The sequence below is a fragment of the Salmo salar genome, chromosome 23 (assembly GCF_965601325.2).
Source record: "Salmo salar chromosome 23, fSalSal1, whole genome shotgun sequence".
Taxonomy (NCBI): Eukaryota; Metazoa; Chordata; class Actinopteri; order Salmoniformes; family Salmonidae; genus Salmo; species Salmo salar.
Genome location: NC_138313.1, coordinates 18882033 through 18952817, shown reverse-complemented (window position 1 = coordinate 18952817; position 70785 = coordinate 18882033). Strand labels below are relative to the sequence as shown.

At 41.7% G+C, this 70785-nt stretch overlaps 5 protein-coding genes across 14 annotated transcripts; 4 read left to right on the top strand and 1 right to left on the bottom strand.

The window, feature by feature from the left end:
* The first annotated feature begins 12936 nt into the window (after positions 1-12936).
* On the top strand, positions 12937-16796 carry LOC106584149 (regulator of G-protein signaling 21). 3 transcript variants are annotated; one of them, XM_014169068.3, is made up of 5 exons: positions 12937-13088; positions 13733-13799; positions 13923-13993; positions 14743-14909; positions 15164-16796. In XM_014169068.3, exons 2-5 carry the CDS (start codon positions 13789-13791, stop codon positions 15338-15340), a joined length of 426 nt encoding a protein of 141 aa, XP_014024543.1. In that variant the 5' UTR covers positions 12937-13088; positions 13733-13788; the 3' UTR covers positions 15341-16796. The 3 variants fall into 3 exon arrangements, with proteins under 3 accessions (XP_014024543.1, XP_014024542.1, XP_014024544.1); XM_014169067.3 differs by having other exon boundaries at positions 13902-13993; XM_014169069.3 differs by lacking the exons at positions 13733-13799; positions 13923-13993.
* A 6155-nt stretch (positions 16797-22951) lies between these two features.
* LOC106584152 (regulator of G-protein signaling 4) lies at positions 22952-29395 on the top strand. Its single transcript, XM_082967854.1, is given in 5 exon segments — positions 22952-27581; positions 27684-27794; positions 27910-27947; positions 28168-28319; positions 28766-29395. Coding segments are annotated over 5 exon segments (582 nt in total). The 5' UTR covers positions 22952-27504; the 3' UTR covers positions 28970-29395.
* Positions 29396-31294: 1899 nt separating this feature from the next.
* LOC106584150 (regulator of G-protein signaling 1) lies at positions 31295-34214 on the top strand. 3 transcript variants are annotated; one of them, XM_014169071.3, is made up of 5 exons: positions 31295-31581; positions 31925-31984; positions 32380-32441; positions 32615-32781; positions 33027-34214. In XM_014169071.3, the coding sequence occupies exons 1-5, from the start codon at positions 31496-31498 to the stop codon at positions 33213-33215; spliced, it is 564 nt and encodes a 187-aa protein (XP_014024546.1). In that variant the 5' UTR covers positions 31295-31495; the 3' UTR covers positions 33216-34214. The 3 variants fall into 3 exon arrangements, with proteins under 3 accessions (XP_014024546.1, XP_045562234.1, XP_014024547.1); XM_045706278.2 differs by having other exon boundaries at positions 31332-31581; positions 32377-32441; XM_014169072.3 differs by lacking the exon at positions 32380-32441 and having other exon boundaries at positions 31398-31581.
* A 13381-nt stretch (positions 34215-47595) lies between these two features.
* rgs2 (regulator of G protein signaling 2) lies at positions 47596-49820 on the top strand. The gene is made up of 5 exons (XM_014168930.3): positions 47596-47743; positions 47864-47947; positions 48177-48238; positions 48474-48640; positions 48835-49820. Exons 1-5 carry the CDS (start codon positions 47685-47687, stop codon positions 49027-49029), a joined length of 567 nt encoding a protein of 188 aa, XP_014024405.1. The 5' UTR covers positions 47596-47684; the 3' UTR covers positions 49030-49820.
* Positions 49821-55543: 5723 nt separating this feature from the next.
* On the bottom strand, positions 55544-69819 carry LOC106584153 (ubiquitin carboxyl-terminal hydrolase isozyme L5). 6 transcript variants are annotated; one of them, XM_082967942.1, is made up of 13 exons: positions 69528-69819; positions 68918-69034; positions 68759-68821; positions 68393-68456; positions 68191-68296; positions 67448-67573; positions 66886-66947; positions 66522-66652; positions 65638-65701; positions 65388-65490; positions 62763-62876; positions 62524-62622; positions 55544-55816 (listed from the first exon to the last, which is right to left on the bottom strand). In XM_082967942.1, the coding sequence occupies exons 3-13, from the start codon at positions 68775-68777 to the stop codon at positions 55772-55774; spliced, it is 933 nt and encodes a 310-aa protein (XP_082824068.1). In that variant the 5' UTR covers positions 68778-68821; positions 68918-69034; positions 69528-69819; the 3' UTR covers positions 55544-55771. The 6 variants fall into 6 exon arrangements, with proteins under 6 accessions (XP_082824068.1, XP_045562093.1, XP_014024552.1 ...); XM_045706137.2 differs by having other exon boundaries at positions 68763-68821; XM_014169077.3 differs by having other exon boundaries at positions 68759-69034.
* Between the last annotated feature and the right edge of the window lie 966 nt (positions 69820-70785).

Below are 70785 nucleotides of genomic sequence, written 5' to 3'. Positions count from 1 at the left end.
CAAACACACTAATTTAGTCATTGGGAAACAACTATGTTTGTTCATGTCTGGTGGCTTGTCATGTGAAATTGTAAAAGATTCGTCCTTCTCATTCTTGTCTGTGAATACGTCTGGCACAATAGCACCCCTTCTGTTGGTGTGTGGCGAAAATCAATCAATCACATTTATTTATAAAGCACTTTTTACAGCGGAAGATGTCAAAAACTGCTCATACAGAAAACCAGCCTAAATCCCCAAACACCAAGCAATGCAGATGTAGAAGCACGGTTTCTAGGAAAAACTCCCTAAAGGCAGGAACCTAGGAAGAAACCTAGAGAGGAACCAGGCTCTGAGGGGTGGCCAGTCCTCTTCTAGCTGTGCCGGGTGGACATTATAAGAGTATATGGCCATTAAGGCCAGACTGTTCTTCAAGATGTTCAAACATTCATAGATGATGTCACGTCCTGACCAGTATAAGGGTTATATGATATTGTAGTTTGGTCAGGACGTGGCAGAGGGTATTTGTTTTATGTGGTTCGGGGTGGTGTTTTTGGTAGAAGGGTATATGATTTATGTATTCCGGGGTTTTTGGGCACTGTTCCTTGTTTATGTATTTCTATGTTTAGTCTAGTTAGTTGAATTTCTATGTTTAGGTTAATGGGGGGTTGGACTCTCAATTGGAGGCAGGTGCTTTCTCGTTGCCTCTGATTGAGAGTCCTATATATGGGTATGTGTTTGGTTTAGTGTTTGTGGGCGATTGTCTCTTGTTTTGCGTGTGTGAGCCTTACAAGACTGTTTGGTTGTTCGTGCGTTTTTCCGTGTTTATTATTTTGGTGTTCACTTTATTTTATAAATAAATATCAAGATGAGCATCCACATTCCTGCAGCGTTTTGGTCCTCCATTCCAGACGACAACCGTGACAGATGACCAGCAGGGTCAAATAATAATCACAGGTTAGCACCTCAGGAGTAAATTTCAGTTGGCTTTTCATAGCCGAGCATTCAGAGGTCGAGACAGCAGGTGCGGTAGAGAGAGAGGGAGAAAGAGAGAGGGAGAGTTGAAAACAGCAGGTCCCGAACGTCCGGTGAACAGGTCAGCATTACATAGCCGCAGGCAGATCAGTTGAAACTGGGGCAGCAGCACGACCAGGTGGAATGGGGACAGCCAGGAGTCATCAGGCCAGGAAGTCCTGAGGCATGGTCTTAGTGCTCAGGTCCACCGGGAGGGGAGGGGCAGAGTGAGAATTAGAAGGAACATATTTAAGTTCACACAGGACACCAGATAAGACAGGATAATTACACCAGATGTACAGTAACATACTGTCCCTAGCCCCCCAGCACATATACTATTGCAGCATAGATACTGGAGGCTGAGACATGGAGGGTCGGGGACACTGTGGCCCCGTCCGACAATACCCCCAACCAGGAAGGATATAACCCCACCCACTTTGCCAAAACAAAAAACCCTCCCAGAGGACCTGAACCCTTCAGATGGTTTGAGGTGAGTTGGACCGCAGAGTGAAGGAAAAGCAGCAAACAAGTGCTCAACATATGTGGGAACTCCTTCAAGACTGTTGGAAAAGCATTCCAGGTGAAGCTGGTTGAGAGAATCCCAAGAGTGTGCAAAGCTGTCATCAAGGCAAAGGGTGGCTACTTTGAAGAATCTCAAAAATAAAATATATTTTGATTTATTTAACAGTTTTTTGGTAACTACATGCTTCCATATGTGTTATTTCATAGTTTTGATGTCTTCACTATTCTACAATGTAGAAAATAGTCAAAATAACGAAAAACCCTTGAATGACTAGGTGTGTCCAAACTTTTGACTGGTATTGTATGTACAGTGGATTCCGAAAGTATTCAGACCCCTTGACATTTTCCATGGTCACTCTGACAGCTCCAGAGTTCCTCTTTGGAGATGGGAGAACCTTCCAAAATGACAACCATCTTTGCAGCACTCCACCAATTAAGCCTTTATGGTTGAGTGGCCAGATCAAATCAAATCAAATGTATTTGTCACATAAACATGGTTAGCAAGTGTTAATGCAAGTGTAGCGAAATGCTTGTGCTTCTAGTTCCGACCATGCAGTAATATCTAACAAGTAATATAACCTAACAATTTCACAACAACTACCTTACAAGTGTAAAGGAATGAATACGAATATGTACATAAAAATATATAAATGAGTGACGGCCGAACGGCATAGGCAAGATGCAGTAGATGGTATAGGGTACAGTATATACATATGAGATGAGAAATGTAGGGTATGAAAACATTATATGAAGTGGCATTGTTTAAAGTGGCAAGTGATACATTACATCAAGATGGCAAGATGCAGTAGATGGTATGTCGTACAGTATATACATATGAGATGAGTAATGTAGGGTAAGTAAACATTATATAATATAAAGTGGCTAGTGATAAATTGATTACATCAATTTTTCCATTATTAAAGTGGCTGGAGTTGCACCTGTACTGACCTCGCCTTCTGGATGATTGCGGGGTGAACAGGCAGTGGCTCGGGTGGACCATTTCAGTTTGTCTGTGATGTGTACGCCGAGGAACTTAAAACTCTCCACCCTCTCCACTACTGTCCCGTCAATGTAGATAGGGGGCTGCTCCCTCCTTCCTGAAGTCCACGATCATCTCCTTTGTTTTGTTGACATTGAGTGTGAGGTTATTTTCCTGACACCACACTCCGAGGGCCCTCACCTCCTCCCTGTAGACCGTCTCGTCGTTGATGGTAATCAAGCCTACCACTGTCTGCAAACTTGATGATTGAGTTGGAGGCGTGCATGGCCACGCAGTCATGGGTGAACAGGGAGTACAGGAGAGGGCTGAGAACGCACCCTTGTGGGGACCCAGTGTTCAGGATCAGCGGGGTGGAGATGTTGTTACTTACCCTCACCACCTGGGGGCGGCCCATCAGGAAGTCCAGGACCCAGTTGCACAGGGCGGGGTCGAGACCCTATGGTGTTAAATGCTGAGCTGTAATCGATGAACAGCATTCTTACATAGGTATTCCTCTTGTCCAGATGGGTTAGGGCAATGTGCAGTGTGATGGCGATTGCGTCGTCTTTGGACCTATTGGGTCGGTAAGCAAATTGGAGTGGGTCTAGGGTGTCAGGTAGGGTGGAGGTGATATGGTCCTTGACTAGTCTCTCAAAGGACTTCATGATGACGGAAGTGAGTGCTACAGGGCGGTAGTCATTTAGCTCAGTTACCTTAGTTTTCTTGGGAACAGGAACAATGGTGGCCCTCTTGAAGCATGTGGGGATAGCAGACTGGGATAAGGATTGATTGAATATGTCTGTAAACACACCAGCCAGCTGGTCTGCGCATTTAACGTTTAAAAGTTTTATTCACGTTGGCTACAGTGAAGGAGAACACGCAGGTTTTGGTAGCGGGCTGTGTCAGTGGCACTGTATTGTCCTCAAAGCGAGCAAAAAGTTGTTTAGTCTGTCTGGGAGCAAGGCATTGTGATCCGCGACGGGGCTGGTTTTTATTTTGTAGTCAGTGATTGACTGTAGACCCTGCCGCTACTTCTGTGAATTTCTGAACATTACATCCAAAAATGAACTGGTCACATTCAGGACATAACTTTGTAAGGACTGTGTATGTGCAAATGTTTCTGTGGAAAAACAGTGTGGCTAGCTCAAATGTTGACTGTTGCGTCAATCGAGTAAGTAAGCGCTCTAATCACACCAGTTTGAGCTTACACTGCAAGGACCACTGTAGTATGATCACACCTGTATGTTGGTACGTGTGAAAAGGTTAAAGGTCGAGACCGAGTCTGCATCTCTCACATGGATAGGCAGACCATTCCATAAAAATGGAGCCCTGCTTCCAGCTCTTTGCTTAGAAATACTTGGTACAATAAGGAAGCCTGCGTCTTGTGACCGTAGCATACGTGTAGGTATGTACGGCAGGACCAAATCGGAGAGATAGGTAGGAGCAAATCCATGTAATGCTTTGAAGGTTAGCAGTAAATATTTAGCCTTAACCTGTTGGGGGTAGGGGGCAGTATTGACACGGCCGGATAAAAAACGTACCCGATTTAATCTGGTTACTACTCCTGCCCAGTAACTAGAATATGCATATAATTATTGGCTTTGGATAGAAAACACCCTAAAGTTTCTAAAACTGTTTGAATGGTGTCTGTGAGTATAACAGAACTCATATGGCAGGCAAAAACCTGAGAAGATTCCTTACAGGAAGTGCCCTCTCTGACAAGATCTTGTTCTTCTTGTCTCTGTTTATTGAAGACTGAGGATCTTTGCTGTAACGTGACACTTCCTACGGCTCCCATAGGCTCTCAGAGCCCGGGAAAAATCTGAATGATATCGAGGCAGCCCCAGGCTGAAACACATTGCGCTTTTGGCAAGTGGCCGATCAGAGGACAATGGGCTTAGGCGCGTGCACGAGTCGACCCCGTGCTTTATTTTCTTTCGTCTTTTTACCTAAACGCAGATTCCCGGTCGGAATATTATCGCTTTTTTACAAGAAAAATGGCATAAAAATTGATTTTAAACAGCGGTTGACATGCTTCGAAGTACGGTAATGGAATATTTAGAAATGTTTTGTCACGAAATGCGTCGTGCTCGTCACCCTTCTTTACCCTTTCGGATAGTGTCTTGAACGCACGAACAAAACGCCGCTGTTTGGATATAACTATGGATTATTTGGGACCAAACCAACATTTGTTATTGAAGTAGAAGTCCTGGGAGTGCATTCTGACGAAGAACACCAAAGGTAATCAAACTTTTCTAATAGTAAATCGGAGTTTGGTGAAGGCTAAACTTGCTGGGTGTCTAAATAGCTAGCCCTGTGATGCCGGGCTATCTACTTAGAATATTGCAAAATGTGCTTTCACCGAAAAGCTATTTTAAAATCGGACATATCGAGTGCATAGAGCAGTTCTGTATCTATAATTCTTAAAATAATTGTTATGTTTTTTGTGAACATTTATCGTGAGTAATTTAGTAAATTCACCGGCAGTGTTCGGTGGGAATGCTAGTCACATGCTAATGTAAAAAGCTGGTTTTTGATATAAATATGAACTTGATTGAACAAAACATGCATGTATTGTATAACATAATGTCCTAGGGTTGTCATCTGATGAAGATCATCAAAGGTTAGTGCTGCATTTAGCTGTGGTTTGGGTTTATGTGACATTATATGCTAGCTTGAAAAATGGGTGTCTGATTATTTCTGGCTGGGTACTCTGCTGACATAATCTAATGTTTTGCTTTCATTGTAAAGCCTTTTTGAAATCGGACAATGTGGTTAGATTAACGAGAGTCTTGTCTTTAAAATGGTGTAAAATAGTCATATGTTTGAAAAATTGAAGTTTTTGCATTTTTGAGGTATTTGAATAACGCGCCACGGGATTACACTGGCTGTTGAGTAGGTGGGACGCAAGCGGCGGTCGTCGTCGCCGTCCTACTAGCTGCCATCGATCCTTTTTGTTTCACTTTCTGTTGGTTAGGTCTAGGTAGGCACGCACCTGTTTTGGTTTAGTTGTTAGTAGGGGGGGTTATTTAGTCTAGCAAGGTATGTTTGTGTTTGTGCGTGATTATTTTCGTCAGGTTGTACCTCTGGGGAACAGGTGTTTTTTCCCTTCTGCCTGTGGGTTTTGTGGCAATGTGTTTTGGGCTGCGTCCCTACGCTGTGTTCGGGCTGTTTATGGGTATTTGTTTTACCTTGCCCTGCCCTACCTGTTTTTGGCAAGCGTGGATTAATTATTAAAAACTAGTGTTCACGGACTTGTGTCCCCTGCGCCTGACTTCAACCCTCCTGCTTCCTTGAGCATTCTGACAAACACAGGCATTCTGAGTGTCACATTTATTTTGGGGCTTCGCCATGTTTAATCGAAATGTACAGCTGTATGTCGTCCACATAGCAGTAAAAGTTTACATTGTTTTTCCGAATGACATCACCAATTAATTTGTCAGAGGACAAACCATCCATAGAGACAAACTGATATCTTTCCGACAGATAAGATCTAAACCAGGCAAGAAATTTCTCAAACATATGACTATTTTACAGCTATTTAAAGACAAGACTCTCGTTAATCTAACCACACTGTCCGATTTCAAAAAGGCTTTACAGCGAAAGCAAAACATTAGATTATGTCAGCAGAGTACCCAGCCAGAAATAATCAGACACCCATTTTTCAAGCTAGCATATAATGTCACAAAAACCCAGAAGACAGCTAAATGCAGCACTAACCTTTGATGATCTTCATCAGATGACAACCCTAGGACATTATGTTATATAATACATGCATGTTTTGTTCAATCAAGTTCATATTTATATCAAAAAACAGCTTTTTACATTAGCATGTGACGTTCAGAACTAGCATACCCCCCGCAAACTTCCGGGGAATTTACTAACAATTTACCAAATTACTCACGATAAACGTTCACAAAAAGCATAACAATTATTTTAAGAATTATAGATACAGAACTCCTCTATGCACTCGATATGTCCGATTTTAAAATAGCTTTTTGGTGAAAGCACATTTTGCAATATTCTAAGTACATAGCCCAGGCATCACGGGCTAGCTATTTAGACACCCGGCAAGTTTAGCACTCACCAATATCAGATTTACTATTATAAAAGTTTGATTACCTTTTGTTGTCTTCGTCAGAATGTACTCCCAGGACTGCTACTTCAATAACAAATGTTGGTTTGGTCCAAAATAATCCATCGTTATATCCGAATAGCGGCGTTTTGTTCGTGCGTCCCAGACACTATCTGAAATGGTAAATCAGGGTCGTGCGCGTTGCGCAATTTGTGACAAAAAAAATCTAAATATTCCATTACCGTACTTCGAAGCATGTCAACCGCTGTTTAAAATCCATTTTATGCCATTTTTCTCGTAAAAAAGCGATAATATTCCGACCGGGAATGTCCATTTAGCTAAACAGAGGAAAGTAAACAAAGCTTTCGGTCGACGCGGGCACGAGCCTGAGTCTCACAGTACTGTAACCAGCCACTACCCAAACGCGCTACTTTGTTTCAGCCAGAGCCTGCAAAGCCACGATTCAGCTTTTTACCGCCTTCTGAGACCCTATGGCAGCCGTAGGAAGTGTCACGGGACAGCTAAGATCCTCACTCTTCAATAAACAGAGACAAGAAGAGCGACACCTTGTCAGACAGGCCACTTCCTGCATGAAACCTTCTCAGTTTTTTGCCTGCCAAATGAGTTCTGTTATACTCACAGACACCATTCAAACAGTTTTAGAAACTTTAGGGTGTTTTCTATCCATATGTAATAAGTATATGCATATTCTAGTTACTGGGTAGGAGTGGAAACCAGATTAAATCGGGTACGTTTTTTATCCGGCCGTGAAAATACTGCCCCCTATCCCAGACAGGCTAAGTTACACACTGAATATATGTGGCACTTAGTGACCTCTGACTGTTTCATCCTAACATTGTTGGTGCTGACGTGGATAGCATTATTCATATACCATCTACACTTGCCAGTTTAAGTCTCAGCCAGCACCATCTTCAGATTAGCCTTTACGTTGGTAGCCCTGCCCACTGGTAAACAATGTATGATTGCTGGATGATTATTTTTAAGTCTAGTATTGTGGGTAATGGAGTCGGCTCGGTCTCTGATACGTTGCTTAATTGGGAGAACCGGTTGAAAGTTTCTGTCGGCTGAATGAGCGACATCAGTTGAGCATGCCTACAGCGTTTTTTCCAGAAGCCTTAAGAAAGTAGTCAGGCTGCGGCGACTGTGCAGGGGGATTTACACTACTATCTGTACTTACTGGTGGCAAAGACGCTGTTTCATCCTTTCCTACACTTAAATTGTCCTAACGATTGTGTCTGAAGCTGGGCTTGCAACTCGCCTATCCTCACTATAAGGTGACAGTTCATAGCGTAGTATAGCGTTAATGTTTCTAATTCGTTTTTTCGTCTGGTGGAACTCCTGTAGAACCATGTCCAGATAAAGTGTCTGGGATGAAAAAGTTGAACGAAAAAAGTTGAGTGAGGAAGAAACTAAGACTTTGATAAATATGTTAAATGCAGAGTTTTGATTAAATGGTTAAAACATTTTAAGTTTGGCAGGGATCCAAGTAGCAACAAACAGCACAGTACCACAGAGACAAAGCAGAAATTATTAAATGAGATTACGGAGAACAAATACATAATCAACAAAGACTGTGTTGAATATGGATATAGTACAGCGGCTGTGAATGTAAGCGTTATTGTGGGGTGAGCCTGCAGACAGACTGATGTTACTGAGGATAAACACAGACCCACTGAGACTGACAGATTACATATTACATACCTACAGCCAGACAGCAGCATCAACCCAGACAGACAAAAAACACATTAAATGGGAACCCTGAAAGAGAAAAGGTTATAACTTTAGTATTTACATTGCTGCTCTCCATCGGAAGTGCCAGTAAGGGAAACAATAAGGAAAGGACTTGTGGTTGAACACAATGAGTACATCCAACTACATTAAACGTAGCCCTAACCAATAGGTGTGTCCTGCCACTGAGACACATAGAGCCAAACACTAAGGCCATGGAGCAGTGGTAGCTGAGCTTTTAACATGAGCAAAGTGGCCACAGCAACTCTGTGCTTGGCCAGACCCACTGTCAGAGGAGGAGGAGAGGGAGAGAGAGAAGGAGGATAGGGAGAGAAGCCTAATAGAGACAGAGCTCCCCACAGTGGCTGATAATATGTTGGTCATAGGATGTCAGCTGTGGATTTGGCGATGCATACAATCAGGTACTATACTGTACACCAAATGAAATAAAAATGCATAGAGTGTATGTTTGAGTGTGTCTGTGGGTCAAAGAGAGAGAGGGAATGAGAGAGAAAGAGAGAGAGAGCTTTATGTAGAGCATTGACTGTTAGATCAAATCAAATCAAATGTATTTATATAGCCCTTCTTACATCAGCTGATATCTCAAAGTGCTGTACAGAAACCCAGCCTAAAACCCCAAACAGCAAGCAATGCAGGTGTAGAAGCACGGTGGCTAGGAAAAACTCCCTAGAAAGGCCAAAACCTAGGAAGAAACCTAGAGAGGAACCAGGCTATGAGGGGTGGCCAGTCCTCTTCTGGCTGTGCCGGGTGGAGATTATAACAGCACATGGCCTAGATGTTCAAATGTTCATAAATGACTAGCATTGTCAAATAATAATAATCATAGTAGTTATCGAAGGGTGCAACAAGTCAGTAACACAAGAGTAAGTGTCAGTTGGCTTTTTTATAGCCGATCTTTGAGAGTATCTCTACCGCTCCTGCTGTCTCTAGAGAGTTGAAAACAGCAGGTCTGGGACAGGTAGCACGTCCGGTGAATAGGTCAGGGTTCCAGCAGGTCTGGGACAACAGGTCTGGGACAGGTAGATGCATCCTCCGCTATCGTAATGTTTGAAACAGTGGAGAAAGGAACTCAGCCAGGCTGCCAACGTACCGGAGAACAAGCACCCACGCGTGGACTATTCAGCCTCTACATCCATCCAGTCCAAATGTATATACCCCCCAGGATGATCCAATGGAAAGCCACACCTTGAATTGCTTGTTGTGCCCCCTGCCTGCTCGGAGAGCGAGCGAGGCACATCGCTGTGGGTGGGTGAGTGTGTCTGTCTGCCAATGTGTCTGTCTGTCTGTCTGTGTTTTAGTGTGTCTGTGTGCACTGTTGTTGTGGCTGGCGCTCCCTCGCCGTAACCATAACCCGAGCTCCTTGAAACGTCCCGCGGCTATGTTCCTCTGCATCACCACGTTGGCCCTCTTTGAGGGATTTGTTCGGCCTAAGCACACCGAGGGAGACTGGGGGCGACGAGGAGCAACCAGCCCCTTTGCCAGCCAGCCAGCTAGTTTTCAACCAGCTAGCCCGCCCCTGTCCTTGTGTGTGAGAGAGGGAGAGAAGGATGGAGGGCGAGCGAGTGATTGAGCGAGTCAGGCCCTGGAGTTGAGCCCTCTCGGCAATCCTGTCCTGAGTCTGGAAATCCAGATACGCTCCCGCTTGCACCTCAGTGTCTGGGACCCCCCCGATTGTGCTCCAGCCCGGTCATCGACAGGAAGGAAGTGTTGTGCTGCCTCAAGAAGTGCCCCACCAGCGGCGTATAGGTGTGCCTGTGTGTGGCGATGTTGTACAGGAGCTGAGCCATCCTCATCTGCATTGCACCACCCGTCTCCCCTATGTACGTCACGCCGCATGGACGGCAGCGGATGCCGTAGACACAGTTGGCCGTGTGGAGGACCATGGCGACGGGAAGCGGGTTGGATGCATGGCCCTCGTCGAGGCGTAGAGGACGTTGAGCAGCTGGCGGAGTGCTCCCCCGGCACCTCCCGCCAGCCGCTCATTAAGAAACCTCAGATAGCTCCGCACCAGGAGATCCCGGAGGTCGGAGTTCTTCATATAGGCAGAGATCCCCCGCGAGCAAGGTGTTGACCGCATCCTGGAAGTCGTCCTGTCGCTTACAGATGCAATGGAAACGCAGCAGCTGGGACTTGGCCATGCCTCTGAAGGTGTGCCATGGGTGGTAGCTGGACAAGGGTTGCATTTAATTACATTTTGAGAGAGAGCGAGAGAGAGAGTAAAAGAAAGAAAGAAAGAACGAAAGAGGATTTGGAAGGAAATAAAGTTGTTATTGTTACATTGGAAGTGAACAGGGATTTTTCCCAGTACGCCTGATGGTCAAATGCTATGTAATTAGGGAGTAGTGTTGCCACAGAGCAACCAGAACAGAACAGAGGAGAGAGAAGAGGAAGCCTGCTGGCTAATCAACTCTCCAATCAGTATGGGGTGGTAATCACCATGAGTCCATGTGAAAATGCTAATCAGATTAATTAAAAATGGATGTCCCAGTCCTGTTTCTCCTGTCATAACAAAAGATAATTAAAGTCCCAGTGCAGTCCCAATTTTTTCCAGTGTTTTATATATATTTCCATACTATGAGGTTGGAATAATACTGTGAAATTGTGATAATGCGCATTAGTGTAAGAGCTGTTTGAAAAGACCGCATGAAATTTCTACCTGTTTTGATGGGATGCAGTTTAGGCCTGCCTGGTGACATCAATTATTTAATCAACCAAAAGAAGGAGTGTTCCAAACCTCTCTACCAATAACAGCTAGTTCCCCTCCCCACTCAGACTACTCCCAGACAGTCCTAGCAAAATTATTGTTTGAGAAATTGCTCATTTTAATTGAAAACAATCACAGTAATGTATTTCATTGTTACCCAGAAATGATTTGATATTGAGATAAAAACGGCTGAATTGGACCTTTAAGAAATAATAATTATATTAAAATCTCTTGTTCGTATCCGCTCTCTCCATCTCTTTCTGTTTCTCCCTGTTTTTCCATCTTTCTCTATCTCTCATTTTCTCCCACTAGAGAATGGATTTGAGTGAATAGATAGATTTTATTGAAAATCAGTGGAATGTTATTTTCTTCTTCTTATATAAATAAGTCCTCCACAGGTTTGATTCAGTATACATGGAGAGTAGTGTTGGTTATTCAAATCAGGAGTTGAGCTGAGCCAAACTACTTCAGGGAGTCTATATTGCCTCTGCAAATATCTAGAAGTTTACACACTGTTTACCTACGGTGTCATTTACACTCGTGAAATCTTTGTAGCTCATTAAGAAATCTTGAATAACTCAACGCAGTGTTGTAAAACATGCATTATCTACTGAAGAAGTCTGCTTCAAGAGCGTATAGGTTGTATATTTTACAGGCATCATTTATCACTCATGTACCTGAATAATTCCCAGCTGGACCACCTCTCATCTCCAGTGCAACCCTTCCCCTTTACTCAACATCTCTGCTCTCCTTCCACTGCAACCTTTCCCCTGGTCATTGTTGCATAGGAGTAATGTACTCTCAAATACATAACCTGATGGGATGAAGGTCAATATATAAAGGTAAAGAAATTATTTAATCACAAGCCTCAACAGGACTGAGTGTTCTCACCTTGTGAAAGGATGAATAGAGGGAGGTTGGCTGGAAGATGAATGGCTGTTTCATTCAGCTTGGCAGAGGCACTGAGCCCAATGGATAAACTGGCCTTCACTTGCCCTTGTACACAGCAAAGCCATGGCCATAGTTCAGAGGGAATTAATGCATGACATACATGACAAATAGGAAAAGGGCTAAGATGGGTTTTATGTCTGCTCCTGGACACAGACCAAGTGAAAGGCTGGGGGAAACCACATAGAAGAAGCATGGCCAATCATGACCATGGAGGCCAGCATGTGTGTACAGGCTTTTGTAACATACCTGATTCAACACTATCCACCTAATACATGGTCTTAAAATTGTCCACGGTTAGTTGAATCAGGTGTGTAAGTGCTGGGGTGTAGAAATGCCTGCATACATTGTGGCACATGCCACAGAGGCTCATGAGAAGGAATGATAATGTTAGCCTGTGCAACATGAAACACAGGCTCATATCTGACAGGTTTTCTTTGTGTGGTCAGGTTTCCAGCTGCAGCAGTCACAGAAGCAGTGTTTTTATAGCACCTGTTCTCATTCTCCTACAGCGTCTCATCGAGGGCTCACAAATCTGCCGGGAGGGGTGGAGAGGTAGAGACACTCTGCTGTGTCTGTCCCCAAAGCTGTCGCTTGTCCCCCCTTGCTCACTACACTGCCAGTTGTTCTGTCATCAGTCATTTTCATAGCCCTCGTAACTGGGGGAGGACGGTGTGTGTGTGTGTCCCTGTCTCCCTCCCTCACTCCTTCCTTTCTTCCTCCTTCTTACCCCCTCCTCTGCTGCCTGTCTTCATGGGAGAGTGATGGGCAAATGGTTTATCGTTGAACTGAGTCGAACATCTCTCAGATTTTTCAAGCTTCCTTGATTCCCACCCTGGGAATTCCAAAATGCACAGTAAAATCTGAATCACCTCTTAACCCTCCCATCTGCCAATCCTCCTCCCAGCCCAACATGTGGATACTTGTGTGTTTTAGCCAGAGGGGAATAGCAAACGGGGGAATAGAATAGGGAAGTCCAACTAGAAATAGGAAAGAAATCAGAGGTTGTTGAGCATATCGACCAGTGCTAATTTTTCAGGACTACAAACAAATTTTCAGAGATTTTGAAGGGATTTTGGATAACTATATATATACACATTGTAAGTATGAGCTTTATACTTTTCTTTTCCTGTATAGAGTAATAGAGAAAACCTTGGGTTGGGACCGTTCCTTTCACATTCCTTTAATTCTGTACTGAACATCAACTGGGTGACCAAAATTGTTTTGCTGCTTTTGTTTGCATTTCTAAGCACAAAGGAATTATGCTTCATTGTAAGTGATTAGTAGTTCATATATCGTGAGTCTGATACAGAACACTGCTCACTGATAAATTGTCAAACATTACAGATTATTGATTGTTTTAAACTATTTTGACATGGGGAATGCTCCTTACTCCCATAGCAAACTGTTGGTTACTCATTTCGGAGTAATACTTGTTATCTATTAATGAATCAATAATCATAATGGATGATCAGTGTCTTCTGAAACATCAGCAGATTCTGTCAGCTGAAGTTAGGGGTTTTCTTTTTCCGTCCCATAATTCATAGCGATACTGTCCGGTTGCTGTTCTGCTTCTGCATTTTTTGGCACAAAAACATCTTTGACTAGACAGGCTTCCTGTCCTCTGTTGCCTCTCTCTCCCCGTCTCTCTCTCTGTATCTCTCTCTATGTCTCTCTCTCCCCCCGTCTTTCTCTCCCTCTCTCTCTCTCTCTCTCTTATTTCTCTGTCTATCTCTCATTTTAGATCAGCTGTTTCCATCCTCCATCTCTCATGTTAGGTCGAATATCAGGCACAGGGGCATGGACAGGAAGTAAGTCAACATCATGTTCTGTTTAAATGTAAACCATTGGAACATCATCATCATCATCAATATCACATTCATCATCAACAACAAACAATTAAGAGTCTATAGGCTTTTTTGTTGTTTCTGTAGGGCCCCCAAGCCCCCAAACGATGAAGTCGTGTCATGGCGACAGTCCCTCAAAAAACTTCTGGAGTGTAAAAGTAAGACAATGTACTCTTCTTTACTCTCTCTCTTTCTCTACTGATACTGTTGATACAGTCCTACCAAAGCAAGTGCAGAGAAGTGGTGCCAGTATAAGTCTGAAGTCCTTGGAATAGGGGGGACAAGCTGGCTGCCATTGTACATATTTTGTCTTGTGTCGATTTAAGTCAGTTCTCCAGCTGTGATTTATGTAATGCAATTAGTGTGAGTAATGTTGGATCACGCAGTTTGTTGTTTCTTCGTGTTCCCAAAAGACTAATAACAATTGGCACAGCTGCACGGATCTTTAAGTAAGCTAAGCATTTTGAGAAGGCTACAGTAGGTTACAGGACACAAAGGACAACTATTCCCATATGACATCTAAAATAATGACTCACTCACATCTAAAACAACTGTAATTTTTTGGGGGCATTGTACATTTAACACCCTTATTCTGTTGTATATTAATTTACTGTAACAGCATTGGAGGTTGCAAAATAACAGTAGAGGACCATTTTAAAATGGAAACCCAGAACATCTGGTGTTGTGCTTGAGCAAACATATTCCTTTAATAAGTCTCTGTCATTTAGGGACTCACTCAAACTAAACCAGTTTGACAACTTCGTGGGCCAGCCTACTCTCTCTCTCTCTGCAGGTCATGGACAGTGGCCATGCTCACATGTGTGTGCCTGCCTATGTGAATGTGAGTGTGATTCTGTCTGTAATTCTAATTTCACACCATTCTCCTTTTTCTGTCTCTACTGTGTAGCAGGGCAGCTGGCCTTCAGAGAGTTCCTGAAGACAGAGTACAGCGAGGAGAACATCTTGTTCTGGCTGGTCTGTGAGGAGTACAAGACCATCACCTCCAACACTGAGATGGCTGAAGCAGCGAAAAGAATCTACACAGAGTTTGTACAGGTCGACGCCCCCAGACAGGTACACAGAGACATCAGATTGAACATATATTTTGCTGTAACTTCATCTTCTTTCTTTCTTTCTTTCTTTCTTTCTTTCTTTCTTTCTTTCTTTCTTTCTTTCTTTCTTTCTTTCTTTCTTTCTTTCTTTCTTTCATTTTCTCTCTCTAGCTCTCTCCCTATAGCTGTCTCTCAGTCTTTCTCTCTATTTCCCCCTTTCTCTGTCCAGCATAATGGTTTCACAAAGACAATGTTTCATTCATTACTCAATTCCAGATAAACATCGACTGTGAGACCAGGCAGGAGATTACAAACAGCATGTCTCAGCCGACCCTAAGCTGTTTCGACAAGGCACAGAGAGTGATATACAAGCTGATGAAAAAGGACAGTTATCCCAGATTCCTGAAATCTGAAATCTATCAGGCTCTTTTAGAACCATCAGACGCCAGCTGAGGTTCCAGGACCAGGTGAAGAATAATACCTGTCTACAACCATCAGGCTGTGGGCTGACAGTGATTCAACTCTCTCTTCTCTAACTACCTGTCCATGTTAGTTCAGCGTGGTTTAACTTTGGGCTGGAGCACAAAACACAGGGCTCATGCTCAGCAGTCTCTCTAATGATAATTCATCATCTAGCTCAGTGGCTCCCAATCGTGTTCTATTATTGTAAGGCGGGATAATCTATCCATATAAAAATGCTACAATTATAGATATGATTAAACATTTTATACTATAAAGACTTTATTTACAGTGTAACGTATTATGTATGTTTTATAACTTGTATTATTTTTTACGAGGTTAGTATTATCCATTGGTTATCCATTGATTGTTACTTTGCACATGAGCTGTAATTATTTATGGTATTTTCCCGCTGTCTATGTAAATTAGGATATGTCAGACTTGCCATTAATGTACAAGACAACATTTCTGTTGATTTGTTCATTTCTGTGTTGTTTCTGTCTATGACAGGAATTCAACAAGCCAACCAATGCAATTTTGTGTGCATGTGTGTGCGTTTGTGTGTGTGCATGTGTAATTGCAATTCAAAAGGCCAAGCCAACACAATCAGTGCAGCATCAACTGAGGTCGTAGTCTCTGTCTCTCAGTCGTACCCTCATGTTGTTCCTCTTTATCTCTCATAACCAGACCAACCCCAAACACTCTGCTCCCTAGGCCACCAGGCCAATGGGCCATCGTTTGAGACATCTCTCTTTCTCCCCCTCTGATTCTCCCTTCTGTTTTCACACATTGTACAACGTGATTTCATGTTGTCTACATTAATCTATTATAGTGCTATGTCTAACACCAGTCCAGGTGTATAGTCTCTCCCCAGCAGGAGTCTATGTACTGTAGAAGCATCAACCACCTTCCCACACTATAACACCCATGACATTCCCCTTTTTGCACACAGACCCCCTGCAAGGATACACACCTGGCGTCTTCCACTAGTAAACGTGGATACATGCAAGTGTAGTATGTACAAACCTGCTCTGGGATACAAGATCATGCTCACTTGAGTTTTACATCAATGTTCTCTCAGTGAGTTACACATGCATGCACGCACCCACACACAAATGGGAACTTTAATTGTTTCTCTGGCCAAATCTACTGCGTGCGTTGCTCGTATACATCACTCTCTGCAGGAGGCTGTATCATGCTGAGAGGAAACAGCAAGGAATACTGAGACTAACACAGCCTGTTAGGTCCTGGACTGTAGTCTTATTACTGTCACTATGTCTTCCTATATAGTCCCCTGACGTTTTCCTCTCTCCAAAAGCTGTGGCAGTTTTTAGTATACTTTTCCATTCATATCAACAAATCTAATCACTGTTCCAGCTGTATATGCACATGGACATCTTTCCAATTGGCCATAATACATTAAAGCCCTGTCTCCACAACGCTGTCTGAATCAGATGTACTGTAATCATTAGCTCTGGGATGGGATGTGGATTTCTGTTTTACAGATGGATGAAAGTAAGTAGAGTTAGGATTATTATGTGGAATAGTGTTGCCTTTCCAGGAACACATTGGGAGAATTTGATTCTGATGCTTCTGCCAAAAGGCAGGAGGTTCAACAATGTGACCAATTTGATTGTTTGTGTGTGTGTGTGTGTGTGTGTGTGTGTGTGTGTGTGTGTGTGTGTGTGTGTGTGTGTGTGTGTGTGTGTTTTTCTGTCTCACTACAGAGGACTGGAAAGTTCTCCAACCAAGACAGCATCTGACATTTGGGATATGAAACTTGAAGACAGTGTTAATAAGACAGTAGGGTGATGAATCTGAGATGATACCTGTAACACAGCATTAAATCAACATAATACTCCACCAGGCAGGGATACAACAGGGATTTAGGTGTCTGCCTCTATGAAACATACTATTACATTCAAATAATCTGTTCCTGTCTTCCTCTGTCTCCTTTTCCTGGAATGACAATACAAATGTGCCTGAACCAATACAAAGATTCTCAAAGCCAAATAAACACAATAATAGGACAGGACATGGTTTGGGCCTAAAGAAAATACAATAACACTGCGTTCTGTATCTGGAAACAAAGAAACATTACTTCAAGTTCCAAGTTTATCGTGAATTCATGTTCGATAGCCTAGCTCAAGTTGGCATTACACAGAAAAACACTTTTCTGTGTTTATTCCTTTAAACCCTGCTTATATAAACAACATAGAGCAGGTAGGGACAGACAACAACATTGTGTGTGAAATCTCACAACATGACTAGAGGCTTCATGCCATCCAAACCACAGATCCCTCTGGATTGGCAGAGGGCTGGGGACATTGGGAAGAAGTATAGTTTTGAAATGCTCTCTACCATCTCTCTCGGTGTGTGTGTGTGCGTGTGTGAAGGACGAACGCCATCCTGCCTATCTGTGAGAAGGCAGCAATCTTATTCCATTCCGTCACTATTCTGATGGACCCCTGTGAGGACTGGGTGCTGAGTTGGGAGGCAGGCAGGGAGGGGAGGGAGGGAGGAAGGTGGCGAGGCCCCAGCAGGTAGGACTACTCTGGGCTGCGGAGGAGGAGGAGATAACTCCATAGGACTTTGTGTCTGGCAAAGTAGCTCACGAGGAAGGGAGATTAGGTGTCTGGGACTCTGCTGAGTCCCACAAATTGTCCCTGGTCCTGACTGGGGAAGGCTTCTTTCACAGCTTAGCTCCTGTAGTACAGCTTCCAGCAACCTAAACCCAAGCTTTAAAGGTTTAGAAATGGGTTTCTTACATTATCTGGGAACGTACCTTATCCCAGGGGTTGGACCAGTTCAGGGAACAGAACAGAAAAATGGAAAATAAAAAACATTTTCAAGGAACATAAACGTTATTTTAAAAGCATGGAAACCTGTTAATACCATTCTTTTACATTCCAGGATTTTTTTTCTAGTCCCACAACAAAACACAAAAAAGCGCCTATATGCAAAGCCTTCAATCACTCACGCAGAAACTTATTCCAGTATCTGCCTGCAAGCTGGCATTTTTTTCCTGTGCGTATTTAGGCTATCTGCCCCTCCCCACTCCGAAGCATAGGCTACTGCACTGATGTTACAAGCTTGATTCAGAAGACAGGGAGAGTGATATTTAATTAGCTTGAGAAGAATGGATTAACTTTTTCCAATGCTAGTTAAGGATACTATAGGTCTAGTTATCACATTTCAAGTTGGATTTATTAACTACAAAAAGGTAAGAAGTGTTTTTAAGCTCAAGCTTGTTAGCTAGCTAGCTCAAAGGACATTCAAAGTTCCTCTATATAAGCCACTCCTCTTAGGACCTAATTCATATAATGCATGGCATACGCCATAGGCTGCACTTGTCTGTCCATCACGCATGTAAACAACTAGCTTGTCTGCTCTATCCGCACTGATTGATGAAGTAATTTAAAAAGCTAAATGTAAAAAAAACGGTTGATTTCACAGGCTAAAAAAAGGAACAGAAAATAACAATATAAACTGTTACTTTTTGCTGGTCGGAACAGTGTAACGAAATGGGGGAAAAATTGTTTCTGTTCAGAACAAAGTGATTGGAAAATCATTTTGGTTCCAACCCCTGCCTTATCCCCAGTTCTTTCTAAACACCCCAGTCTGAACACATGCTTGTGCTCACACACACACCAACCTCACCTCTGATTCCCTCACTGCATATGCTGCTTTGTTACTGATCTGTTTGGATTTACTATGATGAAAGGTTTGCAGGTTTGTTTGGTCAGTGAGTATCTGAGGAAAGTTAGATTAGATTTTTGTCTATTTTTGTGAATCATATGTTCTCCGTTCTTAGCATTACTCTGCTACTGAATGTACAGTACAGTACATCTCTCTGTTTCTTATTAATATCCACTAGATGGCAACAAAGACAACATTGCAAGTGCACGTTTCTGCCCTGTTACAGCAGCAATAATTTATCTTATGTTTTCAGTACAATGATTAAACTAAAGTCAAGTTTCAAAGACAAATTCAACTTCATGACCAAATAAATCATGGAACAACTTAAATTTAGATTTTTGTCTTCGCCTAAACATTGAACAGGGACCTATTGTATCTTTGAATAATGCCATTGCATAAACTTCTTTCACTTATGTGAACAAGTAATTCAAGTCTCTTGCAACTAAGTCAACCAGACACACATGAGGATTTGGACCGTAATGCCTGAGCTGGTTTTTCTCTGAGGGGATTTCAGAAACCACACAATGTGAAACTGTCAGTGACTTCTGCCTGAAGCCCCTGTGTTTCCTTGGATGCCAAGCCGTTTCACTTCCACCTCAGTTCAGAGGAAGTCTGCGAGGGTTTCACTAAATTACTTGCAACACAGACTCCCACCCTGTCCTCAGAGCTGTGGAGAATGGTGCCGCTCATTCCAACACTCTGAAGCCCTGACAATGGGTGCCAGCTCTCTAGCACACAGGTTTTCCCCCTACACACTCACACGCACGTGCACAGGCACACACTTTTAGCTTCTTATTTCCTCATGCACCACTCCCTCTTTTCCAATTTCTAGGTTAGATGCCAGTTATTATCAAATGTTTGCCGCCAACCCATACTTGGAATCAAATTGAATTAAGTTGAACATTAAGAAACCCATGCATGTCCAACTCAATAGACAGGAGTTGTACTGAAACCAAGCCCAACTGGTTTCTGCTTCTGTTGTCTCCAGCTCTGTGAGACAGGATAGCACTCTGTCCTGAAAGGCAAGTTCAGGCAAATTATCTGAGAGATCAGTCCCCTCATTCTCTCAGCTTTCGCTCAGAGCATGGAGGCTGCTTCTCAATAGTCTTAACTTGCCTCCTTTCCTCTTCTCCTTTCCTCTATATGTACTGCCATCTATGAACTGAAAGCAAATTCTTAGCTGACATCCACCATATTGCTTTCACCTCTCCACCAGGTTTCCGATTGCAGGTAAAGGAAAGAAGGAGAACAGGAAGCCACTTTAGACTATTGAGATGCACCTACAGTGTCCTGCATCACAAAACTGTAATTACCTCAACTATCCTAGGTGTGTACGTCATGAGAGGCAGCAGAATAGGAAGCGTGTGCATGTCCACATGCTTTATACGACAATAAAGCATCAGCACCACACAGTCATTTTAATGTTGCTTTGCGTAGTTCGACAATATAATTGGCACCCCTTAGATGAGATTGTCCTTGACATATTTGCACATTACCCAATATAGCTACAATGCTTATCTGATAATAGGGCTCTTCACATTGTCTACTGTACCTCCATGTTGTAACACAATAGTAGTCTGCCTTCCTGTTCTAACACTATGTAAATAGTTATTATTGTAAAGATAATTTGCAAAATACAAGTGAGGTGCTAGTGCACTGCAACAACTACTGCTAGTAGATCAGATATTATTGACAACAGTAAGAACCTCTTAAGAATCAAAATAACTCAGAACTGAGGCAAGACAGTCTTCTTTCTGTATTTTTGGAATATTGAAAAACAGAATTTCACAATTTATGCTATGTTGCTAAAATGAGCTAAAATCAGTAGCACTTTTGCAATAGGGATTGCCAAAAAAGTGTAATTGGAGGAAATAAATGGTTACATTGACATCCTGAGGCGTTAGTTCACTCATGAGTGTGAGAAAAGTTATGTTTGCAGTCATATCAGAGGTGGTTAGGTGCAAGTTGATTTGAGTGCATTCTGTGTAAACCAAAATAATATTTGATCAACCACATCTAGGACCTCTTTCTTGGTACCACACCATCTCATTATCATTGAATTACCACTAAATTAAATTAGCCAGCTGTTTAAAGAGCTTCTAATTAGAGTCATAGGCTGAGGCTCCACTTCAGAGAGAGAGAGAGAGAGGCAGGAAGAGGATTAGCTTCTCATTGAGGGTCTTTCTTTCCTGGTAGATACAATGGCACAGCATACTTCCGCTAGACATTTAGGAATGTCCCATCAGCTATCACAAGTAAGATCATTCCGTCAGGGTTTAACCTTGAGGTCATAGTCTACAAATATAAATAATGGTAATTTTAGTGACATTTAGTTGTGATAATTAACTTTTATATAGGAAGTAAATAATTCAATGAAGAAGATGTTGACTTTGAATGTAAAATAATCAAAACATTTGACTGAAGTCCATGTGAGAGGATAAAAATACAGATGGACCCATTAATATTATTAATCATTTACTTTCAATCATGTTTGCTTTGGACTAGAGGTCGGAATGGCCGATTAATTAGGGCCGATTTCACGTTTTCATAACAATCGGAACCGGTATTTTTGGATGCCGATTTGGCCGATTATTATTTTATTTTTTATTTATTTATTACACCTTTATTTAACTAGGCATGTCAGTTAACACGTTCTTATTTTCAATGACGGCCTAGGAACGGTGGGTTAACTGCCTTGTTCAGGGGCAGAACAACAGGTTTTACCTTGTCAGCTCAGGGATTCAATCTTGCAACCTTACGGTTATTAACTAGTCAAACGCTCTAACCACCTGCTTTACATTGCACTCCACGAGGAGCCTGCCTGTTACGCGAATGCAGTAAGAATCCAAGGTAAGTTGCTAGCTAGCATTAAACTTATCTTATAAAAAACAATCAATCAATCATAATCACTAGTTAACTACACATGGTTGATGATATTACTAGTTTATCTAGCCTGTCCTGCGTTGCATATAATTGCTTAGATACATGTTGCTCCAACCATAAACATCAATGCCTTTCTTAAAATCAATACACAAGTATATATTTTTAAACCTGCATATTTAGTTAATATTGCCTGCTAACATTAATTTCTTTTAACTAGGGAAAATGTGTCACTTCTCTTGCAAACAGAGTCAGGGTATATGCAGCAGTTTGGGCCGCCTGGCTCGCTGCGAACTGTGAAGACTATTTCTTCCTAACAAAGACAGCCGACTTCGCCAAACGGGGGATGATTTAACAAAAGCGCATTTGCAAAAAAAGCACAATCGTTGCACGACTGTACCTAACCATAAACATCAATGCCTTTCTTAAAATCAATACACAGAAGTATATATTTTTAAACCTGCATATTTAGCTAAAAGAAATCCAGGTTAGCAGGCAATATTAACCAGGTGAAATTGTGTTACTTCTTGATAGAGCAATCTGACTGAGCGGTGGTAGGCAGCAGCAGGCTCGTAAGCATTCATTCAAACAGCACTTTCGTGCATTTTTCCAGCAGCTCTTCGCTGTGCTTCAAGCATTGCGCTGTTTATGACTTCAAGCCTATCAACTCCCAAGATTAGGCTGGTGTAACCGATGTGAAATGGCTAGCTAGTTAGCGGGGTGCACGCTAATAGCGTTTCAAACGTCACTCACTCTGAGACTTGGAGTAATTGTTCCCCTTGCTCTGCATGGGTAACGCTGCTTCGAGGGTGGCTGTTGTCGATGTGTTCCTGGTTCGAGCCCAGGTAGCAGCGAGGAGAGGGACGGAAGCTATACTGTTACACTGGCAATACTAAAGTGCCTATAAGAACATCCAATAGTCAAAGGCATATGAAATGCAAATCGTATAGAGAGAAATAGTCCTATAATTCCTATAATAATTACAACCTAAAACTTCTTACCTAGGAATATTGAAGACTCATGTTGAAAGGAACCACCAGCTTTCATATGTTCTCATGTTCTGAGCAAGGAACTTAAACGTTATCTTTCTTACATGGCACATATTGCACTTTTACTTTCTTCTCCAACACTTTGTTTTTGCATTATTTAAACCAAATTGAACATGTTTCATTATTTATTTGAGGCTAAATTGATTTTATTGATGTATTATATTAAGTTAAAATAAGTGTTCATTCAGTATTGTTGTAATTGTCATTATTACAAATAAATAAAAAAATCGGCTGATTAATCGGCACCGGCTTTTTTTGGTCCTCCAATAATCAGTATCGGTATCGGCGTTGAAAAATCATAATCGGTCGACCTCTACTTTGGACTACAAGTCAGCATTTCCCAATGTCTGCATCCTATGATGCAACATCATGACTGACTGGTCGATACACATCCTGTGATGAAATCATAAAAAACTTGTAGCCACACCCTTCAGACCTCACAGACACTACAATACAGTGTTCTTTCCTCCTATAGAATTCCGATGTGTCTGCAGGCATTTGTTCCAGCACAGCACTAACACACCAGAGTCAGCTAATAAAGGGGTTGTTCATTAGTTGATTATATGTTGATTATTGATTGATTGATCAATTTAGTTTGAGCACAATGCTCCATGTGTTGGTGGCCTCCTTCCCACCCTCAACTTCAGTTCCATTACATACACCTGGACAAAGAAAGTGAATGGAAATAAAATAATGTCAAAACTAACAGGGGAAAGCACAACTGCTTCTGTTTCATTAAATCACATCAATAGACATTGGATGAGCATCTGGAACACCCACAGTGATCTTTTCCACCCTGCTATTATAGCTGCTACACTGATTTGATTTGAAAAAATATATATAAATCAAAACACACACAGAGTCTTTGTATATTGAACAAAAATATGAAAGCAACATGTAATGTGTTGGTCCCATGTTTCATGAGCTGAAATAAAAGATCCCAGAAATATACACAAAAAGCTTACTTCACTCCAGTTGAATGCACACATTTGTTTACATCCCTGTTAGTGAGCATTTCTTCTTTGCCAAGATAATCAATCCACCTGACAGGTGTGTCTTATCAAGATGCTGATTAAATTGTGCAGGGGACAATAAAAGGTCACTCTAAAATGTGAGGTTATGTCACACAACACAATGCCACAGATGTCTTAAGTTTTGAGGGAGCATGCAATGCTGACTGCAGGAATGTCCACCAGAGCTGTTGCCAGAGATTTGAATGTTCATTTCTCTACCATAAACCCCCTCCAATGTCGTTTTGGAGAATTTGGCAGTACGTCCAACCGGCCTCAAAACCGCAGACCACGTGTGACCTCGCCAGCCCAGGACATCCACATCCAGTTTCTTCACCTGCGGGATCATCTGAAACCAACCACCCAGACAGCTGATGAAAATGTGGGTTTGAACAACCAAAGAATTTCTGCACAAACTGTCAGAAACCGCCACAGGGAAGCTCATCTATGTGCTCGTTGTCCTCACTGCAGTTCGGCATAGTAACTGAGTTCAGTGGGCAAATGCTCACCTTCGATGGCCATTGGCATGTGTGCTTTTCACGGATGAATCCCGGTTTCAACTGTATCGGGCAGATGGCAGAAAGCCTGTATGGCGTCGTGTGGATGAGCAGTTTGCTGATGTCAACGTTGTGAACAGAGTGCCCCATGGTGGCGGTGGGGTTATGCTATGGACAGGCATATTCTACGAACAATGAACACAATTGCATTTTTTCGATGGCAATTTGAATGCACCGAGATACCGTGATGAGAACCTGAGGCCCATTGTCGTGCCATTAATCCGCCACCATCACCTCATGTTTCAGCATAATAATGCACGGCCCCATGTTGCAAGGATCTGTACACAATTCCTGGAAACTGAAAATGGCCAAGTTCTTCCATGGCCTGCATACTCACCAGACTTGTCAACCATTGAGCATGTTTAGGATGCTCTAGATGGATGTGTACGACAGTGTGTTCCGGTTCCCGCCAATATCCAGCAACTTCGCACAGCCATTGAAGAGGAGTGGGACAACATTCCACAGGCCACGATCAACATCCTGATCAACTCTATGCAAAGGAGATGTGTCGCGCTGCATGAGGCCAGCATCCTGGAGTCGCCTCTTCACTGTTGACGTTGAGACTGGTGTTATGCAGGTACTATTTAATGAAGCTGCCAGTTGAGGACTTGTGAGGCATCTGTTTCTCAAACTAGACACTAATGTACTTGTCCTTTTGCTCAGTTGTGCACCGGGGCCTCCCACTCCTCTGTCTATTCTGGTTAGAGCCAGTTTGCGCTGTTGTGTGAAGGGAGTAGTACACAGCGTTGTACAAGATCTTCAGTTTCTAGGCAATTTCTCACATGGAATAGCCTTCATTTCGCAGAACAAGAATAGACTGACGAGTTTCAGAAGAAAGTTATTTGTTTCTGGCCATTTTGAGCCTGTAATCGAACCCACAAATGCTGATACTCCAGATACTCAACTAGTCTAAAGAAGGCAATTTTTATTGCTTCTTTAATCAGAACAACAGTTTTCAGCTGTACTAACATAATTGCAAAAGGGTTTTCTAATGATCAATTAGCCTTTTAAAATGAGAAACTTGGATTAGCTAACACAACGTGCCATTGGAACACAGGAGTGATGGTTGCTGATAATGGGCCTCTGTACGTCTATGTAGATATTCCAATCTGCCATTTCCAGTTACAATAGTCATTTACAACATTAACAATGTTTACACTGTATTTCTGATCAATTTGATGTTATTTTAATGGACAAAATATTTACTTTTCTTTCAAAAACAAGGACATTTCTATGTGACCACAAACTTTTGAATGGTAGTGTACATCTAATTCAGGAATGTGTGTACAACAAACTATTCCATAATTAGATCAACAGGTAAATGGAGTAACAAGTAATCCATAAAAAAATGTGTAATGGAATTATTACTCCATTAATAACCCTATTATTACATTATTGATGCAAATTTACAAAAATCACCACAAAAGGTCACATCTATGTGAGTGTATTAACTCTTTCCCCCTGGGGTTCTACCTTTCCCATTTCCACAACCACAAACTGCATGACATTACAAGTCTTGGTGTGTGTGTGTGTGTGTGTGTGTGTGTGTGTGTGTGTGTGTGTGTGTGTGTGTGTGTGTGTGTGTGTGTGTGTGTGTGTGTGTGTGCGTGTGTGTGTGTGAATAGGACTGGCCACCCCTCCGAATCTGGTTCCTCTCTAGGTTTCTTCCTAGGTTCCTGCCTTTCTAGGGAGTTTTTCTTAGCCACCGTGCTTCTACATCTGCGTTGCTTGCAGTTTGGGGTTTTAGTGTGGGTTTCTGTATAAGCACTTTGTGACATCTGCTGATGTAAAAAGGGCTATAAATGCACAACTACATTTGATTGAGTGATGAGTGAGTAAGTGAGTGAGTGAGTGTGTGTGTGTGTGTGTGTGTGTGTGTGTGTGCGTGCGTGCGTGCGTGCGTGCGTGCGTGCGTGCGTGCGTCTGCCCGCATGCGTGTTATGCGCACATGTTAACAGTATAACAGTGTAACTAACGCCTACCCATTCAGATATTTGAGAGGAAATATATAGCCATGCCTCCTCTCACCATTACATATTATTTGCCCTCTTATGTAATTTCCCTTTTTACTATTCACAGTAAATGAAAGATGTTCTCAGGAAATAGACTTGTGAAAGAGTGTAGCTGTGAGTAAACACTGAAGATTATATTAAGGTGGGCAAACAGACACTTCTCTCTTAACATCTGCTCTGTCACGTCCTGACCAGTGAAAAGGGTCATTTGCCATAGTAGAATGGTCAGGGCGTGGCAGGGGGGTTGTTTTGTGTGTTTTGGGGGTTTTGGGTTCAAGGGGAATTTGTTCTAGTTTTCATTTTCTATGCTTCGTTTTCCATGTTTGGCCGAGTATGGTTTCCAATCAGAGGCAGGTGTCTTTTGTTGTCTTTGATTGGAAGCCATACTTAGGCAGCCTGTTTTCCTTTGGGTTTTGTGGGTGGTTGTTTTCCCTATAGTCTGAGTACCTTACGGAACTGTTGGCTGTCGTTTGGTTGTTTTTGTTGAAGTGTCATCATTTAATAAAGTAAGAATGAGCACTCTACACGCTGCACCTTGGTCTGTTCACTTTGACGTCTGTGACATGCTCCTTAACATGCAATGTCTTTAGAGGGAATTATTATCGTGTTTAATCAGCAAGATGTGTCTTCATAAAGTGTGCTATTGTAATATATCTGTATATATCCTAAATATTAGGAAATATTTTAAAAAAAATACAAAATTTGGAAACATTTGTAATATGAATTTTACAGGAATGTAAATATCCATAAGTCAAAGACATTACGTCCTAGGGGAGTTTCGGTAAGCTGTGCCAAGGCATCTAGGGGCCTGCACCAGCACACCCCAAACGTCACCATAACACACCTCTCTTGAGACGCTAAATACCTGCCCAGGATGGGGCCTGGAATGTTTACTAAGACCATACGGTCTACATCTAATTCCAAGGAGGAATCGCTGTCAATTATGTGAAGATGCCCAAACTATTACTTTCAAAGATTCGGATCTATGAATTGAAGGATATACCGCAAAATAGAACACAGAGAAGAAGGTAAGTTAAATTATCTATCTAGGAAAGGGACCTTTATAGGCAGTTCATGATACATTTCTGTTATCATAATAGATCGGATGATAATGCATACTACTTCCACAGGATCGATATCCTTCTAAGCAGAAAAAGACAGAAAAAAGACATCCAGTGTATTCTGGCACAAAAGATAAATGATGAGTCCTTTTCTACAAAAATCAAGTAATTATGGCAACAGTGGAGACTATTTCACAACAGTAACATGTCAAATAGTTTACTTAGTAATATTGACTTACAAAACCCATATAATCCCCCCCTTTTTTTCAATCTTTTTAAGTCAAGAGGACAATAGAAAAATCCAGCCAACTCTTGAGACCTTGAAGGATGAAAGTAATGACAACTGTTTTAACTATGTTGGCCCAGAGTACATTCATTATCATCAATAGTACAGTCTTTTTAATTTAATTTTTTAATTTTAATTTTATCTTTATTTAATTAGGCAAGTCAGTTAAGAACAAATTCTTATTTTCAATGACGGCCTAGGAACAGTGGGTTAACTGCCTTGTTCTGATTAGACCACCTTCTGACTTTAGCATTAATAATCCCCCAGGGTGCCTTGCAGCCTTCCGAGCCTTCCTGCAGTCCGAATTCAGTGAGGAGAATATTGAATTTTGGCTAGCATGCATAGACTACAGAAGGACCACCTCACCGGCTGACCTGTCCTGGAAAGCAACAGAGATCTACCAGGAGTTCCTCCATCCCTAGGCGTGGAGAGAGGTCAGTTAGTCAGGCTATGCATCAGCATTCACCTTGGCAGTATCTGGATGCAGTTATCCAAAATACTAACATAATATAAGCTAAAGTAGCAGATATAGGTATAATTCCTACGGTGACTATGTAATTCCATGTACTTTGCTGATGTGGGAAATTGACTATTTGAAAGATAACTTAGCCTATCATTAGAATAATTTCACAAGCACTGAAACTTTCTGACGTGATAAAATCCCTCCTTCAAAAATACAGATAACACGCCGTTGGGACAAGATATGATTTCAACAAGCTCACGCAGTGAATGAATGAATTGGCAAGCTTAGGGTGGAAAGGTGACCATATCGCTCAGCTCAGGCTTTTCATAACATTAGCTTCACAACTGTGTGTAGAACTTTCCTTTGGCACTCATTGTAATGGTTTGTGTTTCCCCTCTACAGATCAACGTTGACCACCACATCCATGAGAAGATCAACAGGTACATGAAAGCTCCTGGTCTGTGCTGCTTTGACGAGGCAGTGAGACACGTGTACAAACTGATGGAGAGCGACTCGTACTCCAGGTTCCTCAGATCAGACGCCTACCTGGGGCTCAGACGCAAAGCCAGGACCTTCTGGTCGACGTTAGGGGTCAAGAGTTTGTGAATCAAGATTCACCAAGTCCAAACAAGGAGGATTCCAAACGAGTCATGGAAACATGAGACTATAGATCCTAAGGATAGAACTGGAAGATCCCCACAGGAAGTGACACATAATGACCACAGGAAATTACTTGGAGAAGAAGAAATGCGTATAGAGTATGGAGAAGCATTGAGAGTTAGAGATGAGTGATGTGTGGTGATGAGTAGTGTCAAAGTGCTAAACAGTACATTTATTCAAACATCTAGACTGACTGATGCATCAAAAGTGGCATTGGCCTAAAAAATGTGCATCTAGGGAATAGTTTTAGGTAAGAACAGAAGGTACAGAATGTCTAAATGGAAGGACAAACATTACAAATGGTTACAGAAATGCAGAACTAAAAGGCTTTTAAGTATTACATTAAAGCGTTATTTGTTTTGACACCCATGATATGGATCTGTCAGCAATATGTTATTCATTTAGCTCTTAATACTAATATAGCATGGATGGACCCTGTCAGTTTAAATATACAGTATACTTACATAAGTCAGGATGTAAACGTTGTCAGAGTGAAGGGTTATCTTTAATTTGTCCTGTGACACTGAGTAATCGCGTGTGGTCGGTGGGCAGGGAAAATCTTTGAAAATAATTTTCCACAGCCTGCTGACTGTAAGTCTGTTGTGATCACATGTCAGCTGTCTCAGCTAATTGCCCAGAGCCAGCCCAGCGACGATGTATTGAAGCTGGAAAAAATTTGCCCTGTTACCGTTGACCCCACTCTATAGATGGCTCTATTTCTCAAAGTTGTGCCTTAAAAAGGTAATCTGGACGGCTCTAAGAATAACTGAGTTTGACCCAGACCTCCCACCAGTGGATTGAAGTCAGTGGATGCTCTGATGCATGACAAATTGGCCTGAATGTGTCCCCTTGTTAGGGAAGTAATCTCATCACCAAGGAACAACTGTTCTGTGATGACTTTTAGCATCAGCATGGCACACAATGGACAAATGTCTGGAGGCTAGCGCAGCATGATCTTCAATTGAGCATTGCACAATGATTATGAGATGAACTCAATGTTATTACTACATACAAGGTTATAAATAGACCCCAGGAAGAGTAGCTGCTGCTTCAGCAACAGCTAATGGGGATCCTAATAAAATACTAAATACTTATAGCAGTCTTCAAAGGGAATGTTTTATGTGAGAGTTGATATTTTCAAAGAGGACTATTGGGTAGAGGGAAGACCAGACAATAGCAACTTCTATTGCTATTTTTTGCTCGGTAAGTCAATAGTATGGTATAATATATTAAATTAAACAACATTTTGTTTAATAAATAAAAAAGGGGGGGGGGGAGTTGGTATGAAGGGATATTCTTGCTAGATGACAGAGATCTCACCCCTCCTGCATCACGACAACATCACACCACTTTGTCCTTCACACAGAGTCTGACGCTGTTTTCCTTTGTCCCAAACGGTTGCCATGACAGCCGAGGGGAAGTGAGTAATGTGCAGTGTATTTCTGATACTGTCTGAGTTACTCAATACCGTCACTCAGGAACTTCTAGAATGGATACTGTTCATATTGATGTAAAGCAGAAGTAGAAAGGAGATTCAGCAACTCTTGGAGGACAATGTAATTCAATTTTAAAAAAGCATATTTATGGTGTCAACCACACAGGTGATTGTGGTGTGTTCGTTTAAACCTTTACTGTATGATGTAATGGTAGTTGTGTGGTGGTGTGGAATTGAGGGCACAAGGCAGATTAACTATAAGTGGACATGTTTTGGTGTCACTTGGTTGTGCTTGACTACTTGTGGCCATCTTTGGGTAAGTTGAGGAGAACCACATCAGTTACTGTGCAGAATGACAAAGGACAGGTCATTGGAAATTGCTGCCTATAGTCACATTGGCCATGAGGTGTCTATATGACTCTGGCTAATGTATGCAAAGGCTATAAACCCACAATCTACAAACTAAACAACTGACTGCCTATATTGGATTTAATCATCATATCTTTTAGTAAAGATACACCTTGCCGCTGGATACAGTATAAGAAATTAAACATCCCAATGACATTTCAACAGGGTACCGAAACACACACCAAGCAAAGGTCATGATTTGCCTATCACTGTCACTGTCTCTGTCATTTGCATCTTAGCAGCCCAGACAAAAAATATTGTGGCCATAAAGAGCACACTCTGAACGAGGAGCAGTTAGGCTGCCTGGAAAACCGGACAAAGAGAGAGAGAGAAAGCGAGAGAGGGGTATCTATCGAGAGAGACGAGAGAGAGGGAGAGAGAGCATGACACAGAGGTTGAAAGAGAGTGTCGCAAAAAGACAGAGAGCGCATGTCACCGAGAGAGAGAGAGAGAGAGAGAGAGAGAGAGCGTAGGGGCTTCCTCTCTTGCTACGGTTCACTGGGCTGAGTCTGTGTTTCACCTTCCAGCCCTGCATATAAAGGCCTGAGGTGGAGGGAGACCCCTCTATACAGAGAGTGATTCACCCCAACATGAGCAGCAGCAGGGGACAGAGAGTGTGGAGTTAAAACATGCCCAGCCTAATCATCACAGAGACACTGATACAAACACAGCACTTCAATATGGAGCAGGACGACAGGAGGAGGAACAAGAACTTGTGAGTGTAGCTTATAGCTTTTTTATACTCTCAACAGCTGCCGATTTCGGGAAAATGTATTGTGGAGCTTATGTATATTTTGTCAATATTAGGCTATATATTCAATGTACTCTCATAATACTATGGATGTGTCATATACTTTCTAAATACTAAAATGCTTGTACAAATGTATTAGCGTCATACTACATACTTTAGGCCACGCATTGTATATTAACACTGCATATGTTTTACTAAACCTGTAAATACCTTCTACCAAGATACTACATACTGAGATGTCCTTATACAGCAATGGGATAAGTTGTTTTATGAGACGATCATGACCGTTATTTTTTTCTCTCCATAGGGGAAAGAACTTTATGTGCCGACTACAATGCATGTTCTCACATTCATCCACCTCTGAGAGGTAAGGATTCTTACCCTTCCTTACTCTGTTACTCTGTGTTGATCCTAATGGTTGTTATTATTATTATTATTATATTATTTTAAATGTATATATACACATTTAAAATAATATAATAATAATATATAAAACATATATTACATATATTGTATTGTTCAAAATCAAATACCATTTATGTTGTAGTGGCCATCTATGGTAGTGTGTGTGAATTCAAATTAAACTTCAGAAAGCAGGCACGCACGCACACAGGCACACACACACGCACCCATGTGCGGCTATAATTGTTTCCTAATTCTGTTGGTTCTATGTGCCCTTTTGCCCTCACATCAAATACCAGTTTTATTTTTACCCAGATTTGATTTTAGTTGAGTAATCACCACACATTTTCTTCCTAGCAGGCTAAGTTTAGAAGATACCCAACAATGGTCTCAGTCACTGGAGAGACTCCTCGAGTCTAAATGTGAGTTTCACTTTATCAGACGATCAAAATAGTTCAAGATAAATAGCTAAATTAGATAAAATATCTAACTGAAAACAGCAAGATAGAAATGTTGAACAAAAACAGCACGTGTTTCCAGGCTTGGGGCTGTATCATTGTTTCATGTCTTGGTGTGTTTTTATTCTTCCCCACAGATGGACTGGCAACCTTCAGAACCTTTCTGAAGTCTGAATTCAGCGATGAGAACATTGAGTTCTGGCTGACGTGTGAGGAGTACAAGAAAATCAAGTCTTCATTCAGAATGTCATCGAAGGCCAAAAAAATCTATGAGCATTTCATAAAGGCTGAGGCTCCTAAAGAGGTACGACTGTTACAGTACAGTATGTATTACAGAACATGGCTACATGCTAGAGATTCAAATAGCTGCAGTGACATTTCTACAGAAAGCAACCCTGCATTTGAAGTCTTTGTAACCTCATTGATGTTTCAATGTATTTCATCAACATCATCTGGTTAATAAACCCCCCTCAAATGTTTATTTCCAAACATGCTATATGAAATCCATCTGTACTTCGTAAATCTAAATGAATCTTTCTCTTGTTCCAGATAAACATTGACTACCACACGAGGGAGCAGATCAAGAGGGCCGTGAAGAATCCGACACTCCAGTGCTTTGACGATGCCCAGAAGATTGTCTATGGGCTGATGGAGAGAGACTCGTACCCTCGCTTTCTGCGCTCAGACATTTACCGATCCCTCCTGGATTCCCTCGCCGCTGACGCCGTAAAGGGCTAATAGGAGCGGATTAGACAACAGGAGAACATGACAACAGTAACTGGAATGTTTGGGGTTCTACAGGATGGAAGGCTGACCAAGCATAGAGAGACTGACAGGCCTGTGTCCCTACAAACCATGGTCGCCACAACACAGGACCACACCCTGAAACACTGCAAGTGGGATTCGCCAAGAGAAAAAGAAAGAAGGAAAGAAAGAGAAGGAAAGGCAGAGAGGATATGAGGAATGCTACAGAGCTGCGATTGCACTGGATGCTGCTGTCTTATCTGTAACTCTAGGAGTGACATCATATCATAGGTGATTAGATCGTTTTTGACAGTGAATGAATCACAGAGTGAATGACGATCGAACTGAAACACAACGTCAGCAACCATGCAGTCCCCACTCAACCGGAGGTGCTTCCTGTCCTAAAAAGATGGAGAAGAGATTGTATGTGTGTGTTTGTGTGTGTATGTGCGCAACAGGATGCCTATGATACTGTGATAAGATATGAGATGCAAGGTGGACTTTCACTAGCAATACTAAAGTACGTGATCTGGAGTGAAACAAAGGAGAGAGCACGCATACAATGGATACCGGCCCAAAATACTATACTGTCCTTAATAATATTCACATTTTGTCTCTAAATTCAAACCAGTTTTTTGAAAGGCGGTTGAATCTTTAGATTTGCAAGGCAGCTAAAGACTTCTTACACTGTCTATCATTGAATAATTACCCATTTAGAAGTAGAGGTTAAGTTGTGTGAGTGCAATTGTAGACAGAAGGATAGCCTATGTCTCACTTTGTATATTGAACTTTGAACTCCTACTTCTCTGATGCAGAATATTTTTTGATTGCTTACAAAGAAAGCACAATACAATGTTGATAAAATTAAGATTAGAATGTTGTACTATTTATTACACAGTCACTGTTAGGATGCTGACTTTTGCAATGTTTGTAAAAATGTTCACAATTAGATTATTAAATTACATTAAATTATTAAATTATTTGCAGACAAAATATTTCTTGTCAATCACTCTCTTCTGGCTTATTCTCAATTAACAACTAAATTTAAAAAAAAAAACATTTCACTTTGCGATTGCCCCTGTATGTGTAAGCCCTTAGATCGCAATATCTACAAAGCTAGCATATGGAATTGATTCAAGACAGTCAGAAGCTTCAGAAGCCCATTTTATGGAATAGGCACAAACTTTAGCTCGGCAGAAAGAGGGGATTGAGCTGCAGCCATTACAAGAAACGGTAAGTCTCTAGCTTGAACACATGGGGAGCTATTCAATTTTCAAAATGACGTCACCGTGTGATGCATGGGTGCATCATACGATTCTATGGGGTGCTTTAACCCTAAAAGTCTCAAGATCATAGCAAAAATTGGCTTTTCATTTATCTGACTTTCATTTATCTACATTAGACTCACTATGAATTGTTTTACCATTTTCTTTTCCGGACAACCAGGGCTACAAGTAAAACACAAAACATTTTGACATAAACAATTGCATTCATGAGTTTAATTGATGAATGTAAAGAAAAAAAGGTTCACCAATGCGAAAACCTGGTAAAAATGTATTTATATGAATGCTGTAAGTACAGAAATAGTTTGCTCATTGGAAAACGAATATCCAACTAGTCAGTGATATTTGTGTGAAGTTTGGAGTGTGACAGCAACTATGTGAGCTTATTATAGTATTAGAGACACTATGTTCTGGGATTTCCTATGATCTTCTATGTAGAAGAACCCCTTACCTTCTAACAACTATTGTGTAACTTTTCATAGATAGCTTTTAATAGTTTGTTGCTCAAACCGTGTCCTTTTTACTGGGCCCCTTCAGGATCACCCTTGTATCACAAACACCGCTCTAGCTCGGCCCCCCTTAATCACACAGACTAATGGTTGGTATCAATGGATGCAAAAGAATAGATGAATCCATTGGTATAACCTGGAAGTATGTAACACATAATGTTTTAAAGGGGTTAGAAGTACAAAACACACATGGTGGGACTGTAGGAGTTCAAGTTCACAGCTCAGTACAGATGAAATGTCTCAAGATTCCATGATTTCTTACTACAATGTTTTACCAGCGAAACATAAGTATAACATAACCATTCCATTAAAAGTGGTATACAATTATAATTGTGTGGCAATAGTATTAACAAATAAATGACACTTAAATTTGATCCCTTGACACACCTTATTCAAATATATACATGGGAAGTAGTGAGAGGGCTATTACCACAAAGAAAATCACGTGACAGCATGATGAGTTTGAGTACACTTGATGGTCTTGAATGTACATAAAATCCTCTCAATGTACAAAAATACTATATTTCAATAACAAGATAAGCTACATGACCAAAACTATGTGGACACCTGCTTGTTGAACATCTCATTCCAAAATCATCGGCATTAATATGGATTTGGTCCCCCCTTTGCTGCCTTAACAGCATCCACTCTTCTGGAAAGGTTTTCCACTAGATGTTGGAACATTACTGCAGGGACTTGCTTCAATTCAGCCACAAGAGCATTAGTGAGGTCGTCCATCGGACTGCCAGATGGTGATGCATGTCACGTCCTAACCAGGAAGGGGTATTTTTGTTATTGTAATTTGTAATTATTGTAACAGCTGTACACCGTTGTTGCTGATTGAGAGTCATACTTAGGTAGCTCTGTTTTCACCTGTCCCTTGTGGGAAGTTGTTTTTGCATTGCTGTGTGTAGCCTGCATTACTGTGCGTTCGTGCGTTTTCTTGTTTTGTGTTTTCAGTGTTCTAATTAAAAGTAAAAATGAGCACTCAACCCGTTGCGCCTTGGTCCATTTCATACGACAACCGTTACAGAACTTCCCACCACCAACGGACCAAGCAGCGGGCCCAGGAGGAGGAAGGATCCTGGGCCAGGGAGAGAAGGGAGTGGAGGACATTTTGGACATGGGAGGAGGTAATGGCAGGGGACAAGACCCTGCCATGGAGACAGGTGGCAACAGCGAGGGAGGAACGGCGAAAGTGGAGCGAAGACCGGGACTGTTATATTGGTACACAACTAACATTTAAGCCTGAGAGGCAGACCCAATCATTTTTTGGGGGGGGGGGGCACACGGGTAGTTTGGCTGGGCCAGGGTTAAGCCCCAAGCCAACTCCCCGTGCTTACCGGAGGCAGCATGTTACTGGTCAGGTCCCGTGCTATGGGGTGATGCGCACGGCGGCGAGGCCGAGCATGGCGCTCGAGACCGCCAGTGCGCCTTCACGGCCCAGTGTATCCTGTTCCCACTCCTCGCACCAGCCCTGAGGTGCGTGTATCCAGTCTGGCCTATCCAAAGCCAGACCCACGCACCAGGCTTCCTGTGCATTAGCCCAGTCCAACTCGTCCTGTTCCTACTCCTCGCACTAGCCTTGGGGTCGGTGTATCCAGTCTGGTACCTACACTACCAGCCCCACGCACCAGGCCTCCAGTGCGTCAGCCCAGTCCAGCTCGTCCTACTCCTGCTCCTCGCACTAGCCCTGAGGTGCGTGTTTCCAGTCTGGTACCTCCAGTATCAGCCCCACGCACCAGGCCTCCAGTGCGTCAGCCCAGTCCAACTCGTCCTGTTCCTGCTCCTCGCACTAGCCTTGGGGTGCGTGTCTCCAGTCTGGTATCTCCACTACCAGCCCCACGCATCAGGCTTTCAGTGCGCAGTCCCCGTCCAGAGCTTCCGACGACAGTACCCCGTCCAGAGCTTCCGGCAATAGTGCCCCGTCCAATGTGTCCGGCAACAGTGCCCCCTCCAGAGTGTCTGGAAACAGTGCCCCGTCCAGAGTGTCTGGTGACAGTGCCCCGTCTAGAGACGGCCCACAGTCCGGAACCGAGTGAGACGGCCCACAGTCCGGAACCGAGTGAGACGGACCACAGTCCGGAACCGAGTGAGACGGCCCACAGTCCGGAACCGAGTGAGACAGCCCACAGTCCAGAATCGAGTGAGACGGCTTACAGTCCGGAACCGAGTGAGACGGCCTACAGTCCGGAACCAGCGCAGCCAGAATCGCCCTACAGTCCGGAGCTCCCAGAGTCGCCCTACAGTCCGGAGCTCCCAGAGTCGCACTACAGTCCGGAGCTCCCAGAGTCGCCCTTCTGCCCGAGGTATACAGCGAAGCGCTTCAGCCCGAGGTCTACAGCGACGTGCTTCAGCCCGAGGTATTCAGCGGGGGAGGACAGGTTAGGTGGGGGACTAAGGCCAGAGCCTGAGCCACCGCCACAGTAGGAGGATTGGGGACGGGGGGGGGTGTAGCACGGGAACCGTCGGTGACGGCAGCCACCCTCCCTTCCCTCCCTTTAGTTTGGGGGGTTTATTTTTGTGTTTATTTTTTTGTGTGAGATGCATCCGTGGTCTGCACCTTTGGGGGGGGGGGGGGGTACTGTCACGTCCTGACCAATAAGGGGTTATTTGTTATTGTAGTTTGGTCAGGACGTGGCAGGGGGGTGTTTGTTTTATGTGGTTCGGGGTGTGTTGATATATGTGTTTATGTAGAGGGGTGTTTGTTTAGAGTATTCCGGGGGTTTGGTTATGTTCTATGTTTTGTATTTCTATGTTCTAACTATGTTGTGTGTTTCTTTGTGTTGGCCTGGTATGGCTCTCAATCAGGAACAGCTGTACATCGTTGTTGCTGATTGAGAGTCATACTTAGGTAGCCCTGTTTTCACCTGTCCCTTGTGGGAAGTTGTTTTTGCATTGCTGTGTGTAGCCTGCATTACTGTGCGTTCGTGCATTTTCTTGTTTTGTGTTTTCAGTGTTCTAATTAAAAGTAAAAATGAGCACTCAACCCGCTGCGCCTTGGTCCATTTCATACGACGACCGTTACAACGCATGACTCATCACTCCAGAGAACATGTTTCCACTGCTCCAGAGTCCAATGGCGGCGAGCTTTACACCACTCCAGCCGATGCTTGGCATTGCACATGGTGAACTTAGGCTTGTGTGAGGCTGCTCGGCCATCGAAACTGATTTCATTAAGATCCCGATGAACAGTTCTTGTGCTGACGTTGCTTCCAGAGGCAGTTTGGAACTCGGTAGTGAGTGTTGCAACCGAAAGCAGACTTGGCAGTCCATTTCTGTGAGCCTCTGTGGCCTACCACTTTGTGGCTGTCGTTGTTGCTCCTAGACCTTTCCACTTCACAATAGCAGCACTTACAGTTGACCAGGGCAGCTCTAGCAGGGCAGAAATTTGACGAACTGACTTGTTGGAAAGGTGGCATCCTATGACGGTGCCAAGTTGAAAGTCACTGAGCTCTTCAGTAAGGCCATTCTAGTGGCAATGTTTGTCTATAGAGATTGCATGGCTGTGTGATTGATTTTATATACCTATCACCATGGGTGTGGCTGAAATAGCCAAATCCACTAATTTGAATGGGTGTCCACATACTTCTGTAAATATCGTGTGTTTCTTCATCATTGTGGTTAGATGTTCCTTCATGCTTTTGTTATTTATTTGAAAGACACATCTGCTTTCTTATTTATAAGGTTTTATTTCTACATAGTGAATAACAGAAAAAGGAAGGTGTGAGTTTCAGTTTTTAACGACAAGGGGGTTTATGAGAAGTAATGTGTTATTACAGTAAATTGAAAGTCAAATAAACAATATGTGGCAAGAGACAATGACCCTTGAGATATTAAGAACCATGACATTGCAAATGAAGGTGTTTCATCTCAATAACAGTGGGCCCTCCTCATCTGACAAAGACCTTCATGGCTGTTTCTCTCTGCTGTATGTTACAAACAAGGTCTCTGTACATGATGAATTCTCCATTTGTTAGCATTTATACTGTCCAAGGTATGGCCCTCACCTAAACTGTTTTAGAGGCCCTCATGCAAACTACTTTACAAAGTCCCCAAAAATGTTGTTATTTTGCATTGCTTGAAGTGGTTTGGAATGTGTTTAAAGGGTTTTAAGTGATCCATCACATGCATTGCACATTGCTACCACTGCCATGTTTGCCAAGTTGTACAGTACACAGTCGCTTTAAAGGGAAGGTTCAATAATTTTGAATCTTATATTGTTTTTGTGCATCTCTGAGTGATGTTCTATCGATTCCCTAGGTCATTTCATGTTTTCATGTGTATCTGAGTTACTGGCATTCATGCAGGTGTAACCGATGTGAAATGGCTAGTTAGTTAGTGGGGTGCGCGCTAATAGCGTTTCAATCGGTGACGTCACTCGCTCTGACACCTTGAAGTAGTTGTTCCCCTTGCTCTGCAAGGGCCGCGGCTTTTGTGGAGCGATGGGTAACGATGCTTCGAGGGTGACTGTTGTCTTTGTGCAGAGGGTCCCTGGTTCGAGCCCAGGTAGGGGCAAGGAGAGGGACGGAAGCAAAACTGTTACATTGATGCTGTTGACCAGGATCACTGGTTGCTGCGGAAAAGGAGGTCAAGAGGGGGATGAGTGTAACCGATGTGAAATGGCTAGTTAGTTAGCGGGGTGCGAGCTAACAGCGTTTCAATCGGTGACGTCACTTGCTCTGAGACCTTGAAGTAGTAATTCCCCTTGCTCTGCAAGGGCCGCGGCTTTTGTGGAGCGATGGGTAACGATTCTTCAAGGGTGACTGTTGTCTGTGTGCAAAGGGTCCCTGGTTCGAGCCCAAGGAGAGGGAAGGAAGCTAATCTGTTACACAGGCAGAAATCCGTCCGGTATGGCGTAGCACCGTGATAAAGTCGCTCTCACCACACTGGAAGTTAATAGGAATATGACTTTTAGATAATGAAAACGTCTATCATACATGTCAGATTTCAATACTGATCGCATCGATGTCATAACTCGGGAGGATGTCTTCTCTCGAAATGAGCCATTGATAATATTTGTGCGATATTCCTACCTTGAGAAATGTGTCATTTAAGGGAAGGTCTAGCACATTTTTCCTATATGTCTGCCTCTTTAGTCCAGTGTACATTGCAATGAATGCATAACGCCCCACCCAGCAGACTGTCGACCAATCGCGTTCACGTTGTCATGCTGCGTCAAGCAGTTGCTAAACTCATTTTAACTCAATCCCTTCTCAATGTCAGTGTATACTGTATGTTGAGTAATGTGCCTATTTTCCTTAAAAGTATGTAATGTCACGTTTCCAAAGCTATACGATACAACAAATAGTAAGTTAATTATCTCACATCTCAGAATTCTTTTTTTATGTCATTCTTGTTGACGAGATTTGTGCTAATGTTAGGTTTTTGAGCTAGCGCCCAATAGACTCCCATTCACTCCTGGAAGGACAGTGCTCCTTGTGCCAGAATCGCCCAGAATGCACCGCTCGGACCAATGATGTAGCATGGGCAACATTTCCCATCTCCTCAAAAGTACTGTATATCTGCCGTTGCGAGTAATTTGAAGAACGTCGCTTTTATTTACCCTCAGAAACAACACAACAAAACACGCACATGCTGCAAGAGCACAACTTGTACTTTCGAACTCTGGGATGCTTAGGAATCCTAGTTGGGGACAAAATATGCTTCAGTGCTGGGAATTACCTGCTACTACTACGTAAAGCTTTTTGGAAGCATTAGTCTTGGTGGAAACTTGGCTCTGCTCCTTATTCTCCTCTGAACAATCAGCTGCTAACACACTGTCTGCACATCATAATAAACAGAACAGACCAGCCCCCTCTCTGTTTTATGGTCCTCAGCAGGCCTGGAGATTTACCTGCTAGTGCCAATTCACAATGAGAATAAAGACACAGAGATGCAGACGTACTGTACTAATAATGATCTAGTACAAAAATACCAAAGTGTTGGCTGCATGGCCTCTGCTCAAAGTTTGTCAAAGATGGATGGATGAATGGAGACTGTGAGAGTTGACTGACTCCTACAGTATTAGGAAAGATTATGTACATGTGACAGTTATTTTAAGGAAAACAGACCCCTCACCAAAATCAAAACGGCAGTCAAGCAAATCAACAGGGATGTAGTTTCTTAATGTGACTAATGTCTTTCATCTGATCAGTTGAGTACATTATGCCTGGGCAGGATAATATGTGCCTTCAGAAGGTGTTCACACCCGTTGACCTTTTCCACATTTTGTTGTGTTACAAAGTGGGATTAAAATTGATTCATTTTTTGTTTTTTGTCAACGTTCAACAGAAAATATTATTGAAAAAGAAAGCACTAATATATTTTGATTAGATAAGTATTCAACCCCTTGAGTGAAAACGTGTTATTATCACCTTTGGCAGTGATTACAGCTGTGAGTCTTTCTAGGTAAGTCTCTAAGAGCTTTGCAAACCTTGATTGTACAAAATTTGCCCATTATTCTTTGAAAACATTTTTCAAGCTCTGTCAAGTTGTGCCATAGATTTTCAAGCCGATTTAAGTCAAAACTGTAACTAGGCCACTCAGGAACATTCAAGGTGGTCATACTCCAGTGTATATTTGACCTTCCGTTTCAGGTTATTGTCATGCTGAAAGGTGGATTTGTCTGCCACTGTCTGTTGGAAAGCATACTGAAACAGGTTTTCCTCTAGGACTTTGCCTGTCCTTAGCGCTATTCCTTTTCTTTGATCCTAAAAAAAACTCCCATGACATGATGCAGCCAGCACCATGCTTGAAAATATGAAGAGTGGTACTTAGTGATGTGTTGTGTTGGACCTGCCCCAAACATAATGCTTTGTATTCAGGAGAAAAAGTTAATTTCTTTGTCACATTTTTTTAGTATTACTTTAGTGCCTTATTGTATTTTTTTTTGTTGCATGTCTTGGAATTTGTATTCTGTACAGACTTCCTTCTGTTCACTCTGTCATTTAGGTTAGTATTGTGGAGTAACTACAATGTGTCACTGGTGTAGAGAGTAGGCAGGAGGCAGTCGCAGGTTTTTATTTAAGCATCATAGATCAACGCGGGACAAAACCCAAATGCTGTTGTGCTCAAAATGTATCTTCACAAACAAAAAGTCACAGGGCAAACCCAAAGTGCAAAATATAAAGTACTCAGAAAATAGTAGGAGAGATTCCTCTCAGGAAAACAAGTAACATTTACAATGACCAACAAAGACAATTGGCAGAGGGAGTATATATACAGTGATAGAGTGGGGATTGGAACCAGTTGTGTGTAATGATGATGAGACAAGTCCGGGGTTGATGAGTGAAGGACCTTTGTCAGCAGTAGGTTTGGCAGCAGCTAGAAGGCCGGCGACGCCGAACGCCTGAGCTGGACAGGAGGGAGTGCCAAAGTGAAGGCTGGTGTGACACAATGTTGTTGATCCATCCTCAGTTTTCTCCTATCGCAGCCATTTAACTCCATAACTGGTTTAAAATCACCATTGGCCTCATGGTGAAATCCCTGAGCGGTTTCCTTCCTCACCGTTAACTGAGTTAGGAAGGACACCTGCATCTTTGTAGTGACTGGGTGTATTGATACATCATCTAAAGTATAATTAATAACTTCACCATGCTCAAAGGGATATCCAATGTCTGTAAGGGACCTTACAGATAATTGTATGTGTGGGGTACATAGATGGGGTAGTCATTGAAAATTCCTGTTAAACACCATTATTGCACACAGAGTTAGTCCATGCAACTTCTTATCTGACTTGTTAAGGAAATGTTCACTCTGGAAGGTATTTAGGCTTGCCATAGCAACGGGAGTTAAATACTTAGTGATGCAAGACATTTAAGATTTTCGTTTATTATTCATTTGTAAAAAATTCTAAAAATACAATTGCACTTTGACATTATGGGGTATTGTATGTAGATCAGTGACACAAAATCTAAATTGTATCAATTTGGAATGCAGGCTGCGCTGTATAAATATTGTACAATCCACAGAGTTACCCAGAAAGTTTCACAGCTGTAATCGCTGCCAAAGATGATTATTTTATTATTTTCTCCTTACAGTGTGATTGTTTGCATGTGTGGCTGTCATCGATGACCACTCGTAAGCTGCAGCTCAACCGTAAAAAGCCTTAACAATGTCTTAAGACTATTTCCCTTTCCTTCCCACTTCAAAGCCCTCAACAGCTCCACAGTTCCTTCCCAGGGTCTCCGACCAGACAAAATCCTAGAGAACCGTATGGCCAATCTCAGTTCTACTGCTATCCCTCTGGTATTGCTCATATTGCACTAATTCAATGACACTGATATAAACGATGCCACTTTGTATTTACGGAACATTTAAAACTTTGTTCCTGTATTTACAAATTCACAGATTTCCATTACCTCTTTGGTCATGCCACACTGGCATACTGTACCTGCAGTAAGCTGTAATTTCTGGGTAAGGACAAACATTATCATCATCCACCATGCATTTGCATGAAGCCAATGGGTAAATGGAAAGGTGCAGCACTACTGCCAAGTCAGGTGATTTGTGTACTATTATATTATCTTGCTGGTGGGGCAAGAACTAGTCATTCAGGTTGGAGCGCTGCGCTGATAACTCACATTATCACTCTGGGTCAGTTGGACATATACACAACTGTATTTTCTTTCATATGATATTTGTTTAGTCTAGATCAGGGGTCTCAAACATGTCGATCATGAGCTACCAGTAGCTCACAGCCCAGCTACGAGTAGCTTTACAAACAATTCTGAAAGTAAATGCAACTTTTAATGTGTTCCATCACAAACTGTCATAAACAAAGTATCAGACACTGCAAGCTTCCAGCTACTACCTGATCAACGCAACTTTGACATTATCCCACCCCAGGTTAGCAACTATTGGCTTAAAAAGACAAACCTAAGGCAATATCACACAAGACTTTCAAGCAATATCGTCATTATCTGTCTGTGTGGGGCATATATCTCTAGCTTAAACTGACAGATTTTTATGGTGATTTTTGTGTCATGCTAATTAGATCTTCCGCCGGGTGCAAACATCGACCTTAGGGGCTTTTAAAGAGATAAGAGGTGAAAGGGTTTGGGTCATCTTTACAGAAAACAAACTGGTTGACTCTCAAAACCCGACCAGTGACTGTCCAAATATTTCCAGATAGTGGTTAACTGCATTAGGTTGCACACTGTTGAATCAGGTAATGTCCCTCCTCTTTCATGACAATCTAACAAAGGCACTTATTAAGTTAATTGTAGGTTAGCACATTTCTACAAATTGACTGAGAAGCACTGTCAAAGACAGAAATGCTTGGAGAATGGCAGCTAAAGTAATTTATTTCCAACCACTTCTTCCCACCTTTCTATTTTTACAACTAAGACTCTATTTATAGAGTGTAAACAGGAATGTAAGAAAACGAGTTCGATGGGCTATGGCATTCCAATCAGTATGCATCTTACATCTTACTTTGTGTTGTCAAGCGGATGTTGCATCAAGTTAAGTCCTCCTCATCATACTTTCCATGCATTATTTTCTTGGCATCTCCCACTGCTTGAAAAGATCAGGTTGGATTAATTCATAAACTATAAGAGGAATATTTAGCTATTTGATTTTGAATTGGAAGACCACTTGAAATATATTAAAAAAAACATGAAAAAAATTATTTGATAACATTTTTATTTTGGCCTTACTGCTATTAACCCATTCAAACGCAATGGATAAGAAATTCACTACATGGAACAAAAGATTCTAAAACATGTTTGTTCTGACATGTCTGTCCTACAGTTGAAGTGGGGAGTTTACATACACTTAGGTTGGAGTCATTAAAACTTGTTTTTCAACCACTCCACAAATGTCTTGTTATCAAACTATAGTTTTGGCAAGTCGGTTAGGACATCTACTTTGTGCATGGCACAAGTAATTTTTTCAACATTTGTTCACAGACAGATTATTTCACTTATAATTCACTGTATCACAATTCCAGTGGGTCAGAAGTTTACCCTAAGTTGACTATGTCTTTAAACAGCTTGGAAAAATCCAGAAAATGATGTCATGGTTTTAGAAGCTTCTGATAGGCTAATTGACATCATTTGAGTCAATTGGAGGTGTACCTGTGGATGTATTTCAAGGCCTACCTTCAAACTCAGTTCCTCTTTGCTTGACATCATAGGAAAATCAAAATAAATCAACCAAGATCTCAGAAAAATATTGTAGACCTCCACAAGTCTGCTTCATCCTTGGAAGCAATTTCCAAATGCCTGAAGGTATCAGGTCCATCTGTACAAACAATAGTAGTATAAACAAGTATAAACACCATGGGATCACGCAGCCATCATACCGCTCAGGAAGGAGACACATTCTGTCTCCTAGAGATGAACATACTTTGGTGCGAAAAGTGCAAATCAATCCCAGAACAACAGCAAAGGACCTTGTGAAGATTCTGGAGGAAACAGGTGAAAAGTATCTATATCCACAGTAAAACGAGTCCTATATCGACATAACCTGAAAGGTTGCTCAGCAAGGAAGCTGAGTGTGCTCCAAAACCGGCATAAAAAAACAGACTACGGTTTGCAACTGCACATGGGGACAAAGATCATACTTTTTGGAGAAATGTCCTCTGGTCTGATGAAACAAAAATATAACTTTTTGGCCATAATGACCATTGTTATGTTTGGAAGAAAAACGGTGAGGCTTGCAAGCCAAAGAACACCATCCCAACTTTGAAGCACGGGGGTGGTAGAATCATGTTGTGGGGGTGCTTTGCTGCAGGAGGGACTGGTGCACTTCACAAAATAGATGGCATCATGAGGATAGAAAATTATGTGGATATATTGAAGCAACATCTCAAGACATCAGTCAGGAAGTTAAAGCTTGGTCGCAAATGGGTCTTCAAATGGACAATGACCCCAAGCATACTTCCAAAGTTGTGGCAAAATGGCTTAAGGACAACAAAGTCAAGGTATTGGAGTGGCCATCACAAAGCCCTGACCTCAATCCTATAGAACATTTGTGGGCAGAACTGAAAAGGCGTGTGCAAGCAAGGAGGCCTACAAACCTGACTCGGTTACAACAGCTATGTCAGAAGGAATGGGCCAAAATTCACCCAACTTATTGTGGGAAGCTTGTGGAAGGCTACCCGAAACGTTTGACCCATGTTAACCAATTTAAAGGCAATGTTACCAAATATTAATTGAGTGTATGTAAACTTCTGACCCACTGGAAATGTGATGAAAGAAATAAAAGCTGCATGCTTTCTACTATTATTCTGACATTTCACATTCTTAAAATGTAACCTAAACTGACCTAAAACAGGGAATTTTTACTTGGATTAAATGTCAGGAATTGTGAAAATTTTAGTTTAAATGTATTTGGCTAAGGTGTATGTAAACTTCCGACTTCAACTCTATATCTGACAGATATAAGAAAGATCAGGAAACGTTTTTTTAACATATATTACATGTATTTAACCCCTTATGTATAAACAGTTTCCATATATACTTACATACATTTTTTCAACTGGTACTGGGGGACCTTCAGACGAGTCTTGGTGTGTAGCCCAAACTGTTCGGACGCTAAAGACAGAAGTTGGTAGATCGGCTGTACCGACTTCAGATGAGTCCCAAGACACTTGTGAGGGTTGTAGAGCATTGTGTTTGTGAGGGTCTCATCTTTCCCTAGATGGGTCATAATAGTTTGTACCGTTCGGACGCTACAGGCAATTTTGTGAGAGGATCGATTTTTGGGATGTCTCATGGTCTGACAAACATCGCTCTAGCTCTGTCACTTTTCACCACAGATGCAGAAGTTCGACATAGACGGATGCAGTGGATTGAGACGCAGCCCATGCAAAAAAACATATCTCTAGCTTAAACTGACAGATTTTTATGATGATTGTTGTGTTATGCTAATTAGATCTTCCGCGGGGTGCAGACATCGACCTTAGGGGCTTTTAAAGAGATTAGAGGTGAAAGGGTTTGGGTCATCTTTACAAAAAACAAACCAGCAGAAATGCTTGGAGATTGGCAGCTAAAGTAATTTATTTCTAACCACTTCCTCCCACCTTACTATTTTTATAACTAAGACTCTATTTATAGAGTGTAAACAGGAATGTAGGAAAACGAGTTTGATGGGCTATGGCGTTCCAATTAGTATGCATCTTACATCTTACTTTGTGTTGTCAAGCAGATTGCATCAAGTTAAGTTCACCTCATCATACTTTCATGCATTGTTTTCTTAACGGCTCCCACTGCTTGATAAGATCAGGTTGGATTAGTTCATAAAATATATTTGTCTCTATAAGAGCTGATGTGTGTGTGTGTAAGGGGGGGTCCTCTAAACTATATTTTAGTTTTGGGGGACTTAGTACGCCTCTGTCATTTGCCTACCTTGAGTTAAATATGGAAGCACTCTCAGTAGTGTAACCGTTTACACTAAACAACCAATCACATTCCCTAGCACTTCCTTTACTGCCGCAGGCTCTCACCGTCAGCGGATGGGTTAGCCAACTGTTCACAGAGTGGGCCAATCAGGTTACAGATCTGTTACTCAAGGCCGGCCTTCCTAGCATGCCGATATCAGAAGGAAAATATAAAGTGCTTTGACTGCTCTAGAGGGAGGTAGATTCATTTGACTGCTATAGTCAGTGGTATATTCAGTGTTTTACCACAGAATATTGAGAGTGTGTTGTATCAGAAAGAGACATGGCATGTACAGACTGTATGAAGGCGTCAGATTTCTCTATTGATAAAAAAGGAATCAAGTGAGTTAATTATTCTTGTTTGTGTTATTACAGCTGATTATCATGACCTTGATAATCAGCTGTAAGCAATGATAGCAGTCACATGGAATTATACTAACAGAAAAAACTTTTTTTTTTCAGGAAGAGAAACTGGAGGACAAGGATACGATATCTCTTGAAGATCACCTCTTCTTCAAAATCCATGGCAAGAAGAAGATCTTACAGGTAAGGCTCAGGGGTCTGAATCATGTAGTATTATGGATGTAAATTAGGGAGTACCATAAGGCTCCATATCCTAATAATGATCACCCTTAATATATGTATCTAAAAGCAGTAATTACAACTACTTGTATACAAGTAGTAGTATACAAGTAGTTTTTACTACTTGTATACTGCTACTACTACTACTACTACTACTACAGGCCTCTAATGTGACTGTTCTCTCCTTCCTAAGGCCAACAGTGGATGAAGTCAACCAATGGGCACAGTCACTTGACAAACTCCTGAGTCACAAATGTAAATGCCATGTCTTTTATAGCTCCTATGATATCAGCATGACTGTATGAAATGGACACAAATGTTATAGAGTGAAAATGTATATGAATGAAGTGAGTCATCTTGAAGTACATTTGGATCTAAACTGCACCTCTGATTGGTTGATATTTGACCGTTCTCAACTCAGCTTGAAGACATTCTACTGCTTGAGAGCTGCTTTGACATTCTCTCTCCTTCCCTCCCTCCTCTCCTGCAGATGGAAAGGCAGCATTTCGGATCTTCCTGAAGTCAGAGTTCTGTGAGGAGAATATAGAGTTTTGGACAGCCTGTGAGGAGTTCAGGACCATCTCGTCTCTAGAGAAACTGTCGTCGAGGGCCAGAAGCATCTATGAAGAGTTCATCCAGTGTGATGCTCCTAAAGAGGTGAGTTTTCCTTTCACTACGTTCAGTAGTCATTCTTAAAGTGCTGATATTAAGCAACAATCTTATAATAAAAATATGGTAACGATAAAGTGATAGTTATGTTTCTTATTTCCAAACAACTTATATCTAATGCCAATGTGTGATCACTCTGAATGTACAAAGACTTATTGGTGTTGTTGTCTATTTGGTTGCAGATCAACCTGGACTACCAAACGAAAGATGCTATCATCCAGAGCCTGTGTCTGCCCAGCCTGACGTGTTTCCTGTTGGCCCAGAAGAAGGTGTTCAGCCTGATGGAGAACAACTCGTACCCTCGCTTCATCCACTCTGAGCTCTACAAGGAACTTTGTGCCATTGCCAGGGGAGAGGGGCAATATCTCAAGTCTTAAGATTAACCACTTTGAAGGATTGTCTATGCAGTCACACATTACATGTTGAGCCATGCGGTCAATGGCAATGCTGTAGTGCACTATTTATAAACAGTACTGTAATGTAGGAAGTACAGTGAATAACTAAATAGCTTTTCGTTTACATTTTAAAAATGTAAATTCAACTTTGTGCATCCTGCTTTTGAGGATTGAGACAAAACAATGCAGATCAGACATAAAGTCATTGATATTGGCTTAAAATGGAACTGCCCATCCTGTTGTTTGAAACTGCAGTTGAGTTAATTTCACCGAACACCAGTACCGGTAAATAATTGTCTAATAACTATTTGCAACTATATGATGTGAGTAAGCACTTTCTGGGACCAGAGGTATAAGTTTAAATTGGTAACTGCTTTGCTGGAGAGCTGAATGGAGGTGAATGTTTTGCATCGCATAAAGGTGTTTACACTAAATATTGTAGCGGATGTTGCTTCAAACCAGGGATGGGCAGACCTTTTGGTTTGAGGCCAACATCGGGATTTCGAAATTCAACGGAGGGCCGCACAGATATAGTTATTTGATATAGTTATTTGCAGTTATTTGAAAATATATAGGTCCATTATACATTCTACATATTTTCTATGTAGTTTTTTTTTTTTAACCCCCTGCAGTTCATTGTGGGTGAACTTACTGTAAATAAAACAATAGGCAAAGGTATGGTGGCAGCTGGACTGCAATACTATGGTTCTTTTTTTATTTTGTTGAATACATACATGTCCAATGTCAAGTCTAATAAAATATTGAATTCAGAACATTTCCAGTTATTGGGCCTCGAAGGCTTTAACACTGTGTTTTTAATTATAAAAAGAACTCCAAGTCATAACAAACCATCATGTCAATGACAGGATCAACTCTACAGTACGTTTTACCTTGCAACTTCACAGCAGTACCTTGAGTCAGCTGAGGAAGGGGGTGTTTTGGTGTAAAGAGATTACATATATGAGGCCTTCCCATTCTGCTCCCTTCCAGACCAAATATTTACTCAAACACAAAATGTCAATGATATAAATACCTGCATCATATCAATTCCCTTTCCTCACAACTCCTGGATGAAATCTATCTACTGTACTCTACCAGACAAATTGTCTGCACAACATCATCTGCACAACACATAATTTGGCTTCCAGTGGAACAGTGCTCACGCAGCGGGATGGGGTCATATGAATAAGAGGTTCCAGTAAAAATGGTGTTGTGTTCCTGAAAAAAAAGATCATGACTGACGCAATGTACAATATCTCTGTGCCTCTGATTATGGGGATGTGCAGACTTTGTGTTAATCCCCTGACATGACAAAGTGTTGTTGGTACAGATGAGCATGAACTCATAATAAAAGCTGACACTGAGAAGACAGCTGTCCGGTACTACTAGGACACATGGCCTCTGTTATGATATTTGACAGGGCAACTATGGGACCATTTCTCACCATACACATCTCAACCCAAACAGACCCAAAATAACTCCATACGCTCCTAACATGCAGGCATAATAAGACATCCATCTAACACATTATCCCAAATAGACCAAACATAGCTCAATATGTTTCTTAGCAGCAGGCTAAATGTTTTGCAAAGGGTAAGTTTTTTCACACTAAACTTCCAGTCAAAACTTAGCAAGAACTATTGTCGTTGGTTTTGGTCGTTTAATTTGACACAAACAGTTTAACCATCCTAACAATGACCATTTAGACTGCCCGCCTAAGAATTTCATACACAGCAGAAAAAAAACTGTAATTAACTCCAATGACTGTAATTTTCTCAATTTTTAAGGGAAAGTATACATTTTATTAATGAAGTAATATATATACACTGCTCAAAATAATAAAGGGAACACTTAAACAACACAATGTAACTCCAAGTCAATCACACTTCTGTGAAATCAAACTGTCCACTTAGGAAGCAACACTGATTGACAATAAATGTCACATGCTGTTGTGCAAATGGAATAGACAACAGGTGGAAATTATAGGCAATTAGCAAGACACCCCCAATAAAGGAGTGGTTCTGCAGGTGGGGATCACAGACCACTTCTCAGTTCCTATGCTTCCTGGCTGATGTTTTGGTCACTTTTGAATGCTGGCGGTGCTTTCACTCTAGTGGTAGCATGAGACGGAGTCTACAACCCACACAAGTGGCTCAGGTAGTGCAGCTCATCCAGGATGGCACATCAATGCGACCTGTGGCAAGAAGGTTTGCTGTGTCTGTCAGCGTAGTGTCCAGAGCATGGAGGCGCTACCAGGAGACAGGCCAGTACATCAGGAGACGTGGAGGAGGCCGTAGGAGGGCAACAACCCAGCAGCAGGACCGCTACCTCCGCCTTTGTGCAAGGAGGAGCAGGAGAAGCACTGCCAGAGCCCTGCAAAATGACCTCCAGCAGGCCACAAATATGCATGTGTCTGCTCAAACGGTCAGAAACAGACTCCATGAGGGTGGTATGAGGGCCCGACGTCCACAGGTGGGGGTTGTGCTTACAGCCCAACACCGTGCAGGACGTTTGGCATTTGCCAGAGAACACCAAGATTGGCAAATTCGTCACTGGCGCTCTGTGCTCTTCACAGATGAAAGCAGGTTCACACTGAGCACGTGACAGACGTGACAGAGTCTGGAGACGCTTTGGAGAACATTCTGCTGCCTGCAACATCCTCCAGCATGACCGGTTTGGCGGTGGGTCAGTCATGGTGTGGGGTGGCATTTCTTTGGGGGGCTGCACAGCCCTCCATGTGCTCGCCAGAGGTAGCCTGACTGCCATTAGGTACCGAGATGCGATCCTCAGACCCCTTGTGAGACCATATGCTGGTGCGGTTGGCCCTGGGTTCCTCCTAATGCAAGACAATGCTAGACCTCATGTGGCTGGAGTGTGTCAGCAGTTCCTGCAAGAGGAAGGCATTGATGCTATGGACTGGCCCGCCTGTTCCCCAGACCTGAATCCAATTGAGCACATCTGGGACATCATGTCTTGCTCCATCCACCAACGCCACGTTGCACCACAGACTGTCCAGGAGTTGGCGGATGCTTTAGTCCAGGTCTGGGAGGCGATCCCTCAGGAGACCATCCGCCACCTCATCAGGAGCATTCCCAGGCGTTGTAGGGAGGTCAAACAGGCATGTGGAGGCCACACACACTACTGAGCCTCATTTTCACTAGTTTTAAGGACATTACATCAAAGTTGGATCAACCTGTAGTGTGGTTTTCCACTTTAATTTTGAGTGTGACTCCAAATCCAGACCTCCATGGGTTGATAAATTTGATTTCCATTGATTATTTTTGTGTGATTTTGTTGTCAGCACATTCAACTATGTAAAGAAAAAAGTATTTAATAAGATTATTTATTTCATTCAGATCTAGGATGTGTTGTTTAAGTGTTCCCTTTATTTTTTTGAGCAGTATATATATATATATATTGGAGTCATTAAAACTCGTTTTTCAACCACTCCACAAATGTCTTGTTAACAAACTATAATTTTGGCAAGTCGGTTAGGACATCTACTTTGTGCATGACACAAGTAATTTTTCCAACATTTGTCTACAGATTATTTCACTTATAATTCACTTTATCACAATTCCAGTGGGTCAGAAGTTTACATACACTAAGTTGACTGGGTCTGATGAAACAATAATATACCTGTTTGGCCATAATGACCATCATTATGTATGGAGGAAAAAGGGGGAGGCTTGCAAGCCGAAGAACACCATACCAACCGTGAAGCACGGGGGTGGCAGCATCATGTTGTGGGGGTGCTTTGCTGCAGGAGGGACTGGTGCACTTCACAAAATAGATGGCATCATGAGGATGGAAAATTATGTGGATATATTAAAGCAACATCTCAAGACATCAGTCAGGAAGTTAAAGCTTGGTCGCAAATGGGTCTTCCAAATGGACAATGACCCCAAGCATACTTCCAAAGTTGTGGCAAAATGGCTTAAGGACAACAAAGTCAAAGTATTGGAGTGGCCATCACAAAGCCCTGACCTCAATCCTATAGAAAATTTGTGGGCACAACTGAAAAAGCGTGTGTGAGCAAGGAGGCCTACAAACCTGACTCAGTTACACCAGCTCTGTCAGGAGGAATGGGCCAAAAATTCACTCAACTTATTGTGGGAAGCTTGTGGAAGGCTACCAGAAACATTTGACCCAAGTTAAACAATTTAAAGGCAATGCTACCAAATACTCATTGAGTGTATGTAAACTTCTGACCCACTGGGAATGTGATGAAAGAAATAAAAGCTGAAATTAATCATTCTCTCTACTATTATTCTGACATTTCAGATTCTTCAAATAAAGTGGTGATCCTAACTGACCTAAGACAGGGTATTATTACTAGGATTAAATGTCAAAAATTGTGAAACACCTTAGCCAAATACATTTAAGCTAAGTTTAGGTAAACTTCCAATTTCAACTGTATATACACTGTTCAAAAGTTTGGGGTCACTTAGAAATGTCCTCGTTTTTGAAAAGCAAATTTTTCAAAAATTTATCAGAAATACTGTGTAGATATTGTTAATGTTGTAAATGACTATTGTAGCTGAAAACGGCAGATTTTTTTATGGAATATCTACATAGGCGTAGAGGCCCATTATCAGCAACCATCACTCCTGTGTTCCAATGGCACGTTGTGTTAGCTAATCCAAGTTTATTATTTTGAAAGAGTAATTGATCATTACAAAACCCTTTTTGCAATTATACAGTTAAACTGCTGTTCTGATTAAAGAAGCAATACAACTGGCTTTTAGACTAGTTGAGTATCTGGAGCATCAGCATTTGTGGGTTCGTTTACAGGCTCAAAATGGCTATAAACAAAGACCTTTCTTCTGAAACTCGTCAGTCTATGCTTGTTCTGAGAAATGAAGGCTATTCCATGTGAGAAATTGCCAAAAAACTGAAGATCTCGTACAACGCTGTGTGCTACTCCCTTCACAGAACAGCACTAACTGGCTGTAACCAGAATAGAAAGAGTGGGAGGCCCCAGTGCACAACTGAGCAAGACGACAAGTACATTAGAGTGTCTAGTTTGAGAAACAGACACCTCGCAAGTCCTTAACTGGCAAATTCATTAAATAGTACCAGCAAAACACCAGTCTCAATGTCAACAGTGAAGAGGTGAATCCGGGATGCTGGCCTTCTAGGCAGAGTTGCAAAGAAAAAGCCATATCTCAGACTGGCCAATAAAAATATTAAGATGGGAAAAAGAACACAGACACTGGACAGAGGAACTCTGCTTAGAAGGCCAGCATCCCAAATGCAGTGATTTGAGCTATCCGACTGGCCAGCACCTTAAACGCACTCAATTTACATTTTTGTCATTTTGCAGACGATCTTTTGCAGAGCCACTTACAGTAGTGAGTTCAACCCTGGCACTGCAAGCACCATGCGCTACTAACTAAGCCACACGGGAGATCAATTTAGCCACAGATCTCCCAATCGGGTAGGCAGTTTGTCTTTCAGACTAATAAATGAGTTAAAAATATGCACACGTCACTTACCCAGTAGGGCTTCTGAATCAAGTTCACCAACCAAGTTTTTATTGTTGACTTTTCTACAAAAATGTTTGGTGACCAACTATGAATGCCTTGAGGATTGACCGGTTGGCGACCACTGACCTAAAGCATTCTAACTTGGTGTGGTGGTACGCTCATGTAAGACCTGTGGTGGAAAAAGTACCCAATTGTCATACTTGAGTAAAAGATACTTGAGCCATTTTCTATTAAGGTAAGTAAAATCATACTTGAGTCAAGTCTAAAACTATTTGGTATCAAAAGTAAATGCAGTTGCTAAAATATACTTAAGTATCAAAAAGTAAAATAATGAATAGTTTAAAGTTCCTTATGTTAAGCAAACCAGACTACACAATTATTATTATTTTTTTAATTTACGCAAAGCCAGGGTCACATTCCAACACTCAGACATAATTTACAAACAAAGCATTTGTGTTTAGTGAGTCCGCCAGATCAGAGGCAGTAGGGATGTTCTCTTGATAGGTGTATGAATTGGACCATTTTACATTTTCAATGCTTTGCAGGATTGTAACAAGTACTTTTGGGTGCCAGGGAAAATGTATGTAAAAAGTACATTCTTTTCTTTAGGAATGTAGTTGTCAAAAATATAAATAGTAAAGTACAGATACCCCAAAAAACTACTTTAAAGTATTTTTACACCACTGTTTAAGACTGAGTGGCACTTGTTTATCTAAAGATAGGGGGCGCTTATATTTGTCATGTTTCAAACATGTACACTCCGATGGTTAAGTCGTGGCCAGGGATCAGACATTATTGACGGCGACCCTGGAGCAATTAGGGTTAAGTGCCTTGCTCAAGGGCAGATTGACAGATTTACCTAGTCAGTTCAGGGATTCAAACTAGCAACCTTTCAGTTACTGGCCCAATGGTCTATCCGCTAGGCTACCCAACAACTATTAAAAACAACACACTTGACCATGTAGGCCACAATGATGAAATGCAATTAACAATAAAACTACAGCATGTTCAAACATCTAAACATTTTATTATGAAAATAAGACAAGCCCATTTAAACATATCTTTCCAGGCATGCATTACAGCTGAAGGGTAGACCTGGGTGGGACAGTCAACACAGTTCTCTGTCCCACCGCCTGTGCTCGTGTCTGGCGGGGGTCACAGGATACAATTGTGTGGAGAGGGTCCATGGCCTTTCACATGAATAAGATGACTGACAAGAGCGTGTGTTTGTGGGGTCACTTTGCTTCCTGGACTTTTTTGGCACTCTGCTTCTCTTTTGCCTGGGGAGCAGAACACACAAATACATGAAATAGTTTAGCGCCAGTGAGCAGGTGTCTATGATAGGTTAATACTACCCTCTAGTGGGCATCAGTTGTATATCAAGAACAACACTCAAATTAGTTCAGAACAGGAGTTGGAATGGTAATTATATATCGTTACGGTGTTCTGACCATGGCAGAAAAAAAAAAACATTCTGAACCAGTTCGAACCACAAAAAGGTTAATATTTTTCCTTTTCGCAAATTTTTATTTACCTGTGAAATCAACATTGTTTTTACATTTTGCTCATTAAAATGCACTCCAATTAGCACAGAGAAGCTCGCTGTGAAACAGGTAAGATAGTTGTTTAGATGTTTGATTGGTGAGAAAAGCGCAGGTGCAAGATGCGACTGAAATTTCATGGGTGGGGAGAGAGCGAGAGAGAGGGGTGGACATTGAGGGGGCTTGGCATGAAGCGCTGATCATCATGGAGTGAATTGGAAAGTGTTTAGACTACTACAAGCAATAACTTCACCAAATGACATAGACATTAGGAATATTTTTGGAACTAAAAATGACATTACCAGTTCTCAAGACTGGAGTGGTGCCATGAAAATAACCTCTCCCTCAATGTCAACAAAACAAAGGAGCCGATTGTTGACTACAGGATATAGAGGGAGCACACCCCCCCCCCACATCCACAAACAGCGCCACGGTGGAGATGGTCAAAAGCTTCAAGTTCCTTGGCGTGCACATCACTGAGGGCCTGAAATGGTCCCACCACACCGACACTGTGGTGAAGGTAGAACAACAGCACCTCTTCAACCTCAGGCAGCTGAAGAAATTAGGCATGGCCCCTAATACCCGGTGTTATAGGAAGCCCAAGAAGATCATTAAGGACCTCAGCCACCCGATCCAATGTCTGATCACTCTGCTAGCAGATAGAAGGTCAAGGTGCATCAGAGCCAGGAACAAGACACTGAGAAACAGCTTCTATCACCAGGCCATCAGACTGTTGAACAGCCATCACTAACCAGCTACCTGCCCAGTACTCTGCCCTACACCTTTTGTATTTGTTAGGGATCATCATTAGCTGTTGCCAGTAAAACCACCATACAATATACATGTGTGTAGAGTGTGTGTGCAAGTGTCTGTGTGCGTGTATTTCTCTTCACAGTCCCTGCTGTTCCATGAGGTGTGTTTATTAGTCGGATTCTACTACTTGCATCAGTTACCTGATCATTGACTACAGCTCAGCGTTCAACAATATAGTGCCCTCAAAGCTCTTCACTAAGCTAAGGACTCTGGGACTAAACACCTCCCTCTCCAACTGGATCCTGGACTTCCTGATGGGCCGCCCCAAGGTGGTGAGGGTAGGTAACAACACATCTGCCATGCTGATCCTCAACACGGGGGCCCCTCAATGGTGCGTGCTCAGTCCCCTCCTGTACTCCCATTTCACTCATGACTGCACGGCCAGGCACGACTCCAACACCATCATTCTTTTGACGACACAACAGCGGTAGGCCTGATCACCGACAATGATGAGACAGCCTATAGGGAGGTCAGAGACCTGGCCGTGTGGTGCCAGGATAACAACCTCTCCTTCAACGTGATCAAGACAAAGGAGATGATTGTGGACTACAGGAAAAGGAGGACCAAGCACAGCCCCATTCTCATCGACGGGGCTGTAGTGGAGCAGGTTGAGAGCTTCAAGTTCCTTGGTGTCCACGTCAAACTATCATGGTCCAAACACACAAAGACAGTTGTGAAGAGGGCACGACAAAGCTTATTTCACCTAAGGAGACTGAAAAGATTTGGCATGGGTCCTCAGATCCTCAAAAAGACCTACAGCTGCACCAGAGTGCATCCTGACTGGTTGCATCACTGCTGGGTATGGCAACTGCTCGGCCTCCGACCACAGAGAGCAGTACATATGGCCCAGGACATCACTGGGAGAATTTCTGCGATCCAGGACCTCTATACCAGGTGGTGTCAGAGGAAGGCCCTAAAAATTGTCAGACTCCAGCCACCCTAGTCATAGACTGTACTCTCTGCACAGCAAGTGGTACCAGAGCACCAAGTCTAGGTCCTAAAGGCTTCTTAACAGCTTCTACCCCCAAGCCATAAAAATCAAACAGCTGTGTGTGCAAGCTACCCAGACTATTTGCGTTGTCATCGTCGTCCCCCACCCCCTCTTTTACACTGCTGCTAATCTGGTTATTATCTATGCATAGTTACTTTACTACCTCAACTAACCTGTGCCCCCGCACATTGACTCTGTACCGGTACCCCCTGTATATAGCCACGATACTGTTATCCTAAAAAACGTACCCGATTTAATCTGGTTACTAATCCTACCCAGTAACTAGAATATGCATATACTTATTATATATGGATAGAAAACACCCTAAAGTTTCTAAAACTGTTTGAATGGTGTCTGTGAGTATAACAGAACTCAAATGGCAGGTCAAAACCTGAGAGATTCCTTTACAGGAAGTGGCCTGTCTGACCATTTCTGGAACTTCTTTGCCATCTCTATCTTTTACAAAGGATCTCTGCTCTAACGTGACACTTCCTACGTCGTCCATAGGCGCTCAGAGCCCGGGAAAAACCTGAATGTCGTCATCCCAGCCCCAGGCTGAAACACATTATCGCCTTTCTCAAGTGGCCGATCAAGGGACTGTGGGCTTAGGCGCGTGACCTGGCCGGCCCCGTCTTTGTGATTTTTTTCCTCTGTTTGCCGAAAAGGAGATTCCCGGTCGGAATATTATCGCTTTTCTACGAGAAAAATGGCATAAAAATTGATTTTAAACAGCGGTTGACATGCTTCGAAGTACGGTAATGGAATATTTAGAATTTTTTTGTCACGAATTGCGCGCGACCCTTCTTTACCATTTCGGATAGTGTCTGGAACGCACTAACAAAACACCGCTATTCGGATATAACGATGGATTATTTTGGACCAAACCAACATTTGTTATTGAAGTAGCAGTCCTGGGAGTGCATTCTGACAAAGACAACAAAAGGTAATCAAACTTTTATAATAGTAAATATGATTATGGTGAGTGCTAAACTTGCCGGGTGTCTAAATAGCTAGCCCGTGATGCCTGGGCTATGTACTTAGAATATTGCAAAATGTGCTTTCACCAAAAAGCTATTTTAAAAATCGGACATATCGAGTGCATAGAGGAGGTCTGTATCTATAATTCTTAAAATAATTGTTATGCTTTTTGTGAACGTTTAACGTGAGTAATTTAGTAAAATGTTAGCGAATTCCCCGGAAGTTTGCTAGTTCTGAACGTCACATGCTAATGTAAAAAACTGGTTTTTGATATAAATATGAACTTGATTGAACAAAACATGCATGTATTGTATAACATAATGTCCTAGGGTTGTCATCTGATGAAGATCATCAAAGGTGAGTGCTGCATTTAGCTGTCTTCTGGGTTTTGGTGACATTATATGCTGGCTTGAAAAATGGGTGTCTGATTATTTCTGGCTTGGTACTCTGCTGACATAATCTAATGTTTTGCTTTCGTTGTAAAGCCTTTTTGAAATCGGACAGTGTGGTTAGATTAACGAGAGTCTTGTCTTTAAATAGCTGTAAAATAGTCATATGTTTGAGAAATTGAAGTAATAGGATTTTTAAGGTTTTGAAAATCGCGCCACAGGCTTAAAGTGGCTGTTACGTAGGTGGGACGAATTCGTCCCGCCTAGCCCAGAGAGGTTTTAAGAAGCTTTATTATGGACCGACTTATCCCCATCCTAGCTACTGTTGTATCAACCAGTGGCGGTCAGTGCCGCTTAAGACGAGGGCGGACAGTTTTTTTCCCCCCCACGAGCATAGCCTTATCTATTACAGCATAGTGGATAACTGCCATTCATATTCCATACACCCAGTTCAATGCAACAGCGATAGGTTTAGGCTACTAAATGATAATCGAGTTTTCCCTATACCCATCATGAGGTTGCTACAATCTAGCCTATGAAAAAAAGATTACAACGTAAAGTTTACACACAGGTCGAGAGACAAATTTGAAGTGACAGACAGTGACATTCAATACCGCCTTGCACATTCTTGCCTGCATCTAGCTGATATAGGTGTAATCATTAGTCCAACAGTTGCAAACAAGAGTTTCTATTGGACAAATTCAGGTATGTCTATCCCCATTTTGTTCTGTTTAAGTAACATTCTTCATCAGAAATCAGCCGAATGAATACACCCCTGATCACACTTAAAAATATAGTTCTCATAACAGCCACGTTGTATTCCTTTTCTTCCCTTGTGGACTTCAGTGCACAACAAATCAGCTGTATGTGACCAGGCAACAAAGAATTCAAAGCCAAACCTCTACAGCCTTTATTGTTGTCACCATATTAGCTAAACTAATTTCATAGTCAGCATTGCTAATAGAACGTGTTAGTAAACCCTCTAAAATCATAGAGTAACATTAGTGTACAGTCAGTAAGTAGTTATACCGGCAGGCCCCGGTGGCAATAAATTAGTAATAGCAAAAGCTTACCTTGACTTGGCAGAGTTCCAGTGTTGTGTTAGATAGCCAGCTAGCTAACATAGCATCCCTCTGTTTGAGTAGGCTAAACTAGCTAGCTACATTTGCTAGGTAAGTGAAACAAAAATAATTACATTTTTAAAAAACACTGTTAAACTATTGTCTCTCTCCAAGTAAACTAAACACCACATTGTATACAGTGCAGTGCTAGCTAGCAGTAGCTCATGCTTTCAGTACTAGATTAATTCTCGGATCCTTTGATTGGGCGGACAACATGTCAGTTCATGCTGTAGAGCTCTGATAGGCTGGAGAACTTCCAGAGGACGTCCTCCAGCCTGTCATAATTACAGTGCAAGTCTATGAAGGGGGTGAGAACCATGAGCCTCCTAGGTTTTGTATTGAAGTCCATGTACCCAGGGGAGGACGGAAGCTAGGTGTCCTCCGGCTACACCATGGTGCTACCCTACAGAGTACCGTTGACCTTTGCAAAATAGTGTTTTAAATCAGTCATTTGGTGACGTGGTAATATTTAGTATAGCTTTATCTAAAAACGGACAACTTTGAATGTTTTAGAACTTATGAAATTCACTGAGGATGGCCCTCCCCTTAATCCTCTGAGGAGCCTCCAATGGTATTAACATGGTTTTGACCATGACAGTTTACAATCCAGGGTTATTCCAAGCAGTTTAGTCACCTCTACTTGCTCAATTTCCACATTATTCATTACAAAATTTAGTTGAGGTTTAGGGTTTAGTGAATGATTTGTCCCAAATACAATGCTTTACGTTTTTGAAATATTTAGGACTAACTTATTCCTTGCCACCCATTCTGAAACTAACTGCCGCTTCTTGTTAAGCGTGGCAGTCATTTCAGTCACTGTAGTAGCTGACATGTATAGTGCCGAGTCATCTGCATAAATAGACACTCTGGCTTTACTTAAAGCCAGTGGCATGTAATTAGTAATGTTTGAAAAAAAAATACAAGGGCCTAGAGAGCTGCAGTGGGGAATTCCTGATTCAACCTGGATTATGTTGGAGGCTTTCATTAAATAACACACTGTTCTGTTAGACAGGTAACTCTTTATCCACAATATAGCAGGGGGTGTAAATCCATAACGTATTCGTTTTTCCAGCAGCAGACTATGGTTGATAATGTCAAAAGCTGCACTGAATCCTAACAAAACACTCCCAACAATATTTTTAGCATCAATCTCTCTCAGCCAGTCAGTCATTTGTGTAAGTGCCCTGCTTATTGAATGTCCTTCCCTATAAGCGTGCCGAAAGTCTGTTTAAAGTAAACTAGCATTGTATCAGGTCAAACAATTATTTCCCAAATATTACTACGGTTTGGTAGCAGGCTGATTGGTCAGCTATTTGAGCCAGTTAAGGGGGATCACTATTCTTGGGTAGCAGAATGACTTTTGCTTCCCTCCAGGCCTGAGGGCACACACTTTCTAGTAGGCTTAGATTGAAGATGTGGCAATATCATCTGCTATTATCCTCAGTAATTCTCCATCCAAGTTATCAGACCCCGGTGGCTTGTATTTGTTGATAGACAACTTATTTTTCACCGCTTCCACAACCACTTCACAGAATTCAAAATGACAATGCTTGTCTTTCATAATTTGATCAGTTATACTTGGATGTGTAGTGTCAGTGTTTGTTGCTGGCATGTCATGATTACGTTTGAGACTAATGCCCCCATGTATATAGAGACATTGAACACTGGTCACTTCACATACTGTTGTTTATTTACTGTGCATGTATGTATATACTGTATTCTCAATGTAGGTCATCCTAATATACCTACTACTGTGCATACCATTTTATTTTCCAAATTATATACTGTCTATACACACACACACATACACACCATATATTTATAATTTATCGTTCAGGCATTTCTTGTTTTGATTTGTATTTGCTAGACATTCTGTTACACTGTTGGAACTAGTAACATAAGCATTTCGCTGCACCTGCTATAATACCTGCAAATCTTTTTATGCAACCAATAAACTTGATTTGAAAATAAAAGGTTCTGTTTTGTTCACGGTTCCATTTCTCAAAAAAATGTGTTCTTGTTCAGTTTTGTTCCCCTCGTACAGAACTCAAAATTGTGCATTTAACACAACGGTTTGTAGAGTACCTTCAAATATCATAACATAAAATAATATTATACACCAAATTCACATTCCTGGCCTCAGCTGTTCCTCACCTTTTCCACCAATGGTATCAACTGCTGGTATTCTGCCAGTGTCTTCAGTAGTTCCATGATGAAGGGTAGGTAGTTGTGCTTTCTTCGGATGTTTTCGATCTACATCAAAAAATATGTATACACACAATGTTCGAGAAAAACATCAAGCGTTATACTATAGTATTGAAATGACTGCATATCTTCTAAAATGCCCATATTATATTATCTGACAGCTATAAACCCACGGTCAGCGAGCATACCTTGTATCGTTGGAGCTTCTGATTCTCCTCGTCGATCAGCAGCTGATACTTTGCGATTTCTGATTGGATGGAGCTGAGGAGGGTGCTGCTCTGGTCTGTGTCCATTGGCTCTTCCTGGAGAAATGGTGAGACAGAATTCCCATTCGGTCAAATGTCAAACCAGATTTTAGTTTGCCGGACAATTGCGAGATTTACCAGCCATATCAAATAGAAACCCATCTGAATACCACCACGTGTAGGGTAATGTTTTTTTAGGAGTGTCCACTGCAACCACATGGAAGAGACTGTAGTTATTATGCAAGGAAGATTGTTAGCCGACGAGGTGAATAGAACAATGCACGTCTCTCTGTCCATCTGGGTTGTAAAAATCCTCAGTTTTTTATAAATTTATATTTCCACTTGTATGTGCCTTCATCCTTTATACAGTTGCTAGTTAACCAGCTAGCTTGATTTGTACTGTTTTGGGCATTTTTAAGCAAGCTAGATTAGAGGAAGAGAAGGAAGCAATATCACTTCAGCTAAATAGTCCTCCTTGATGGACATTTCTGTAAATTGTCTTTTAGGTAGATTAATCTAGCAAAACGTCACAAAATACCTGAACATTTGTCACCTGCTTGCATACAGCCATGTCTGTCACAGACTCACTTGTGCCGGGAAACTTTGCGGCTGCTACCATGACACTATGTTGCAAGTTTGTCAGTGAGAGCGCAAATTCAAGACAAGACAGGCAGAGAAGACGCGAATGAAATACAACCTCCCCTAATTTGATTTATAGAGAATATTTATCTCATCCAAATTATTATATGTCGGTGTTTATTCATTTATAATCAGCAAAAAGCAGTCAATAACCGGCTAACGGAAATTCTGGGATGACACTAACAGTACTAAACACAGATAGGATAGATGTTTCTTTCATCATAAGCAGACATTTTAAAGGACTTGATCAAAAGCAGTGACATGGGTGGAAGTCTATTAATGGCCTTGGTGGCAGGTACAGTGCCTTGCGAAAGTATTCGGCCCCCTTGAACTTTGACCTTTTGCCACATTTCAGGCTTCAAACATAAAGATATAAAACTGTAATTTTTTGTGAAGAATCAACAACAAGTGGGACACAATTATGAAGTGGAACGAAATTTATTGGATATTTCAAACTTTTTTAACAAATAAACTAAAATTGGCCGTGCAAAATTATTCAGCCCCCTTAAGTTAATACTTTGTAGCGCCACCTTTTGCTGCGATTACAGCTGTAAGTCGCTTGGGGTATGTCTATCAGTTTTGCACATCGAGAGACTGACATTTTTGCCCATTCCTCCTTGCAAAACAGCTTCAGCTCAGTGAGGTTGGATGGAGAGCGTTTGTGAACAGCAGTTTTCAGTTCTTTCCACAGATTCTCGATTGGATTCAGGTCTGGACTTTGACCATTCTAACACCTGGATATGTTTATTTGTGAACCATTCCATTGTAGATTTTTCTTTATGTTTTGGATCATTGTCTTGTTGGAAGACAAATCTCCATCCCAGTCTCAGGTCTTTTGGCTCCATCCATCTTCCCATCAATTTTAACCATTTTCCCTGCCCCTGCTGAAGAAAAGCAGGCCCAAACCATGATGCTGCCACCACCATGTTTGACAGTGGGGATGTTGTGTTCAGGGTGATGAGCTGTGTTGCTTTTACGCCAAACATAACGTTTTGCATTGTTGCCAAAAAGTTCGATTTTGGTTTCATCTGACCAGAGCACCTTCTTCCACATGTTTGGTGTGTCTCCCAGGTGCCTAGTGGCAAACTTTAAACAACACTTTTTATGGATATCTTTAAGAAATGGCTTTCTTGCCACTCTTCCATAAAGTGCAGATTTGTGCAGTATACGACTGATTGTTGTCCTATGGACAGAGTCTCCCACCTCAGCTGCAGATCTCTGCAGTTCATCCAGAGTGATCATGGGCCTCTTGGCTGCATCTCTGATCAGTCTTCTCCTTATATGAGCTGAAAGTTTAGAGGGACGGCCGGGTCTTCATAGATTTGCAGTGGTCTGATACTCCTTCCATTTCAATATTATCGCTTGCACAGTGCTCCTTGGGATGTTTAAAGCTTGGGAAATCTTTTTGTATCAAAATCCGGCTTTAAACTTCTCCACAACAGTATCTCGGACCTGCCTGGTGTGTTCCTTGTTCTTCATGATGCTCTCTGCGCTTTAAAACGGACCTCTGAGACTATCACAGAGCAGGTGCATTTATACGGAGACTTGATTACACACAGGTGGATTCTATTTATCATCATTAGTAATTTAGGTCAACATTGGATCATTCAGAGATCCTCACTGAACTTCTGGAGAGAGTTTGCTGCACTGAAAGTAAAGGGGCTGAATAATTTTGCACGCCCAATTTTTCAGTTTTTTATTTGTTAAAAAAAGGTTTGAAATATCCAATAAATTTCGTTCCACTTCATGATTGTGTCCCACTTGTTGTTGATTCTTCACAAAAAATTACAGTTTTATATCTTTATGTTTGAAGCCTGAAATGTGGCAAAAGGTCAAAAAGTTCAAGGGGGCCGAATACTTTCGCAAGGCACTGTAATTGTATAGTCCTGGCCTGAGGGCTGAACCATGAATAACTGCAACACCACTTACCTCTGTTAGCTGGATCTGTAGTTCGGCTATCTTCCTCTTGTAAATCATCTTCCTGTCAGACACAATGGCCATCAGGTTGAAGCGGATCTCTCCCTCACTGTACCTGATAACAGGGACAGAAAATGCAGTTGTTTTACATTTTCTTATAATTGAGTCAGTTAGAAGTTGCGTAGCACAACGAGCAACACAAACAGCAACCATATATGACACTTATTTACCATGGTATATTTACTTGTGAAAAAATATTTACTTCTGTATTCTTTTCTCAATCACTGGCCGAACTGCGTTGATCCAATCGTCCTGGTTGCATACACCTGAAACACAAAACAAGCATAAAGTGTAGATCAGGGATCAATCATCAACTAGATTTAGCCACGGGACGATTGTTCTTGAGAGGATGGTCAGGGGGCCAGAACATAATGACAAATCATTTGCAGACTGCAAATTGACTGCAAGAAGCCCAAACAGATATCATATTTCACTAAAACATCATTTCAAACCTTGCTTAAATTTGTATACGTTGTTGGGGCGGCAGGTAGCCTAGTGGTTAGAGCGTTGGGCCAGTAACCGAAAGGTTGCTAGATCAAATCCCTGAGTTGACATGGTAAAAATCTGTTGTTCTGCCCCTGAACAAGGCAGTTAACTCACTGTTCCTAGGCCGTCATTGTAAATAAGAGTTTGTGCTTAACTGACTTGCCTAGTTAAATAAACTATCTTATGTGTAGAAAAACTTTGGAACAGATTCCAAAATTAAAATCAGTTGGAGCTGATTTGCTTGTGTTTTTAAAGTATTTTATGTCCAACAATAAAATAAAAATGTGCCAGTTGGGGAAGCCTGGTGTAGATAATCATCAAGGGTGTTTCTGAAGAAAGTGTCAGGTTCAAGACGAGATTAACTGCACTACTGGCCACAGTCACAATTCAATATAAAAAAATGTAAATGAAACACTTAAAAGCTAAAAGAATATATATCAAACCTAAAAGAATCTGAAAGCTTATTTCAAATTCACAAAGCTAACTAAAACTGCTACTATGAAACACTACAAACATTTAAACTGTGGTAAAATTATATGTAGGACAAAACAGCAACTTTATATCTCTATAAAGCTAAATATATGACCGGAATGTGCGTACCGAGGTCGATGGGTCCTTCACGTAGGCCGTCTAGCTCATAGAGCCTGCCGTTGACAGGGACGTAGCTCACAAAGTGGAACGCATCCTCATCCTTTGCTGAAGACTTGGCGTCAAACTCAAACATCTGCTGTCTGAAAAAAATGAAACACAATAAAGATGACAGTTTTAGCTTTCATTAGCAGAGAAACTAAAATGGTATTAAAACCAAAGCCTTTTTTCTCTTCATTTTCAGCTCTGTGGGTAATGTCTTATGAAAAACATTCAATCAAAAATGGCAGTTTGTCTACTTAGAGCCAAGCCTTTCGATTAATCTAGTGACGTTAGCAGTGATAAACGATCCCGCTGAAATTAAAAGTCAACTCACCTGGCAAAGCTGTTGTGAACTTGTCGAATAACTTCAGAGTTGCTGAGAGCCAGACCTTTCATCTTTATAGAAGAGACGAGAGAAAAGCATCAGTATGTGAGTTTTATGTAGTCTCCTGACTTTAGGGTCTGTTTAATTTCTGCACGATGCATCAATAATGAAGGTGGCTGAGATTTTACTGTGGATGGTTCTCCTCTGTTTCTCTCACTCAAAAAAATACATATACAGCCACACACATTTCCGAGCGATGCCCCCTTCCCTTACAACTGTTGCATTTTCAAATCCAAACACGAGTTCTCAGACCCCAGGGGGGAAAAAAAAAAAACTTTTGAGAGAACCAAATCAAAAAAGTCTCTCAATGTCTGGGCAAATATTAAACCAACAAATTGCCTCCTGTCCAGACCAGTATGTCACAGCTCTTCTTCGCTGTGTACCATGTGGGTCACGTCAACCAGGCTAAGTGTTATGCACATCTCAAGGACAAAAAAGGACAAAAAAAATAAATAAATAAAAACGCTTGCAAAAACTAAACGCTGCCTTAAGATAATCAAAATCAACTTACAGCTGCATCAAAGCTGAGTGAAAACTCTCTGAACTCTGTGAGTGTCTCTCCCAACAGCATGTCAGAGTGGGTACAGTTCAGCAGCACGCTCACAATGGCCTGGGTAGCACATGCATTGTTTATCACCTGAAACAGCACACAGCAGGTTGACAGCAGGTTATTTACATTTATTGTCATGCGTCTTTCCCTAGAGGCAGAACAGAGCAGTTTCCACTGGATGGGCCAGCTGCAAAGAAAATATTGGCTAGATTGTAAAAATTCATGAAAACAAAAATGTGCTTTTTGGTATTCAATTTAAGGTTTGGCATTAGGCTTAGCAGTGTGGTTAAGGTTAGGTTTAAAAATGGTTGTTTATAACTTTGCGGCTATGCCAGCTAGTGACCACTCTCCAGAGCTGCCTCCAGTACATTAGTCATCTCAATAAATGCCAACCTGCGCGCGCGCACACACACACACACAGGAGAGACAGACATCAAATGAGATCCTGTAATTTTACATTTTAGTCATTAAGCAGACAGTCTTATCCAGAACAGACTTAGTCAACACATTGAACTTGAAGTTTTAAAAAACAACCACATCACAATGATAATGCACAGGTAAACTCTTCGAAATAGCCGCTATCCGCAGAATCTGTGCCAGGAAGAAAAACAAGAGACTTCTGAGAATACTTCAGAGAGCAATTTGGATATGTTCTAACTCTGCAATACAGACAATGAATACAGATGTAAAAACAAACCATGTACCTGCTTGGCAAAGAAGATGTTGTCAAGCCTTGAATCCTGAACGATAGATCCTCCTGGCTCCTCACCTGGTTGCCACTTGAACAGGAAGATCAACCCATGAACTGGTCTTGAAGGAAGAAAGAGAAACATTGTACCACTGCAATACTATGAACTTATAAAAGTGTTTAGAAGTAAAGAGATTAGGGCATGGGCCATGGCTTACTTGAGGTTTTCAAAGTTCTCTGGTTCCATACTCCATATTTCTTCCACCTGAGCTCCTTTACAACCTGGGTTAGTAGAAAGGAGAAAGCTGGGTTAACTACTACATAATTACATAAACCAGGGAAGGGCAAACTGGCCCCTCTTTTGGGATGGGCAAAATGAACCCTCTTTTGTAGGCCCAAGAACCCCAAAATGTCACGGTCTCAACTTACTGTTGAGGGTTATAATAACAGAATACACAAGGTGCAATTTCGAAATTTGGTTGTGCATCAGCAGTCACTAAAGTCAGCAAATGTTTTTTTAGATTGTCTAGCGGCCAGCTAATTTACCAGTCTAAACTTGTAGTAAGCAAGGTTGAATGAATTACCGACCGGGGTGGGGCCCATTGATCATCAGTTGTCATTAAAAACTGGAAACATTTGCCTCCGCCCTATAGCAAAATGAGTAAAATTGCATTCAATTAGTTATAAAATTGCAAAATCGTCTCCCCCCAATTGTAAAATGTGTAGAATTGCAGGAAATTAACTTTAAAAATGAAATGCATCTTAGCTGTCACGGGGGGGATAAGGATATGCAGACCCACTGCGGCCTCTCATGACGAGTTCCGTTTTTTGTTGCCCCCACCTCCATCAATGTTGCCCATCTATGACATAAGTTAAACCATTAGTGGACAGGACTATCCATCTACTAACGTTAGTTTGCCATTTGTATTGGCAGAGAACTGCACCAACAAGCTATGGTTATCCATCGAGTTGATCATATTGCGTACAATATTCAATCGAAAGGCATGCAGTAAAATTGATTTGTCAGTTTCTAAATGAATTTCAATAGTATCAGCTAGCTAAACTAGTAAGCGCCGATACATTCACACCTAAGTGTCGTGGTAGCATGCTAATTCTCTCTCATAATTATCCCGTAATGAATCAACGACGCCACCTGGCTAGCATGTTCGCTGTAGCAGATAACTAGGGTGTGTTGAATCTGGTTCGCAAATAGAATCATGAAATTTGCTGGACTGCAACCTAACACTAATAATTTATGTGCATTGCCAATGATGCAAAGACTTGGCTAGAGCTTTTTGGCAATCGAGTTAGCGAGTAATAGTAGACTAGCTAGTTAGCATAGAGCGCACTCACCAAAACCTTTGATCAATTCTGTGAAAACACCAGGATCACTTTCCATAAGACACCATTCTCCTGCGCTCCCAGACATTTCTTTGTTATGATTTCAAAAAAAGACTGTAGGGCATATGATTTTACTGCAATCTAATATTCGTAGTGGTTTGTTAGCTTAGCTAGCTACCTAGCTAACAAAATGAATCAATATGTCACGTAAACTGAAGTATTATAAGAACTGGATACCGCATCCAAGATGTCCTCCGGTTGTTTGCAAGAAAATCTACTCACGTCCGCATACGCCAATTCATTGCCACCTATATCCGGGTTGCATCCAGTTTATACGGACCAACAGCACATGCGCACACGGAACTGCATGATCAGAGATAATGTCATCACTTCATACAGAAACAAGGCAGACATTGGATGAATATAAAATGTTAATATCTTCGAACGTGAGTGATGAAAAAACGATGGGCCTCAGCTACAATTATTTAAATAATTCAATTCATGTTTTGTAAGGGTGTGGACAAAACAAGAATCTTAACGATATGGGACATTTTCTGGATATAATTATGATCTGAGTATTTTTTGCCGGAGTCACCTCTTCACTGTTGACGTTGAGACTAGTGTTTTGCAGGTACTATTTAATGAAGCTGCCAGTTGAAGACTTGTGAGGTGTCTATTTCACAAACTAGAAACTCTAATGTACTTGTCCCTTTTCTCAGTTGTGCACCGGGGCCTCCCACTCCTTTCTATTCTGGTTAGAGACAGTTTGCTCTGTGAAGGGAGTAGTACACAGCGTTGTATGAGATCTTCAGTTTCTTGGCATTTTCTCTGCATTTTCTCGCATGGAATAGCCTTCTTTTCTCAGAACAAGAATACTGACGAGTTTCAGAAGAAAGTTATGTGTTTCTGGCCATTTTGAGCCTGTAATCGAACCCACAAATGCTGATGCTCCAGATACTCAACTAGTCTAAAAAAGGCCAGTTTTATTGCTTCTTTAATCAGTATAACAGTTTTCAACTGTGCTAACATAATTGCAAAAGGGTTTTCTAATGATTAATTACCCTTTTAAAATTATAAACTTGGATTAGCTAACACAATGTGCCATTGGAAAACAGGAGTGATGGTTGCTGATAATGGGCCTTTGTACGCCTATGTAGATATTCATTAAAAATAAGCCGTTTCCAGCTACAATAGCCATTCACAACATTAACAATGTCTGCACTGTATTTCTGATCAATTTGATGTTATTTTAATGGACAAAAAATGTGCT

What these genes read in the sequence shown, in the direction of transcription:
- LOC106584150 (XM_045706278.2), top strand. Translation starts at nt 31,496, where the DNA reads ATGCCCAGCCTAATCATCACAGAGACACTGATACAAACACAGCACTTC. An exon ending in GAGACTCCTCGAGTCTAAAT is followed by an intron (nt 32,442 to 32,614) that starts GTGAGTTTCACT and finishes TCTTCCCCACAG; the next exon opens with ATGGACTGGCAACCTTCAGA. An exon ending in AGGCTGAGGCTCCTAAAGAG is followed by an intron (nt 32,782 to 33,026) that starts GTACGACTGTTA and finishes CTCTTGTTCCAG; the next exon opens with ATAAACATTGACTACCACAC.
- LOC106584149 (XM_014169067.3), top strand. An exon ending in AAAACTTCTGGAGTGTAAAA is followed by an intron (nt 13,994 to 14,742) that starts GTAAGACAATGT and finishes TCTACTGTGTAG; the next exon opens with CAGGGCAGCTGGCCTTCAGA. An exon ending in AGGTCGACGCCCCCAGACAG is followed by an intron (nt 14,910 to 15,163) that starts GTACACAGAGAC and finishes ACTCAATTCCAG; the next exon opens with ATAAACATCGACTGTGAGAC.
- rgs2 (XM_014168930.3), top strand. Translation starts at nt 47,685, where the DNA reads ATGGCATGTACAGACTGTATGAAGGCGTCAGATTTCTCTATTGATAAA. An exon ending in GCAAGAAGAAGATCTTACAG is followed by an intron (nt 47,948 to 48,176) that starts GTAAGGCTCAGG and finishes CTCCTTCCTAAG; the next exon opens with GCCAACAGTGGATGAAGTCA. An exon ending in AGTGTGATGCTCCTAAAGAG is followed by an intron (nt 48,641 to 48,834) that starts GTGAGTTTTCCT and finishes ATTTGGTTGCAG; the next exon opens with ATCAACCTGGACTACCAAAC.
- LOC106584153 (XM_014169074.3), bottom strand. Translation starts at nt 69,603, where the DNA reads ATGTCTGGGAGCGCAGGAGAATGGTGTCTTATGGAAAGTGATCCTGGT. An exon ending in AGAATTGATCAAAGGTTTTG is followed by an intron (nt 68,457 to 69,527) that starts GTGAGTGCGCTC and finishes CTACTAACCCAG; the next exon opens with GTTGTAAAGGAGCTCAGGTG. An exon ending in ATTGAGAAAAGAATACAGAA is followed by an intron (nt 65,491 to 65,637) that starts GTAAATATTTTT and finishes CCCTGTTATCAG; the next exon opens with GTACAGTGAGGGAGAGATCC.